This window comes from Hyla sarda, unplaced genomic scaffold (genome assembly GCF_029499605.1).
Source record: "Hyla sarda isolate aHylSar1 unplaced genomic scaffold, aHylSar1.hap1 scaffold_352, whole genome shotgun sequence".
Lineage (NCBI taxonomy): Eukaryota > Metazoa > Chordata > Amphibia > Anura > Hylidae > Hyla > Hyla sarda.
The window spans coordinates 55468-127556 of NW_026610284.1; the positions used below are offsets into that span (position 1 = coordinate 55468).

Here is a 72089-nt window from a genome sequence, read left to right on the forward strand (position 1 = left end):
CCCTCACGGAATGTAATGAGGGGTGCAGTGAGAATTTACACCCCACTGGTGTCTGACAGATCTTTGGAGCAGTGGGCTGCGCAAATTAAAAATTTTGTACAGCCCACTGTTCCAAAGATCTGACAGACACAAGTGGGGGGTAAATGCTCACTCTACCCCTTGTTATGTTCCTCAAGGGGTCTAGTTTCCAAAATGGTATGCCATGTGGGGGTTATTTTGCTGTCCTGGCACCATAGGGGCTTCCTAAATGCAACAAGCCCCCCGAGCAAAATTTGCTCTCAAAAAGCCAAATATGACTCCTTCTCTTCTGAGCATTGTAGTTCGCCCGTAGTGCGCTTCAGGTCAACTTATGGGGTACCTCCATACTCGGAAGAGATGGGGTTACAAATTTTGGGGGGTATTTTCTGCTATTAACCCTTGCAAAAATGTGAAATTTGGGGGGGAAACACACATTTCAGTGAAATTTTTTTTTTTTTTTTACGTATGCAAAAGTCGTGAAACCCCTGTGGGGTATTAAGGCTCACTTTATTCCTTGTTACGTTCCTCAAGGGGTCTAGTTTCCAAAATGGTATGCCATGTGGGGGATTTTTGCTGTTCTGGCACCATAGGGGCTTCCTAAATGCAACATGCCCCCGAGCAAAATTTGCTCTCAAAAAGCCAAATATGACTCCTTCTCTTCTGAGCATTGTAGTTCGCCCATAGTGCACTTCATGTCAACTTATGGGGTACCTCCATACTCAGAAGAGATGGGGTTACAAATTTTGGGGGCTATTTTCTGCTATTAACCCTTGCAAAAATGTGAAATTTGGGGGGAAGCACACATTTTATTGAAATTTAAAAAATTTTTTTTTACATATGCAAAAGTCGTGAAACACCTGTGGGGTATTAAGGCTCACTTTATTCCTTGTTACGTTCCTCAAGGGGTCTAGTTTCCAAAATGGTATGGCATGTGTTTTTTTTTCCTGTTCTGGCACCATAGGGGCTTCCTAAATGCAACATGCCCCCCAAAAACCATTTCAGAAAAACGTACGCTCCAAAATCCCCTTGTCGCTCCTTCCCTTCTGAGCCCTCTACTGTGCCCGCCGAACACTTTACATAGACATATGAGGTATGTGCTTACTCCAGAGAAATTGGGCTACAAATATAAGTATACATTTTCTCCTTTTACCCCTTGTAAAAATTCAAAAATTGGGTCTACAAGAACATGCGAGTGTAAAAAATGGAAATTGTGAATTTTCTCCTTCACTTTGCTGCTATTCCTGTGAAACACCTAAAGGGTTAAAATGCTGACTGAATGTCATTTTGAATATTTTGGGGGGTGCAGTTTTTATAATGGGGTCATTTGTGGGGTATTTCTAAGATGAAGACCCTTCAAATCCACTTCAAACCTGAACTGGTCCCTGAAAAATTGTGATTTTGGAAATTTTGTGAAAAATTGGAAAATTGCTGCTGAACTTTGAAGCCCTCTGATGTCTTCCAAAAGTAAAAACTCGTCAATTTTATGATGCAAATATAAAGTAGACATATTGTATATGTGAATAAAATAAAATAATATTTGGAATATCCATTTTCATTACAAGCAGAGAGCTTCAAAGTTAGAAAAATGCAAAATTTTCAAATTTTTCATCAAATTTTGGAATTTTTCACCAAGAAAGGATGCAAGTTACCACAAAATTTTACCACTAAGTTAAAGTAGAATATGTCACGAAAAAACAGTCTCGGAATCAGAATGATAACTAAAAGCATTCCAGAGTTATAAATGTTTAAAGTGACAGTGGTCAGATGTGCAAAAAATGGCCTGGTCCTAAGGTGTAAAATGGCTGGGTCCTTAAGGGGTTAATAACCACTCACAGACATTGTCCATGTATCATCCCATTACACACGTTCTCTCCATTAATAGTGACGTATAATATCATCTCACCCAGTCCCAATAATAACCACTCACAGACATTGTCCATGTATCATCCCGTTACACGTTCTCTCCATTCATAGTGACGTATAATAATATAATCTCACCCAGTCCCATTAATAACCACTCACAGACATTGTCCATGTATCATCCCGTTACACACGTTCTCTCCATTCATAGTGACGTATAATATCATCTCACCCAGTCCCAATAATAACCACTCACAGACATTGTCCATGTATCATCCCGTTACACGTTCTCTCCATTCATAGTGACGTATAATAATATAATCTCACCCAGTCCCAATAATAACCACTCACAGACATTGTCCATGTATCATCCCATTATACACGTTCTCTCCATTCATAGTGACGTATAATAATATAATCTCACCCAGTCCCATTAATAACCACTCACAGACATTGTCCATGTATCATCCCGTTACACACGTTCTCTCCATTCATAGTGACATATAATAATATCATCTCACCCAGTCCCAATAATAACCACTCACAGACATTGTCCATGTATCATCCCGTTACACACGTTCTCTCCATTCATAGTGACATATAATAATATCATCTCACCCAGTCCCAATAATAACCACTCACAGACATTGTCCATGTATCATCCCGTTACACACGTTCTCTCCATTCATAGTGACATATAATAATATCATCTCACCCAGTCCCAATAATAACCACTCACAGACATTGTCCATGTATCATCCCGTTACACACGTTCTCTCCATTCATAGTGACGTATAATAATATCATCTCACCCAGTCCCAATAATAACCACTCACAGACATTGTCCATGTATCATCCCGTTACACGTTCTCTCCATTCATAGTGATGTATAATAATATAATCTCACCCAGTCCCATTAATAACCACTCACAGACATTGTCCATGTATCATCCCGTTACACGTTCTCTCCATTCATAGTGACGTATAATAATATCATCTCACCCAGTCCCATTAATAACCACTCACAGACATTGTCCATGTATCATCCCGTTACACACGTTCTCTCCATTCATAGTGACATATAATAATATCATCTCACCCAGTCCCAATAATAACCACTCACAGACATTGTCCATGTATCATCCCGTTACACGTTCTCTCCATTCATAGTGACGTATAATAATATCATCTCACCCAGTCCCATTAATAACCACTCACAGACATTGTCCATGTATCATCCCGTTACACGTTCTCTCCATTCATAGTGACGTAGAATAATATCCTCTCACCCAGTCCCAATAATAACCACTCACAGACATTGTCCATGTATCATCCCGTTATACACATTCTCTCCATTCTTAGTGATGTATAATAATATCATCTCACCCAGTCCCAATAATAACCACTCACAGACATTGTCCATGTATCATCCCGTTACACGTTCTCTCCATTCATAGTGATGTATAATAATATCATCTCACCCAGTCCCAATAATAACCACTCACAGACATTGTCCATGTATCATCCCGTTACACACGTTCTCTCCATTCATAGTGATGTATAATAATATCATCTCACCCAGTCCCAATAATAACCACTCACAGACATTGTCCATGTATCATCCCGTTACACACGTTCTCTCCATTCATAGTGATGTATAATAATATCATCTCACCCAGTCCCATTAATAACCACTCACAGACATTGTCCATGTATCATCCCGTTACACACGTTCTCTCCATTCATAGTGACGTATAATAATATCATCTCACCCAGTCCCATTAATAACCACTCACAGACATTGTCCATGTATCATCCCGTTACACGTTCTCTCCATTCATAGTGACGTATAATATCATCTCACCCAGTCCCAATAATAACCACTCACAGACATTGTCCATGTATCATCCCGTTACACGTTCTCTCCATTCATAGTGACGTATAATAATATCATCTCACCCAGTCCCAATAATAACCACTCACAGACATTGTCCATGTATCATCCCGTTACACACGTTCTCTCCATTCATAGTGACGTATAATAATATCATCTCACCCAGTCCCATTAATAACCACTCACAGACATTGTCCATGTATCATCCCGTTACACATTCTCTCCATTCATAGTGACGTATAATAATATTATCTCACCCAGTCCCAATAATAACCACTCACAGACATTCTCCATGTATCATCCCGTTACACGTTCTCTCCATTCATAGTGACGTATAATAATATCATCTCACCCAGTCCCATTAATAACCACTCACAGACATTCTCCATGTATCATCCCGTTACACGTTCTCTCCATTCATAGTGACGTATAATATCATCTCACCCAGTCCCATTAATAACCACTCACAGACATTGTCCATGTATCATCCCATTACACACGTTCTCTCCATTCATAGTGACGTATAATAATATCATCTCACCCAGTCCCATTAATAACCACTCACAGACATTGTCCATGTATCATCCCGTTACACGTTCTCTCCATTCATAGTGACGTATATAATAATATCATCTCACCCAGTCCCATTAATAACCACTCACAGACATTGTCCATGTATCATCCCGTTACACGTTCTCTCCATTCATAGTGACGTATAATAATATCATCTCACCCAGTCCCAATAATAACCACTCACAGACATTGTCCATGTATCATCCCGTTACACGTTCTCTCCATTCATAGTGATGTATAATATCATCTCACCCAGTCCCATTAATAACCACTCACAGACATTGTCCATGTATCATCCCGTTACACGTTCTCTCCATTCATAGTGACGTATAATAATATCATCTCACCCAGTCCCATTAATAACCACTCACAGACATTGTCCATGTATCATCCCGTTACACGTTCTCTCCATTCATAGTGACGTATAATAATATAATCTCACCCAGTCCCAATAATAACCACTCACAGACATTGTCCATGTATCATCCCGTTACACGTTCTCTCCATTCATAGTGATGTATAATAATATCATCTCACCCAGTCCCAATAATAACCACTCACAGACATTGTCCATGTATCATCCCGTTACACACGTTCTCTCCATTCATAGTGACGTATAATATCCTCTCACCCAGTCCCAATAATAACCACTCACAGACATTGTCCATGTATCATCCCGTTACACACGTTCTCTCCATTCATAGTGAGTATAATAATATCTACTTCTGTCTCTTGTCTTCATTGTAGCAGGTTCCCCCACATAATGTTATGATACATTTAATAATGATGCTTCATGTCTCCTCAGTGTATATACCAGTATCGCTGTGTGGTAGGCTAAGGGGTGTGTATAATGTATACATGGGTGTTGTAACTGTAATAGAGTTTGTGACGCCAGGGTAGTGTTAACCTCCACACTCCAAGGATAAGCAGTTTCCTGGGCCAAGCTCTGGGGCAATAAAGACTAAAGATGCCGGGTTACAGAAACCACTTTTACTGCAGGCAGATGTTACAGTCCTTGCAATATAACAGCAAACTGTAGTAGGGCAATAACTGGGGAAAAGTTGCAGAGAGAGTCATTTTTGATCACTGGGCACTCTGGGACTTGTAGTCATAGTGCAACTGGTACGACTCAAATTGACTGGACTTTATAATGACTTTGGACACAACCAAAACAGACTTGGGGTACTTCTCAACGCACCCATGGAATAGCTTACTGCTAGGGGTGAACTTTGACTTATAGACTGAAGTGGCCAAGGAACTTCACTCTCACTATTCTTGACTAGCGCTACAGGGCCCTTTCAGCTTTCAGGCTCTTCTCCCCACAACTGGACGCTGTGATGCCTGCGATTTAGTTGGTCGACACTTAAATTCTCCTCAGACTCCTCTGACTTAAAGGGGTACTCCACTCCTTGACATCTTATCCCCTATCCAAAGGATAGGGGTTAATATGTCTGATCATGGGGGTCCCACTGTTGGGGACCCCTGCTATCTCCCTGCAGCAATCGGCGTTCGATTAGAGCGTCGGGTGCAGCATTGGAGGCTTGTGTCGTCATGGCCAAGCCCCTCAATGTGAGTCTATGGGAGGGGGCATGACGGCTGTGATGTCATCAACCTTCACCCCGCATCGCCAATAATCTGGCACGGAGCGAAGTTCACTCCTTGCACCAGATGTCTTGGGTGCCGCAGCCGAGATCACAGGGATAGGTTAAGGGTGGCGTGTATAATGTACTGATGGGTGTAGTGACTGTAATAGAGTTTGTGACGCCAAGGTAGTGTTAACCTCCACATTGCAAGGATAAGCAGTTTCCTGGGCCAAGCGCTGGGGCAATAGAAACCACAGGGTACGGAAACCACTTTTTACTGCAGGCAGATTTTACAGTCCTTGCAATATAACAGCAAACTGTAGTAGGGCAATAATCGGGATAAAGGAATCAGGGGCCCCAAGGCTTAGCTCCATAGACAAAGAATGGAGTGGAGGTGTGTGTGTGTAAGTCACCGCTCCGCTCAAAACCCTTCTGGAGGTCTCCGGGGATCCGATCAGATATGAGATTTGACACTTATCTCCTGATCTGTGGACAGGGAACAAGTTAATTAAACTCAGAATACCCTTTTAATGTTGCCTCATAGGAATTTTCCAGGGGCTTGGAGTATATAATTCGATGGGACGATACTGCAGACGCCAACATGGATTCGCCTTTTGAAAGACGTTCAGTCCAACCAGCAGCAACAAGGTGCCCAAAAAACTTTGCGGAAAAGCTGGGACGCCAGCGAGTCTGCAAAGATTGTCTCATTGTGTAGAGGAGAACCCAGAAATACGAAAGATGCTTTGCTGACCAAGGAGGTCATAGAGGAGGTGGCTGCTGGGTAGACCAAGGAGATCATAAAGGAGATGGCTGCTGGGTAGACCAAGGAGGCCATGGAGAAGGTGGCTGCTGGGTAGACCAAGGAGGCCATGGAGAAGGTGGCTGCTGGGTAGACCAAGGAGGCCATGGAGAAGGTGGCTGCTGGGTAGACCAAGGAGGTCATAAAGGAGATGGCTGCTGGGTAGACCAAGGAGGCCATGGAGGAGGTGGCTGCTGGGTAGACCAAGGAGGTCATAGAGGAGGTGGCTGCTGGGTAGACCAAGGAGGTCATAGAGGAGGTGGCTGCTGGGTAGACCAAGGAGGTCATAGAGGCAGTGGCTGCTGGGAAGACCAAGGAGGTCATAGAGGCAGTGGCTACTGGGTAGACCAAGGAGGTCATAGAGGCAGTGGCTGCTGGGTAGACCAAGGAGGTCATAGAGGAGGTGGCTGCTGGGAAGACCAAGGAGGTCCTGGAGGAGGTGGCTGCTGGGCAGACCAAGGAGGTCATAGAGGCAGTGGCTGCTGGGTAGACCAAGGAGGTCATAGAGGCAGTGGCTGCTGGGAAGACCAAGGAGGCCATGGAGGAGGTGGCTGCTGGGCAGACCAAGGAGGTCATAAAGGAGATGGCTGCTGGGCAGACCAAGGAGGTCATAGAGGAGGTGGCTGTTGGGAAGACCAGGGAGGTCCTGGAGGGGGTGGAAGGTTCCTTTCATGGTCCTCTATTTACTCATTTTTGGATCTGCATAATAAGTTTGGTCCCTAAAGGTGGTCGAAAGCTTTCTCTCCCATTTTCCCCATTCACACGAATGTTTGGCACATCTGATTCTTACAGGATGTGGAAATAATAGAGAAAATGTTTTCATGGGGCGTCCTCACATTTTCACGGTCCCTCTGGGTCCTCCAGCACTGGGGAAGAATCCAGAAATAAGAAGTAAAGTTCATGGAGACAAATCAGCTTCACTGATTTGGAATAAACAAGACTTCTCTTCCTTATATCCACAATACTTTCCCCCATGGATTCCTGTGACCTCAGGTAAATATCATTGGGGTGTTCAGAAGATCCAGCTTATTTCTACCCAAAAATAAACCTCTTGACTGTTTAATCGCATGAATGCAGCTTCTGCCCTGTGTGAATTATTTTATGTGGAGCAAGATTTGATTTCCTTGTAAAACATTTCCCAGATTTTGAACATGAATAAGGCTTCTCTCCTGTGTGAATTCTCTCATGTTTAAGAAGCAATGTTTTAGTTATAAAACATTTCCTAAAATCTGAACATGAATATGGCTTCTCTCCCGTGTGAATTCTCTCATGTCTAGCAAGATGTGCATGACATGTAAAACATTTCCCGCATTCTGAACATGAACATGGCCTCTCTCCTCTGTGAATTCTCTCATGTTCAAGAAAACATTTCCTACATTCTGAACATGAATACGGCTTCTCTCCTGTGTGAATTCTCTCCATGTCTATCAAGATGTGATTTACATTTACAACATTTCCCACATTCTGAAGATGAATATAGTTTCTCTCCTGTATGAATTATTTGATGGCTTACAAGATGTGATTTACAATTAAAACATTTCCCACATTCTGAACATGAATATGGCTTCTCTCCTGTGTGAATTCTCTCATGTTTAAGAAGATCTGATTTGACTATAAAACATTTCCCACTTTCTGAACATGAATACAGCTTCTCTCCTCTATGAATACTCTCATGTCTAGCAAGATGTGCATGACATGTAAAACATTTCCCACATTCTGAACATGAATATGGTTTCTCTCCATTGTGCATTCTCCAATGTGCGATAAGGCTTGTTTTAAATGTAAAACAATTCCCACATTCTGAACAAGAATACAGCTACTCTCCTGTGTGAATTCTCTAAGATTTCATTTATATGTATAGTATTTCCCACATTCATCACATTGAACCCCCCCCCCCCTTTTTTTCCCCCTGTCCTGTCCTTGTGATAACAATGTGTGGTTGGTCAGGAGAAGGTCCCTCATGATCAGGGGGATTATTATATGATGTCCTGTGAAGTCCTGGATGTACATGGAGGGTAGTGATGTTTTCTCCTGAGGTGTCCTCCATGATATCTTCATCCTCTATGTCATATTTAAGCGATAACATGAAATATTCCTCCACGTACTTCCTGCGAATTTCTGTGGGGATGAAAACTGATTTTTTTTTTTTTTTTTTTTTTTTTACTTATTTCTTAAAACACAAAAAAGAAACATTTATAACTTCCCTATTAGGCTGGAAACACACAGATGTCACGATGCCGGCTGGCAGGAGGTGGATCCTCTGTGCCAGAGAGGGATTGGCGTGGACCGTGCTAGAGGATCGGTTCTAAGTCACTACTGGTTTTCACCAGAGCCCGCCGCAAAGCGGGATGGTCTTGCTGCGGCGGTAGTGACCAGGTCGTATCCCCTAGCAACGGCTCAACCTCTCTGGCTGCTGAAGATAGGCGCGGTACAAGGGAGTAGACAGAAGCAAGGTCGGACGTAGCAGAAGGTCGGGGCAGGCAGCAAGGATCGTAGTCAGGGGCAACGGCAGGAGGTCTGGAACACAGGCTAGGAACACACAAGGAAACGCTTTCACTGGCACTAAGGCAACAAGATCCGGCGAGGGAGTGAAGGGGAAGTGAGGTGATATAGGGAAGTGCACAGGTGTAAACACTAATTGGAACCACTGCGCCAATCAGCGGCGCAGTGGCCCTTTAAATCGCAAAGACCCGGCGCGCGCGCGCCCTAGGGAGCGGGGCCGCGCGCGCCGGGACAGGACTGACGGAGAGCGAGTCAGGTACGGGAGCCGGGGTGCGCATCGCGAGCGGGCGCTACCCGCATCGCGAATCGCATCCCGGCCAGAGGCGGTATCGCAGCGCCCCGGGTCCGTGGAACCGACCGGAGCGCTGCAGTGAGAGGAGTGTAGCGAGCGCTCCGGGGAGGAGCGGGGACCCGGAGCGCTCGGCGTAACAGTACCCCCCCCCTTGGGTCTCCCCCTCTTCTTGGGGCCTGAGAACCTGAGGACCAGACTTTTGTCCAGGATATTGTCCTCAGGTTCCCAGGACCTCTCTTCTGGACCACAACCCTCCCAATCCACTAAAAAGAAGGTTTTCCCTCTGACCTTTTTAGATGCTAAAATTTCTTTAACGGAGAAGATGTCCGAGGAGCCGGAGACAGGAGTGGGGGGAACAGATTTGGGAGAGAAACGGTTAATGATAAGTGGTTTAAGAAGAGAAACATGAAAGGCATTAGGAATACGAAGAGAAGGAGGAAGAAGAAGTTTGTAAGAGACAGGATTAATCTGGCGCAAAACCTTAAAAGGACCAAGATAGCGTGGTCCCAACTTATAGCTAGGGACACGGAAGCGGACATATTTGGCGGAGAGCCATACCTTGTCTCCAGGGGAAAAAATGGGAGGAGCTCTTCTTTTCTTATCCGCGAATCTCTTCATGCGTGAAGAAGCCTGTAAGAGAGAATTTTGGGTCTCTCTCCATATGATGGAAAGATCACGAGAAATTTCATCCACAGCGGGCAGACCAGAGGGCAAGGGGGTAGGGAGGGGGGGAAGAGGGTGACGGCCGTACACCACGAAAAACGGGGATTTGGAGGAAGATTCAGAGATTCTGAAATTATACGAGAATTCGGCCCAAGGTAGAAGATCTGCCCAGTCATCCTGGCGGGAGGAAACAAAATGTCGTAAATAGTCACCCAAGATCTGGTTAATTCTTTCTACTTGTCCATTGGATTGAGGATGGTATGCAGAAGAAAAATTTAATTTAATCTTGAGTTGTTTACAGAGAGCCCTCCAGAATTTAGACACAAATTGGACGCCTCTATCCGAGACGATCTGCGTAGGCAACCCGTGAAGACGAAAAATGTGTACAAAAAATTGTTTAGCCAACTGAGGCGCTGAAGGAAGACCAGGAAGAGGGATGAAATGCGCCATTTTGGAGAATCGATCAACGACCACCCAAATAACAGTGTTGCCATGGGATGGGGGTAAGTCAGTAATAAAATCCATACCAATCAGAGACCAAGGTTGTTCGGGGACAGGCAGAGGAAGAAGAAAACCAGCGGGCTTCTGGCGAGGAGTCTTATCCCGGGCACAGATAGTGCAGGCTCGCACAAAGTCCACCACATCAGTCTCTAGAGTCGGCCACCAATAGAAGCGAGAGATGAGTTGCACAGATTTCTTGATGCCCGCATGACCTGCGAGATGGGAGGAGTGACCCCATTTGAGGATTCCGAGACGTTGGCGTGGAGAAACAAAGGTCTTTCCTGGAGGAGTTTGCCTGATGGAGGCTAGAGAAGTGGAAATCAGGCAGTCAGGAGGAATGATGTGTTGCGGAGAGAGTTCAATTTCAGAAGCATCCGAGGAACGAGAGAGAGCATCGGCCCTAATGTTCTTATCAGCAGGCCGAAAGTGAATTTCAAAATTAAATCGGGCAAAGAACAGAGACCACCTGGCCTGACGAGGATTCAGCCGTTGGGCAGACTGGAGGTAGGAGAGGTTCTTGTGATCGGTGTAAATAATAACTGGGAATCTTGATCCCTCCAGCAGATGTCTCCATTCCTCAAGTGCTAATTTAATGGCTAGAAGCTCTTGATCCCCGATGGAGTAGTTCCTCTCCGCCGGAGAGAAGGTCCTAGAAAAAAAACCACAAGTAACAGCATGCCCGGAAGAGTTTTTTTGTAGAAGGACAGCTCCAGCTCCCACTGAGGAGGCATCAACCTCCAATAGGAAGGGTTTAGATGGGTCAGGTCTGGAGAGCACGGGAGCCGAAGAGAAGGCAGACTTGAGTCGTTTAAAGGCGTCTTCCGCTTGAGGAGGCCAAGACTTGGGATCGGCATTTTTTTTGGTTAAAGCCACAATAGGAGCCACAATGGTAGAAAAATGTGGAATAAATTGCCTGTAATAATTGGCGAACCCCAAAAAACGTTGGATGGCACGGAGTCCGGAGGGGCGTGGCCAATCTAAGACGGCAGAAAGTTTATCTGGGTCCATTTGTAGTCCCTGGCCAGAGACCAAGTATCCTAGAAAAGGAAGAGATTGGCATTCAAACAGACATTTCTCAATTTTAGCATAGAGTTGATTGTCACGAAGTCTCTGAAGAACCATACGGACATGCTGGCGGTGTTCTTCTAGATTGGCCGAAAAAATTAGGATATCATCAAGATATACAACAACACAGGAGTATAACAGATCACGAAAAATTTCATTAACAAAGTCTTGGAAGACAGCAGGGGCGTTGCACAGGCCAAAGGGCATGACCAGATACTCAAAGTGTCCATCTCTGGTGTTAAATGCTGTTTTCCACTCATCCCCCTCTCTGATGCGGATGAGGTTATAGGCGCCTCTTAAGTCCAATTTAGTAAAGATGTGGGCACCTTGGAGGCGATCAAAGAGTTCAGAGATGAGGGGTAAGGGGTAGCGGTTCTTAACCGTGATTTTATTAAGTCCGCGGTAGTCAATGCAAGGACGTAGAGAGCCATCTTTTTTGGACACAAAGAAAAATCCGGCTCCGGCAGGAGAGGAGGATTTACGGATAAAGCCCTTTTTTAGATTCTCCTGGACGTATTCAGACATGGCAAGAGTCTCTGGGGCAGAGAGAGGATAAATTCTGCCCCGGGGTGGAGTAGTGCCCGGGAGGAGGTCGATAGGACAATCATAAGGCCTGTGAGGAGGTAGAGTCTCCGCTTGTTTTTTGCAGAAAACATCCGCGAAGTCCATATAGGCCTTAGGGAGACCGGTTACTGGAGGAAGCACAGAGTCACGGCAAGGGTTACTGGGAACCGGTTTTAGACAGTCCTTGGAACAAGAGGGCCCCCAACTCTTGATCTCCCCAGTGGACCAATCCAGGGTTGGGGAATGAAGTTGAAGCCAGGGAAGTCCAAGGAGAATTTCCGAGGAGCAATTGGGGAGGACCAAAAGTTCAATCCTCTCTTGATGAGATCCGATGCTCATTAGAAGGGGCTCCGTGCGGAAACGTATGGAACAGTCCAACCTTTCATTGTTTATACAATTGATGTAAAGGGGTCTGGTGAGACTGGTCACTGGGATGTTGAACCTGTTGACGAGAGAGGCCAAAATAAAGTTTCCTGCAGATCCAGAGTCCAATAAGGCCACAGAAGAGAAGGAGAAGGCAGAGGCAGACATCCGCACAGGCACAGTAAGACGTGGAGAAGCAGAGTAGACATCAAGGATTGTCTCACCTTTGTGCGGAGTCAGCGTACGTTTTTCCAGGCGGGGAGGGCGGATAGGACAATCCCTCAGGAAGTGTTCGGTACTAGCACAGTACAGGCAGAGGTTCTCCATGCGGCGTCGTGTCCTCTCTTGAGATGTCAGGCGAGACCGGTCGACCTGCATAGCCTCCACGGCGGGAGGCACAGGAACAGATTGCAGGGAACCAGAGGAGAGAGGAGCCGAGGAGAAGAAACGCCTCGTGCGAACAGAGTCCATATCTTGGCGGAGCTCCTGACGCCTTTCGGAAAAACGCATGTCAATGCGAGTGGCTAGGTGAATAAGTTCATGAAGATTAGCAGGCATTTCTCGTGCGGCCAGAACATCTTTAATGTTGCTGGATAGGCCTTTTTTAAAGGTCGCGCAGAGGGCCTCATTGTTCCAGGATAATTCAGAAGCAAGTGTACGGAATTGTACGGCATACTCGCCAACGGAAGAATTACCCTGGACCAGGTTCAACAGGGCAGTCTCAGCAGAAGAGGCTCGGGCAGGTTCCTCAAAGACACTTCGAATTTCCGAGAAGAAGGAGTGTACAGAGGCAGTGACGGGGTCATTGCGGTCCCAGAGCGGCGTGGCCCAAGCCAGGGCTTTTCCAGACAGCAGGCTGACTACGAAAGCCACCTTAGACCTTTCAGTGGGGAACTGGTCCGACATCATCTCCAAGTGTAATGAACATTGGGAAAGGAAGCCACGGCAAAACTTAGAGTCCCCATCAAATTTATCCGGCAAGGATAGTCGTAGTCCAGAAGCGGCCACTCGCTGCGGAGGAGGTACAGGAGCTGGCGGAGGAGATGATTGCTGGAGCTGTGGTAGTAACTGTTGTAGCATAACAGTCAGTTGAGACAGCTGTTGGCCTTGTTGCGCTATCTGTTGTGACTGCTGGGCGACCACCGTGGTGAGGTCAGCGACAACTGGCAGAGGAACTTCAGCGGGATCCATGGCCGGATCTACTGTCACGATGCCGGCTGGCAGGTAGTGGATCCTCTGTGCCAGAGAGGGATTGGCGTGGACCGTGCTAGAGGATCGGTTCTAAGTCACTACTGGTTTTCACCAGAGCCCGCCGCAAAGCGGGATGGTCTTGCTGCGGCGGTAGTGACCAGGTCGTATCCCCTAGCAACGGCTCAACCTCTCTGGCTGCTGAAGATAGGCGCGGTACAAGGGAGTAGACAGAAGCAAGGTCGGACGTAGCAGAAGGTCGGGGCAGGCAGCAAGGATCGTAGTCAGGGGCAACGGCAGGAGGTCTGGAACACAGGCTAGGAACACACAAGGAAACGCTTTCACTGGCACTAAGGCAACAAGATCCGGCGAGGGAGTGAAGGGGAAGTGAGGTGATATAGGGAAGTGCACAGGTGTAAACACTAATTGGAACCACTGCGCCAATCAGCGGCGCAGTGGCCCTTTAAATCGCAAAGACCCGGCGCGCGCGCGCCCTAGGGAGCGGGGCCGCGCGCGCCGGGACAGGACTGACGGAGAGCGAGTCAGGTACGGGAGCCGGGGTGCGCATCGCGAGCGGGCGCTACCCGCATCGCGAATCGCATCCCGGCCAGAGGCGGTATCGCAGCGCCCCGGGTCCGTGGAACCGACCGGAGCGCTGCAGTGAGAGGAGTGTAGCGAGCGCTCCGGGGAGGAGCGGGGACCCGGAGCGCTCGGCGTAACAACAGACAGTATTAATGCAGCTTTTGGAGCAGTTTAACATGGAGTATTTAGAGTCAATTCCAGAAGTGGATCCAGCAGGAAGAAGAAGTATAAGTCCTTCCTCTAGAATTCCCGATCTTCTTGAATCAATTTCTGGCTTTGGCTCCATACAATACTCTGCTGGCAGAGATAGGAGACATATTCTTAATGTTGTTAAGAAAGCAAAGCAGGAAGGGGAAGTGGATATTTTGGTCCATCTAGGATAGTGGTCTCAAACTGTGGCCCTCCAGCTGTTTCAAAATCTCAACTACCAGCAAACCCAGACAGCCATGCTGGGAGTTGAGGTTTTGCAACAGCTGGAGGGAAACAGTTTGAGACCACTGATCTAGAGACAAATGATCACACACTTGGTAATGATATATGGAAGGTTGCATCCACTGTTGCATTCTCTGCTGGTCTTCCTGTGCATAACCTTTAGAATGATATGCAGATGTGCTTTAGGGAATTCATCTTATGGCTCGGTGAATGGTGTCATAACTAAAGGTTTGGCTTTGTGTCTCATGATAGCTCTAGTTGGAATAGAAAAGAACTTACAAGAAAGATGGTTTGCATCTCTTCTTTAAGGGGACAAATGTCCTCAGTGAACAGTTCAAAGCATTTGCTAAGGAAGGGGGGGGGGGCAATAAAGTGATAATCCAGCAGTCCAATTGCCTCCCCCCAAACAAAAACAATGCCAGTACATGCAAGTGGCACATAGGTAATAAAAATATAAGTTCAGAGTCTTGTCTACTAATGCTCGCAGATTAGGGAATAAGATCAATCAACTTGGCTCAATAACGGCATCAGAGAATGTAGATTTAGTGGCTGTTACCAAGACATGATACAATGAGAGTATTGACTTGGATATATTAATAACAGGGTACTCTTTATATAGAAAAGACAGAGAAGGCAAGAAAAGGGGGGGGGGGTGGCCCTGTATGTGAAGGAGCATAAAATCTAACCTAATACAAGTTAGTGAGACCACCTTAGAGTCAATGTGGGATCTGGTGATCACCAGTCAGTGTGAGGTCTTGTGATCACGAGTCAGTGTGGTATCTAGTGATCACCAGTCAGTGTAAAGTCTTGTGATCACGAGTCAGTGTGGTATCTAGTGATCACCAATAAGTATGGGGTCAAGTGATCACCAGTCAGTGTGGGATCTAGAGATCACCAGTCACTGTGGGGTCTAGTGATCACCAGTCAGTGTGGGATCTAGAGATCACTAGTCAGTATGGGGTCGAGTGATCACCAGTCAGAGAGGGATCTAGTGATCACCAGTCAGTGTGGGGTCTAGTGATCACCAGTCAGTGTGGGATCTAGTGATTACCAGTCAGTGTGGGGTCTAGTGATCACCAGTCAGTGTGGGATCTAGTGATCTCCAGTCAGTGTGGTGTCTAGTGATCACCAGTCAGTGAGGGATCTTGTGATCACCAGTCAGTTTGGGGTCTAGTGATCACCAGTCATTGTGGGGTCTAGTGATCACCAGTCAGTGTGGGGTCCAGTGATCACCAGTCAGTGAGGGATCTTGTGATCACCAGTCTATGTGGGATCTAGTGATCACCAGTCAGTGAGGGATCTAGTGATCACCAGTCAGTGTGGGGTCCAGTGATCACCAGTTAGTGTGGTGTCTAGTGATCACCAGTCAGTGTGGGGTCTAGTGATCACCAGTCAGTGTGGTGTCTAGTGATCACCAGTTAGAGAGGGATCTAGTGATCACCAGTCAGAAAGGGATCTAGTGATCACCAGTCAGTGGGGGGTCTAGTGATCACAAGTCAGAGTGGGATCTAGTGATCACCAGTCAGTTTGGGGTCTAGTGATCACCAGTCAGTGTGGGATCTAGAGATCACTAGTCAGTATGGGGTCTAGTGACCACCAGTCTGTGTGGGATCTAGTGATCACCAGTCAGTGTGGTGTCTAGTGATCACCAGTCTGTGTAGGATCTAGTGATCTCCAGTCAGTGTGGTGTCTAGTGATCACCAGTCAGTGAAGGATCCTGTGATCACCAGTAAGTTTGGGGTCTAGTGATCACCAGTCAGTGTGGGGTCTAGTGATCACCAGTCAGTGTGGGGTCTAGTGATCACCAGTCAGTGTGGGGTCTAGTGATCACCAGTCAGTGTGGTATCTAGTGATCACCTGTCAGTGTGGGATCTAGAGATAACTAGTCAGTATGGGGTCTAGTGATCACCAGTCAGAGAGGGATCTAGTGATCACCAGTCAGTGTGGGGTCTAGTGACCACCAGTCAATGAGGGATCTAGTGATCACTAGTCAGTATGGGGTCTAGGGATCACCAGTCAGTGGGGGATCTAGTGATCACCAGTCAGTGTGGTGTCTAGTGATCACCAGTCAGTGTGGTGTCTAGTGATCACCAGTTAGAGAGGGATCTAGTGATCACCAGTCAGAAAGGGATCTAGTGATCACCAGTCAGCGGGGGGTCTAGTGATCACAAGTCAGTGTGGGGTCTAGTGATCACCAGTCAGTGGGGGGTCTAGTGATCACAAGTCAGAGTGGGATCTAGTGATCACCAGTCAGTGTGGGGTCTAGTGATCACCAGTCAGTGTGGGATCTAGAGATCACTAGTCAGTATGGGGTCTAGTGACCACCAGTCTGTGTGGGATCTAGTGATCACCAGTCAGTGTGGTGTCTAGTGATCACCAGTCTGTGTAGGATCTAGTGATCTCCAGTCAGTGTGGTGTCTAGTGATCACCAGTCAGTGAGGGATCTTGTGATCACCAGTAAGTTTGGGGTCTAGTGATCACCAGTCAGTGTGGGGTCTAGTGATCACCAGTCAGTGTGGGGTCTAGTGATCACCAGTCAGTGTGGGGTCTAGTGATCACCAGTCAGTGTGGTATCTAGTGATCACCTGTCAGTGTGGGATCTAGAGATAACTAGTCAGTATGGGGTCTAGTGATCACCAGTCAGAGAGGGATCTAGTGATCACCAGTCAGTGTGGGGTCTAGTGACCACCAGTCAATGAGGGATCTAGTGATCACTAGTCAGTATGGGGTCTAGGGATCACCAGTCAGTGGGGGATCTAATGATCACCAGTCAGTGTGGTGTCTAGTGATCACCAGTCAGTGTGGTGTCTAGTGATCACCAGTTAGAGAGGGATCTAGTGATCACCAGTCAGAAAGGGATCTAGTGATCACCAGTCAGCGGGGGGTCTAGTGATCACAAGTCAGAGTGGGATCTAGTGATCACCAGTCAGTGTGGGGTCTAGTGATCACCAGTGTGGGATCTAGAGATCACTAGTCAGTATGGGGTCTAGTGACCACCAGTCTGTGTGGGATCTAGTGATCACCAGTCAGTGTGGTGTCTAGTGATCACCAGTCTGTGTAGGATCTAGTGATCTCCAGTCAGTGTGGTGTCTAGTGATCACCAGTCAGTGAGGGATCTTGTGATCACCAGTCAGTTTGGGGTCTAGTGATCACCAGTCAGTGTGGGGTCTAGTGATCACCAGTCAGTGTGGGGTCTAGTGATCACCAGTCAGTGTGGGGTCTAGTGATCACCAGTCTGTGTGGTATCTAGTGATCACCTGTCAGTGTGGAATCTAGAGATAACTAGTCAGTATGGGGTCTAGTGATCACCAGTCAGAGAGGGATCTAGTGATCACCAGTCAGTGTGGGGTCTAGTGACCACCAGTCAGTGAGGGATCTAGTGATCACTAGTCAGTATGGGGTCTAGGGATCACCAGTCAGAGAGTGATCTAGTGATCACCAGTCAGTGTGGGGTCTAGTGACCACCAGTCAGTGGGGGATCTAGTGATCACCAGTCAGTGTGGTGTCTAGTGATCACCAGTTTGTGTGGGATCTAGTGATCACCAGTCAGTTTGGGGTCTAGTGATCACCAGTCAGTGAGGGATCTTGTGATCACCAGTCTATGTGGGATCTAGTGATCACCAGTCAGTGTGGGATCTAGTGATCACCAGTCAGTGTGGGGTCTAGTGATCACCAGTCAGTGTGGTGTCTAGTGATCACCAGTCAGTGTGGTGTCTAGTGATCACCAGTCAGTGTGGGGTCTAGTGATCACCAGTCAGAGAGGGATCTAGTGATCACCAGTTAGCGGGGGGGGGTCTAGTGAATACCAGTCAGTGTGGGATCTAGTGATCACCAGTCAGTGTGGGGTCTAGTGATCACCAATCAGTGTGGGATCTAGAGATCACTAGTCAGTATGGGGTCTAGTGATCACCAGTCCGAGAGGGATCTAGTGATCACCAGTCAGTGTGGGTTCTAGTGATCACCAGTCAGTGTGGGATCTAGAGATCACTAGTCAGTATGGGGTCTAGTGATCACCAGTCAGAGAGGGATCTAGTGATCACCAGAGAGGGATCTAGTGAACACCAGTCTGTGTGGGATCTAGTGATCACCAGTCAGTGTGGGGTCCAGTGATCACCAGTCAGTGTGGGGTCTAGTGACCACCAGTCTGTGTGGGATCTAGTGATCACCAGTCAGTGTGGGGTCTAGTGACCACCAGTCAGTGAGGGATCTTGTGATCACCAGTAAGTGTGGGGTCTAGTGATCACCAGTCAGTGTGGGATCTAGTGATCTCCAGTCAGTGTGGTATCTAGTGATCACCAGTAAGTGTGGGGTCTAGTGATCACCAGTCAGTGTGGGGTCTAGTGATCACCAGTCAGTGTGGGGTCTAGTGATCACCAGTCAGTGTGGGGTCTAGTGATCACCAGTCAGTGTGGGGTGTAGTGATCACCAGTCAGTGTGGGATCTAGTGATCACCAGTCAGTGTGGGGTCTAGTGATCACCAGTCAGTGTGGGATCTAGTGATCACCAGTCAGTGTGGGGTCTAGTGATCACCAGTCAGTGTGGGGTCTAGTGATCACCAGTCAGTGTGGGGTCTAGTGATCACCAGTAAGTGTGGGGTCTAGTGATCACCAGTCAGTTGTCGTATAATTTATACGTGATGAAGATAAAGTAATAAACGTTATCTCTCAAAAATAAAAATATGAGGACCGCGGATAAAAAAAATTATAGACTAGTGAGATCCTCAGAGGCCGACACAATAAATACTTCTATTATTCCTTTAGATTTGGTAGTTAGGAATATCGTTACACAAAGAAGACATCAACAATCACATTTGTAAAAATAGATTTATAATTTATGAATTACAATATAGAAATATCAAATACGATGGAATATGCAGATTAATCTGATGTCATTATACCATATTAAGTCATAGTAATACCTAACGTTTGCCCACTAGATGGCAGTGCACTGCCGTAGCTCACAATGGTATTTAAAATTGACCACAAGATGGCAGCATAGATATGAATGGTATATAGCATATACTCAGATGGTATACATAAGAAATGTTTCATTAATGGATGAAGAAGCAATTGCTAAACTGAAACCGGTCCCTCGATATTTTAGGACAGTACATGATTATCAGTGGGAACAATTAACCTTTAGAGGGATTGACCGGAGGAGACAGAATGAAGGCACTCGGACAAAAGGAATGGGAGTGGATTCATGTTTTAGAAACCCCGTCACCATGGGGTCTTAATGAAATTCCAGTTTTTCCTGTTTTTATAGAGTTCTTTATTGGGAGATTTCATCACCTTCAAATGTTTTTATTTGTTTTAGCATTTATTTTGTATAACAGGGTGGGTGGGTATATGTTGGGTCTGTGTAGTGATGATGTATATATATATTTGTGAACATTATTTACTGATTGTTATATTTATGTTCCAGAGTTTTATCCGATTGTTGGAATTAATGACATGTATAGAAACAGATCTCTAAGTTCATGGGAGGCGTACAGCTGGACACTATTATATATATATATATATATATATATATATATATATATATTACTATCTTTTAACATGTCATTATTTTCTTCATATTTTTTTATATTCTATATTTATTTTCATTTATTTTTTTATTCGTTTATAATTATCATGTTTTTGCACAATAAATTTGTATTTATACTTTCAGCACATTATTATAGTATTATGCACTTTTTACTATATACAATATTATGAATTTGAGCAATTTTTATTCATTATTTATTTAATCTTTATTCATTTTTCACTATATACATTATCATGAATTTGAGTATTTTTATTTATTTATTCACCTATAATTATTTATTGGTGTTCATAATATTTGTATTATTATATATTTATATTTTTCACATATTTATTTATTGCTCATGTCCTATTCACTTTATCACTATCACATTTTTCTCACATACTATTCACACGTTATACAATTTACCATCATTTTTATTCCCATTCATGTAGATAACCATTCACTGAATACAGGTTAATGTTCTGCTTAATATTCACACGGTCACTATTCACATAGATGGGTGTTCTACTTCACATTCATTTGTCTTTTGCACTTTTTCTATATATTTTTTGCCATTTTGCCCATTTCTTAGTTTGATAGATGTTGGTGTCACCTAGTAGTCATATCACTATAGCCTCATACACTTTCCTATCAGATATGTAGAGAGATTCCTGTGTGTTCTATAGCAGACAGGACAAGTCATCGCAGTTCTCTTATGGCTGATTAAAGACAAAAAAAAGGTTTTGTTATATTCTTAGATTATTTCTTTCTTTCTGTTGCTGCAGATTAGTGTCTGTGGATCCCCGGCCTGTGGCCCTGTGGGAGCAGAGGGAATTTCTCATAGACTCTGATGTTAATGCTCTGGAGTCTATGAGATAAACAATATGATTATTGCTTCTCATAGTTCTTTATGGGGTAAAAACAATATAAAAATTCTAATCACCCCCCTTACCCCAAAATTAAAATAACTAAATAAAATAAAAATCTATAATCAATAACATGAGCATCACCGCATGTGAAAACACTGAAGACTTCTGTGTCCATCCCGACCCCACAATGGCTTAGTCCATCTTATAACCTCCCCCCACTGCAATAGAGATTGTAAAAACACAGTAACAACAAAAACTATGCTAAAGCGAGATACAAGAACACACATTGTATATACAACTTTAGTCTAACTATATATAACTATATATAAAAATAAGATACATATAATATCACTGTATAAAATAAGCATATATTACTGTATATACAAGCAATACAATCTGTATTTATATATAAAGATATAGGTTGTAATACTAAGTGTACAGTCCATGTAGTTTGTGGGGCCGAGGTGTCAAAACCGGCTCCAGTGTCGTTAATTAAATGAAGTTTGGTAGGTAATGTATTGTATTGTTATGTAAATTGTCTGATGCCAATGCTATGGAATGTACCTACCCCCACAATGACTTACTGTATCTATAAACCTCCCCCCACTGCAATGAAGATTGTAAAAACACAGAAGCTACAAACACTAAATGAAGATACAATAACACATATTCTATATACAACTTTAGTCTAAGTTCTAAAACACAAACTAATAACAAATACTTGTACTTACATTTTGGATGCAGACGCCATGATTGTTCCTTGAATTGAATTTCATAAAAATTTCACTTTTGGAACCAAAACAATAAAATGTGTAGAAGTAGAAGCCAAAAGACAAATGGAAAGAATATCAAAAATCTAAATCCTCAAATGAAGTAATTCTCCAAAAAGAAAAGAGCAACATATGTATGAAAAAAGCCCAAAATGGTTTATAGATGAGATGGGATAAGAGAGTAGAGCGTCAGAGACTGTCACACAGCAGTCACTAAACTGACCTCAGAACTGACCTTTATACAGAAAGATACCAACCCCCAATGTATATATATATTAACTTCCCCCAATGTATATATATATATATATATATATATCCATATACAGAGAGAGTGAGAGATAGAGAGCACTTTGCCATATCTACAAGCATGGAACATTCCGGGGTATATTCATATATATTCATAGATATCGTTGTCAATCTCTGGTACCTAAAACTAAGAAGCATATAATAATAGTGTAGAAAATAAGAAGCATTTATTATTCCTTTATATACAAGCAATGCAGTCTGTATTTATATAGAAAGATATAGGTTGTAATACTATGTGGACATTTCATGGAGTTTGTATCTTTGGCATCAGACAATTTCCATAACAATAGATACATTTGCTGCCAAACTTAATGTAATTAGTGACACTGGAGCCGGTTCTGACACCTCGGCCCCACAAACTCCATGGAATATGCGCGCACCTTCACACGCCTCATTGTTCCTATTGGACGAGGTTCCGGAGCTTTCTGTATAAAGGTCAGTTCTGAGGTCAGTTTAGCGACTGCTGTGTGACATTCACTGAAGATCTACTCTCTTATCCCATCTCATCTCCAGGGTTTTATTCCTACAGGATCTCGCAGGATTTCCTCCATTTTCTCCCTCTATTTCTTTTCTGTATACTCTTCATACTGTCTCATTTATTTGCTGTTAACCCAATAACTTTTATTAAAGCTGCGTTCATTTTCTACTTTATATTTTACAGTATATCTGACATTATAAGATCACATTTCAAGATGGAATCCAACGTGTAAGTATTTTTATAATGTATTATTATTTCATCTTAAATGCTTATGTCACAATGTCTATTTTTCCCAATAATGTACATTTTATTAATAATAATAATAATAATAATATATATGTATTGAACAGGCAGAACAGAACCCCAATGACCTGCCCCATCTGCTTCAAGATAGACAACATCTTGGGGACCCATCTCCGTAGAAAGTGCCTGAAGCATGGCAGCGATGATGACATCAAAGAAACCCTGGCGGAGGCCAAAAGAAACTTGTCCAATATCGCATCAAAGGGACTTGCTATAAATTACAAGGAGGTTGCTGCACTGTTGTGTAACGGAAAATGCATCCGCAACGTGATTGGATTCCTGAAGAACCGCGGCTTTTTTATTTATAACAGTCCTGCTGTGCAAAGGTTTGTATTATTGTATCATCTATTATGAGAATATGATGGATTTTTATTTGTTTTCATTTGGTTTCTATAAAGTATTAATTTTGATTTTCCACTTGAAAATAGCCAACGTGAAAGTCACGAAGATAAGGAAGTTATGATCCGACAGAAAGATATCGATTGTGTGAGGAAAGAAATTGGGACCCAGACAGAACCAGAGATGGCGGCTTGTCAGCCTAAGAGGTAATGGATATGTGTCTCTCAGAATATATATATAATGCAAAATGCTAAATCATCCGATGGGGCAGAATCTTGTAATAACTTTATTATTGGACTAATATTATTTTCTACAAAATTCTGTTATTCCAATAAAAACGGTAGAAAGGTATAAAGATGATTTAGCATTTTGCATCACTGGACTAATACGGCTTCTCCTAACTAATATATATATATATATATAAAATGTTTCTATTAATGTGATATTAAACTCTATCTCATTGTCTTATAGTTCTGAAGACCCTGAACCACAACCAATACCGGCCATGATCAATGACTTGGACACAAAAGAAGAGAGAGAACGACAAGAGCGAAACCAAGGAGAGGAAGAAGAGCAAAAAGAAGAAGAAAATGGCGCAACAGCGACAGTCTCAGAGAAGTAAGTGTTAAAAACATGAATAAATATTATTAACTTCAAACATTGTTCACACAAACGTCACTTTCTTATATTCTGCATTTATCATATTTTCATTACCTTCTTTCCACAGAGATAAATGTTCGGCAGAGGATATGCGGAAACCAAGTGAACTGGAATCCATCCTTCGTATTGCAGAACCCGCTTTCAAATCTGCTTTATATAAGGCAGAAAATGAGGATGAACTGAGTGAGAATGAAAACGTAACTATTGTGAATTATCTGGAGTGTCTGGTGGTTTTGAGGAAGCTGCAGCGACCTGGAGTGGTGCAGAATCTGACAGTAAGTGGCCTTATTCTCTATATTGCGGCCTTTCTATGGAATATATAGGTTTATCTTTGCTCTTCAATCTCACTCTTTGTTTATTTGGTAGGTAGATGAATGGGAAAGAAGAATTCCTCATCGTGGAACTCATGTAGTCATACCGGTGCAGGAACATAAAATGGCGGCCAATCCATTAGCTGTGCTAGTATTGACTGTAGAAGAGGAAACGGTAAATATCCTATAATATACAATCTGAGCTCTATCTGCCTTTCAATGTATCTTTATTTCATCTGTTATATCTGTTATTAATCTAACGTATTGGAATTTTCTTTCTTTTTAGTGGTTTGATATCTATATTAACAGGGTCAGACCGACATTTCTACAGGGGAAGAATGAAATACAGAACTTTTTTATCTCCTCTTCTGGTGAAAAGATTCACAATGTATCACAAGATATCGCAAGATTTCATTACAAGTAAGTTTATATATATATATTAGCGCTGATCGATTTCTGTTCTACCGGCTGAACATCTACAAACTGAATATTATGTTAATGTTTCTTTCTGTGTTTTAGAGATTTGGATTGAAATCAGTGACCAGTGAAATGGTCAGAAGGAATGCCGAAACCTTTGTGTTCTCAAAATGCAAAGATATCAACGAGAGGAATATATTTATAAAATATCTGTCACAATCTAATCACACGGCTGAACGTGTCTATCGGGAGAAGATTATGGACGACACGGTGAAAGCATCAGAGACGCCGATGCTACACGAGAGCAAAGATAATCCAACCACCTCCAAGTAAGTAGATGAACAGTAATATCTTTATATTATTTCACCTTTACAAAACTTATATTTGTCTATTTTTTATTATTAAAATGTTTAATTATTATTAATATTTATTATTATTAAATTATTATTATTAAATTATTATTTATTATTATTAAATTATTACTTTTATTATTATTTAATTATTATTTATTATTATTTAATCATTATTTATTATTATTATTATTTCATTATTATTATATATTATTTCATTATTATTATTTATTATTATTTCATTATTATTGTTATTTAATTATTATTTATTATTATTATTTCATTATTATTATTTATTATTATTTTTTAATCATTATTATTTATTATTATTATTTCAGAACTGAAGCAGTGGAAAAACCTACAACCTCTCCTGTTATAAGATCAAAAAAGGACGAGTTTGAAAAATTCATAGAAAAGTATCCGGTCAATGTGGAGACGGACCCTCCCCCTCATAAAATATGCCTTGCGGAGTCTGCGGTCCATGGGCAACATTTATATGACAGGTGGAGGAAATTGCAGAACAGGATGCGAGTGCAGTATATAATCGGTAAGATTAACATAACCCTAATAGAACAGTTTACCTCAGGAGGCGGCCATAGCAGGAACAGGTGATAGTCTCCTTCACTTCAAAGCATTAAAGGGGTAGTCCGCCCCTAGACATCTTATCCCCTATCTGTGCGTAATGATATAGGGATCGGAGTGTCAGGACATCATGGCTCCACCCCCTTGTGACGTCACGGTCCACCTCCTCAATACAAGTCTATGGGAGGGAGCGTGGCGACCGCCACGCCCCCTCCCATAGACTTGTATTGAGGGGTCAGGCCGTGACGTCATGATGCTCCGGTCCCTGTATTGCCCTTCATTACGCACAGAGCGAGTTCGGGACCCCCGCGATCAGACATCTTATCCCCTTTAATCCATTCTTTGATTTCTTCCTGACAGGATTGCTTCAGAATGATCGGCCAAGTGAAGATCGGGTGAGGAAATGCATTGGACTGCAGCTATGGGAGAACAACTTACCAAGGGTCAGAGACATTTTACAGCAATGGAAGAAAAAGTGATTTCACTGGAAACAGCGACATTTGTGTTTTTATTTGATGTTGTTCGGCGCGATGGGGTTTGCGGAATAAATATAATGTTATTATTTTTTGGGACTGTGATAATGGGGTTTGTTTAATAAATGCATTTTCATTATTTGTTTGGTGTCTTGGATAATGAGGTTTGATCAATAAATATATTTTTCTTTTTTATTGAACACTTTGTGTCTGGAAGTTTATTAGGGAACATTTAGGGTAATGGGTTTTGGTTAGGGTTCAGTGTAAATAGACCTCGTACAACAAAAATGTGTTCCAAGACTTTGACACTTTACTTCCAATTTTTCTTCATACAAAGATATTTTTTCTCATACAGGAATAGTGGACTCAAACACAATGCAAAATCACCCGGTGCATACTCACCGATACACGGTCACAGCATTACAACAGACCTCTTCAGCTCCAGCCGGAGCTCCATGTAGACATGTCCATTAGTGCTGTGGACCTTGCTTTCTTCTGAACCGGCGTAAGAGGCTCACCAGCCGGTGAGCTTGATAGGCAACATATCAGGATCACTCCCTTTCTCAAGCCTGACGTGAATAACCCACCACCACAATATATAGACCTCAGTCTCGCGAGAATTCATGTCTAAAAATTAAAACCATTATAAAATAAATATAGTGGTAGATAGTAAATCCATAAAAATCATACATCGGAACAGTATTTACAGAAATCCTTTAAATTTACAATATTCATTGATACCATTCGGGGTCATAGCATTTAATTTGGTAATACAAAATACCTCCCTTTTCAATAACCTATTCTTTACTTCTATTTTTCGAGTTCCATTTATTTCTTCTAATACCATCCACTTTAGATCACAAACTTGGTGCTGGTTCTGTACAAAATGCCTGGCAACACTCGTTTCCCAATATTTAGAATTTTCTTTTTCTTCTTTTTCTTGTGTACTCTTTTTTGCCACGTTCCTAATTGGACTTTTATGCTCATTAATACGGACTTTATTATTTATATATATATCCTACCACAAGGGCATTCGATAAGATATATAACTTGTTTGGTGTCACAAGTAAATCCTCCATGTATGGGAATTTTTGTACCCTTCATCCGATGAGTTACTGTGTCACCTTTTATAATCCCACTACAATTTTGACATGAACCATTTTTCTTAGCTTTCAAAAACATTTTTTTTGATACACGCTTCTTCTTTATGTCCGATCTTACCAACATGTCACCTATCGATTTACCTCTTCTGTAAACAAACTTAGGTTTCTCCTTAAATAACATACTGTATTTAGGATCTGCTTTAAGCATCCCCCAATACTTAGAGATGACTTTTTTTAACCATCTTTGAATATCCGTCAAAAACAGAAAAAAATACATCATCATTTTTCTTCCTTTTTTATTATTGTCTTTTCTCACTCTCAGTTCTTCTCTTGGTATCTCACTTACTACCTTCCATCCTTCTTCATCTGATGTTTTATTATACCCTCTTTGTGTGAATTTATTAACCAACTTCTTTTTATTCTTTTAAAATTCCTCTTGGGTTCTGCAAATTCTCTTCGCTCTTACCCTCTGGCCTTTAGGTACGCCCTTAAACACTTGTGGTGCATGCCCACTATTTCTATGGAGCAGGTTGTTACGATCGGTTTCCTTAGAAAACAAAGAAGTCTCAATGTTATCATCATTTTTTATAACCCGTACATCCAGATAGTGTATTTCCTGCATGCTACTCTCACATGTAAACTCGATCAGTCGATGACAGTTATTAAGATATCAGACATATTCCTCCAATTCGGGACGAGTGCCAGACCACAACATAAACACATCGTCCACGAATCGGAGCCAAACTTTTTTTTTTTTTATAAATTTTTTTTAAATTTTAATTTTGCACAGTACAAGGTACATAACAAGTACTTAAGACATAGATAATAAAGAAAAGTAAGAAAAAAAGAGAGGAGAAAGGAGCCAAACTTTAACATGTTTACTTAGTGGACTTGCTGGAACGTGATAGCTTTCAAACTTCTACATAAAGATATTTGCTACACTGGGGGCCACAGGAGACCCCATCGAAGTTCCTTGTTGCTGCATAAAGAACTCTTCTCCAAAACGAAAATCATTTTTATTTAACACCAGTTCAAGCAAGTCCATAAGAAAACAAATTTTCCTATTATCCAGATCACTATCTTTCATCAATTCCTCCTTAATAGCCTGCATTCCTTCCTCTGTTGGTATATTTGTGTACAGGCTTTTTATATCTATAGTACAAAGCCACATATCTTTAGTTTCCTTACATTCCCGTATCCTATCCAAAAAATCATTGGTGTCTCTCAGACAATTTGATAATTTCTTTACAATTTTTTGTAGATGGCTGTCCACGTAAACAGCCAGTGGATAAAGGACTGAGTCGACCCCCGACACGATCGGTCGTCCCGGGGGCTGACTCAAGTCCTTATGTATTTTCGGCAGCAAATACAGTACGGGCACTCTAGGAGCATTATTAGTAAGGGCTTCTTTTACATCTTTATTTATGATACCATTCAAAAATGCATCATCCAGAATGATACTGTGGTGTCCCGGTACCGTATTTCATACGCTACCTTGTGGTGAGGTCCCCAAAGTCAGAGTCCCTAGGAACAGTGGGGTCCTCTACCTTAGCTAGCCCCTCGCCACTCCTTAGTTAGTTAATATGTATGTAAATAAACATGTAAATATGGCTATTAAAGATTCTTACCTTGTTTGCGTCGCAGGACCTGCGGGTCATGTGACCGGGTTGCAGAACTCTATAGTTTGCTGAAGGACCTTTGGTGGTTCTCATGTCACGTGTTCACCCACAATGCAATGTAACGGTGAGTGACAGCTGATTGGACCAATCCAAAACGGCTTAGCCCCTGCCCATATAAGGGAGCTGCAGCCATTGATGCTCTCTTGTTCCTGCGCTGCCAAGCAAGCAGCATCATTGCTCTTGGGTTGCTGACTCTGGACAAGGTAGGACCTCCGCAGCTTACAAGACAAATTACTAGGCCTAAGCCTTGCGGCCTAAGCCTACGCTAGAGACGGATAGTTCATACCTCAGCAAGATCTCCGGACCTAATCAAACCCCTCAATCCGGCGGATCTATGCAAATACAAACCTTTAAAGCTAAAGAGAACTTTCCGGTCCTAAGCATCTGTCAGTCACTGCTGTGCTGTTTCAATAGACTCTGTTATCTGGACTGTTACCGTTATTGCAAATACAGAAAATCTTCAGTAAAGATTTCTCAAGTTTTAAGTTCAGCACTGCTGTGGACAATCTATTTGTTTCACACTCACCTATCGCTCTTGGGAAGGGTGGCGATAGGCCCAGCATCACTACAGAGTTTTAACCCTCACCCTGGCGTCACGAGTGACAAGGGTTAACAGTTTCCACACAGTTCCTCACCACAAAGCCAACCTCTTTTTTTATTTGAGCTGTGGGGTCAGTTTTCAATCTATGATACCCCTCTTCATCACATAACTGACGGTGGGCTTCTGATAAATAAAGTTCCTTATTCTGCACTATAATCCCATCACCTCTATCAGCTTTCTTTACTATGATCCTATCATCTTCCTGCAAACCTTTTACTGCCTCTCTTTCCTTTTTACTCAAATTTGATAATTTTCATTATCCCAATCTTTACTAACTTCATCAACAACCACCTGCTGAAAACCTTCTAATAACACATCATTACATCTTGGATCAAAATTACTATGTTTCCTCAATTTATCAGGTATTTCTCCTTCTGTGCATTTAACACCACGATTAATATCGAAAAAATGCATTTTCAATCTTATCGCTCTACAAAATTTGTAAAAGTCCACCATCAATTCAAAACTGGATGTATTAGCTGTAGGTACAAAACCTAAACCCCAGTTCAACACTTTCTTCTGTGTATCAGTTAACTCAACATCAGATATGTTAATTACCGTATTTTTCGCCATAGAAGACGCACTTTTTCTTCCCCAAAACTGGGGGGGGGGGGGGGGGAAAGTTGGTGCGTCTTATATGGCGAATACACACCTATCGGGTCGGTCCCTGCGGCCATCAACGGCCGGGACTCGCAGCTAATACAGGACATCACCTATCGCGGTGATGCCCTGTATTAACCATTCAGACGTGGCGATCAAAGCTGACCGCCGCGTCTGAAGCGAAAGTGACACTAACCCGGCTGTTCGGGACCACCGCGGTGAAATTGTGGCATCCCGAACAGCTTACAGGACACCGGGAGGGACCTTACCTGCCTCCTCGGTGTCTGCTCCGTGCCGGGATCCCCTGCATGGCCGGCGCTCTCCTTTATCGTCATCACATCGTCGTGCACGCCGTCCCGTCATCCAATAGGAGCGGCGTGCGTAGCGACGTGAATACGGCGACGTGATGACGGCGATGGAGAGCGAGGATCCCGGGGAAGAAGACGTCCGGAGCGACGGGGAACACCCCGGGGATGCGGCGACAGTGATGGAGCGACATCCAGGGCAGCGGTGACGAGTGGTGACGGGTCCGGAGCGGCGGGGACAGGTGAGTATTACCTCCTATCCAGTGGTCTTCAACCTGCGGACCTCCAGATGTTGCAAAACTACAACTCCCAGCATGCCCGGACAGCCGTTGGCTGTCCGGGCATGCTGGGAGTTGTAGTTTTGCAACATCTGGAGGTCCACAGGTTGAAGATCACTGTTGGGTTCAGAATCTTTTTTTTCTAGATTTTGCACCTTTAAAATTGGGTGCGTCTGATATGCCGGTGCGTCCTATAGGGCGAAAAATCCGGTAGTAGCTCACCCCCTTCGTTGATCTGTGTCTGTTTTGAGTCCGAGTGTTCAAACCTTCCGTTTCTTTCTCCAAGTTTTATTTTTCCTTTCTTTTGGGATTTTGGACGTACCCCTAAAAATTCATGCATATTCCGGTTGCTATTAGAGCTTTCACCCCTTTCACTATCAGTTGAAGCCCCTTCAAACGTATCAAAATCTTGCACCTTTCCCTTCTGCACCCTCCTTGTGCGTCTTTTCTCATCCGCCCATATGTATACACGATCTAGTGCATAGTCTTTGGTGTCCCGTTCAAACTTAGATAATTTGATTTGCAATATGGTAGATCTTAAAGGGGTACTCCGGTGAAAACCTTTTTTCTTTTAAATCAACTGGTGGCAGAAAGTTAAACATATTTGTAAATTACTTCTATTAAAAAATCTTAATCCTTCCAGTACTTATTAGCTGCTGAATGTTACAGAGGAAATTTCTTTCTTTTTGGAACACTGATGACATCACGAGCACAGTGCTCTCTGCTGACATCTCGGTCCATTATAGCAACCATGCAGAGCAAATGAATGCTAAGGGCAGCATGGTGGCTCAGTGGTTAGCACTGCTGCCTTGCAGTGCTGGGGACTTGGGTTCAAATCCCACTAAGGACAACAATAAATAAAGCGTTATTATTATTATAATAACGTCAGCAGAGAGAATTGTGCTCGTGATGTCATAAGAGAGCATTCCAAGAAGAAAAGAATTTCCTCTGTAGTATTCAGCAGCTAATAAGTACAGGAAGGATTAAGATTTTTGAATAGAAGTAATTTACAAATATGTTTAACTTTCTGCCACCAGTTGATTTAAAAGAAAAAAAGTTTTCACCGGAGAACCCCTTTAATCTGTCCCCGTTACCTTGTCATTCTATATGGACTTTTTCCACCTCCTCCGGTTTTTCCTGTTTTGCAAAATCTTCCTCCAGTGTTTCTGGATATCTTTAAAGGAGTACTCCGGCGCGCACTTTTCTCATTTTATCCCGTCCAGGCTGCAAAATAAAAGAAAACGCACTTTCTCTTACCTGCCAACGAGCCCCCGGAGCTCCGGTACACTCCGGTACAGGTGTTCGGTCCCCGGGCTGTATTCTTCTTACTTCCTGTTAGCCCGGCACGTCACATGGAGCTTCAGCCTATCACCGGCCGAGGCGGGACATCACTGCGGCCAGTGATAGGCTGAAGCTCCGTGTGACGTCCCGGGCTAACAGGAAATAAGAAGAATACAGCCCGGGGACCGAACACCTGTACCGGAGTGTACCGGAGCTCCGGGGGCTCGTTGGCAGGTAAGAGAAAGTTTGTTTTCTTTTATTTTGCAGCCCGGACGGGATAAAATGAGAAAAGTGCCCGCCGGAGTACTCCTTTAATAGATGTTTGTAAATGTTGCACAGTTAAATACATCAAATCCAACGAGCGCCTGTTGTATAAAGCCAACCATTTTTGCTGGTATACTGTATCATCTGGTAACAGAACCGGGAGGACTGGACTCCTCAACCCCCTTGGAATTCTTTACCCCGTTAAGGTAGATGCAAGTCATTTCAAACTTGTTTCTTTTTTCATCAAATAATTAAGTTTTTTTTGCATAATTAATTTCCACATCACTGGAAACATTCTGCAAATTTAAGCCTGCTGCTTCAGCAGCTAATAAGATACTGTTCCGATCACCGTCAGAGAAAGCAAAGGTATCAGCAGTTTTGTCTGTGCTTTTTGCTGTACAGTGACCCCCCGACCTACGATGGCCCCGACATACGATAATTTCAACATGCGATGGCCTCTCAGAGGCAGCATCAACATACGATGCTTTTGTATGTCGGGGCCATCGCATAAACGGCTTTCCGGCAGCGCAGACTGCTTCAGCTGCCCCGGATAGCAGTTTACGGTGCCCCATGTGGTCCACTGACGATCACTTACCTGTCCTCGGGGCTCTGGCGCGTCCTCTTCGGGATCCCCTGCATCGTCGGCGCTCTCCATCGTCATCATCATGTCGCTGCGCACGCCGCCCCGTCATCCAATAAGAGCGGCGTGCGTAGCGACGTGATGGCGATGATGGAGAGCGCGGATGCCGGGGAAGCAGAGGCCTTGCCAGAGCGTCGGGGACACCACGGGGACGCGGCGAAGATATTTTTCTCATACAGGAATAGTGAACTCGAACACAATGCAAAATCACCCGGTGCATACTTGCCGATACACGGTCACAGCATTACAACAGACCTCTTCAGCTCCAGCCGGAGCTCCATATAGACATGTCCATTAGTGCTGTGGACCTTGCTTTCTTCTGAACCAGAGTAAGAGGCTCACCAGCCGGTGAGCTTGATAGGCGACATATCAGGATCACTCCCTTTCTCAAGCCTGACGTGAATGACCCCCCCCCCCACCACAATATATAGACCTCAGTCTTGCGCATTAACGAGCATAAAAGTCCAATTAGGAACATGGCAAAAAAAGAGTACACAAGAAAATGAATATTGGGAAACGAGTGTTGCCAGGCATTTTGTACAGAACCAGCACCAACTTTGTGATCTAAAGTGGATGGTGCAAGGACAAAGAACAGACATGACAGAGGTATTGCCAAGTCCGTACCCTCTCACCCCCCCCCCCCCACAATAATTAACACAGACACAGAATGGAATGAATGGGCCACAGCAGCCGTTTTATTATAACAAACACATAACATTAATATATTCTTAAATAACATTAAATAATACAATCAACTCCCAAGGTGGTCCTCGAAGCCCAAAATTCCACATGGCGGTTCCCCTTTTTACTTAGATCCCACACGGGCTCCTTTTATTTTGCCTCTAGCCGATCCCCACTGGCTCAGAGACAGGACACTCCCCCGCGGGGACCCACCCCCAGAGGCCTAAGCCTCCCATTACTGACTTCCTCCACTGGAACCGCCATCCACCCAGATCAAACCTCCACAAAGGAGTCCAGAACCAATTCGGTTCCCTCCCTTTTAGGTTTTCCCACACCTTTTTCCTCACCAACTTCGAGGACCCCCCTGCCACAATGAAAATTCCTGACACCTTAGGAATTTTCATCCCTCCTCACCTTCATAGCCACCTCAATCCCCTCCTGCAACGCCAAACACCACACATCGATACCAACTGCATTTAGATGAACGCCATCCTTCCGCCAAAAAGCCTCGTCACCATCCTCCATCACCAGCCTCGTCACCATCTCACAGCCACCGACCCGTTACGAGCCACAAATTTTCCCAACGCCCGATTCACCTTTATCCTGGCTTTTTTAATCCGCTCAACCGACCGGGCTAAGTCCCACTTTTTTTCGGGGAACAATATCAGACCAAACTACCACCATGTTCGGAAACATGGCCCACACCCGTAGAATGTCAAATTTGACATCCCGAATCAATTCCCTGAATGGACGAGCTCCCAAATCATTGCCCTCTACGTGTAAGACTAATATATCCGGCGCCCTATAAAGTTATACAAACTTGGTAAACTCCGGCACTACCCTGCTCCACACCTCTCTGACCCAACCACCTTATCACCGCCACCTCCCTAGAAAAACCCAGTTGCCTACCATTCGAGCGAACGGAAGCCCGCACTGCCCCCCAATGCACATAAGAATGGCCCAGTATCCAGACTAAGCAGGGACGATCTGAAAAATAAAGAAAGAAAAAAACACATGACAGATTAAAAAACAAACACCCCCCTACCCAAGTACATCCTCAATCCAACCTAATATATGACCTAAAACGAACCAAATCCCACCGCCCAATATGGCGAATTAAATCATCCCCCAAACCCCAACGAGCCGCCTCCGTAGCTGCACCAATCCTAAAAGAATGCCCACTAAAACACTCACTATCCACACCCCCCCCCGCCACTAAACATCTCCTAAACACCGCCACAAATTGAAATCTGGACATAAAGGACCCATCCAAATGCCTCAGCAACGGGCCGTTCCATGGCACATATCGTACCATGTAACAACAAAGACAGCAAACTGGGCACACCGCACTCCCCGGCACCTCAAACAAAACCACACGCCTCCCTCTCCCAAACTGATCCGTCTTTGAGCTCCGCAAGCAAAACTCAACTCTATCAGAATACAGCTGAACGTCGTCATCCAACAACCCCCCCCGCCCTGCGCATCGAAGGACTAAGCAATTCCCCCAAATGTAAGGCCCCAAAAAAGGCTAAAGAAAAGGCTAAAAAGCAGCACCTCCCCCTCCGAGGAACATACGCCACCCAACTGAGAACTCAACAAATGCAACGTGGCAAAAGATACTGGCCTACGCCTATCATGCGACCTCCAACCTTTCCTGTATGGCCCGTAAAACTAAAAAGGACTTCGTAACATCAACTAATCCCCTAAGCTTACACCCGAAAGCAATACCAGCCACCAACCTATTAACCTTAGGCACCGACCATCCCTCCTCCCTGCAATGTCCCAATAATAACAACAGTTTAACATCTACCCCAACTTCACCCCAATCCCCATCAACCCCATTCATCAACAAACGCTGCCACAAATCCCACTGCTGCCACGCGGCCGAATAAGAAGCCCACGTGGTACTTGACAAGGACGCCACAATCAACAAGTTCGCCGCCGAAACGGCAGGACCCACAACTCCTCTGGGCATGGAACTCCCACCGCCTCCGCCTGAGGCACCAGCGACCGGAACAGTGACCACTGCGAATGAGAGAGGGCATCAGCAATCTCATTCTTCACCCCTGGAACATGCACAGCAACCACCCACACATTCAAAGACAAACACACCAACACCAAATGCTGCAACAACCGTACCACAGGAGGCGAAGACGCAGACAAATTTTGAATTGCCAGTACCACACCCATATTATCACAGTGAAAATGATTTTTTTTTTATCCCTGAACCTGTCCCCCCAGGCGGACAAAGCCACCACAATTGGAAACAATTCAAGAAGCACCAGATTTCCTAGCACCCCTTCAACACCGCATAACTCCGCCCATGGCTCAGCACACCAGCTCCCCTGACAATAAGCCCCAAAACCAACCCCACCTGCCGCATCGGTATATAACTCAAAATCTACCGCGTCCACCACTGCGCCCATGACAACCGCTCGACCATTATAATTCTGCAAAAAAGAAGCCCAAACCTCCAAGTCATCACGCAACTCCGCAGACAACCGAATAAAATGGTGAGGCAAAGCCACCCCTGCCGTAGCCTGGGCCAACATTCTGCAGAAAATACGCCCCATCGGCATGATCCTGCAGGCAAAATTCAGTTTTCCCAAAAGAGACTGTAACTCACGCAGCCGAATCTTTTTTCGGCAACGTGCCGCGTCCACCGCATCGCGCAGCCCTAACAATTTAGCCCTTGGCAAACGGCATTCAAAAATTAATGTTTCAATTTCAATTCCCAAAAAGCTAAGGACCTCACAAGGGCCCTCCGTCTTATTCCTAGCCAAGGGCACACCAAAACGCTGCGCCACAGATTTCATCGTGTGTAACAACAGGGAACACACATTAGAACCCGGTGGGCCAATACACAAAAAATCGTCCAAGTAATGTATAAAAGACTGACACCCAGACAAATCTCGCACAACCCACTCCAAAAAAGTACTAAAACGTTCAAAATAAAAACAAGAAATGGAACATCCCATGGGTAAACAACGATCCACAAAATAACCTCCATCCCAAAAACACCCCAGTAAGCGAAAAGCTGCTTCAACATCCGTTTTTGCTAAGAGTGCCCCACGCCGTACAGCTGCAACCACCCCAAAGCCGCATCAAACAAAGTATAACTAACAGAACACAACTACGGATCAATACCATCATTAACAGACGCGCCCCTGGGGAAGGACAGGTGATGAATCAACCTGAACTTAAATGGCTTCTTCTTAGGAACCACCCCCAATAGCGACACCCGCAAATGATCCATGGTAGAGACACTAAAAGGCCCATACATCCGTCCAAGCCCCACCTCATTACTCAACTTGTCCCTCACAACCTCATGATGACCCAGCTCACAGCGCAAATTTTTAACAACCGACCCCCCCCCCCGTCCCGTCCCGGAACAAACGGAATACGGAGACCTGAAGAAAAACCTTCCTCCAACAATTGCGCCGCCGCCCTATCAGGATACCTATCTAGGAACAGCCGCATCTCTTCCACCAGTACTGGCTACACCCCGTTTTCCAAAACTATTCCCACTTCCCGTCTGACGCCCCTTAAAACAACGGGACACTCCATGTGAACCCCCGCAACCGAAGCATTCATGCTTAAACTTACACTTTGAAACAAATTTGCACACCCCGTCATTAAAGAGGAAGCAAATTCCCTTCTGCATGGCCGCCGAGCGCCCAGCTGACCCTGAGCCCCCGACTCCCCCAAGAAAGGGCTGTCTGCTCGGACCCGCCCGCACCGGAGCCATCACCCTCAACCACAAACTAATATCCTTATTATCCCACCCAATGTGCGGGCGCACCGCCTTTCGCTGCCTGAACTGCTCATCATAGCGAAGCCAAGCCTGACCACCATAAACACGATAAGCCTCCCCAATCGCATCCATATAACAAAATAAGGCCGAACAGTTCTCCGGGGCCTTTTCCCCAATGACACTGGCTAAAATTGCAAACGCTTGCAACCAATTAGGAAAAGTCCGAGGAATCAGGCGATACCGCCTTTTTTCCTCCTTTTCCGACTTCTCCTCGATTCTTTTCCCATCCAAATTTAATTTTTCCAATGGCAAAAAGGAAAAAATTTCAACATACTCCCCCTTCCATATCTGCTCTTTGACATCCTGTTTTAAATGCACTCCTAACGGCCCCTCAAAACAGACATACACCTCCCCTTTTGCCACATCAGCCAATCTAGTCACTACCCGTCCCCACTACCGTTCCAGAGTTTGCACCGACACCCCCAATGCTTGCGAGCCCCCCACCACAGACCCACACCCAGGCAATCCCCCCAAACTGGTACCCCCAGCCCCAGGAACAGAGCCACCCCCCCAAGCCATTACCGGCGAACTATCAACCACTGATGCACTAAACTGGCGTACTACTAACCCCTGGCGCACCAGCAACCACCGGTGCACCACTGGCCACCAGCACACTATTAACCCCAGATGAACAATTAACCCCCGCACTACCGGAACCCTCCCCCACAACTGATCCCAACCCTTCAATCAAGCCCCGCAAACCCACTAAAAATTGAGCCATACCTCTAACCTCAGTCCCCTCCCCAGCCCCCCACCGGGCAATACATTAGAAAAAAGCAAAGGTGTCTCATCTGGCTGCCTGGGCGCTGTGATCCCAGCAGCCGACACTCCGGATCCCTGACAAACCTCCTCTCTGCGCCGGTCATCTCTGTGGTGGGCTGATGGGTCCCATCCCTCAAGCCGGCCGTCACTGAGGCCCGCAGCAGCGAGGAACGGGACTTCTGGAACTAGGGAAGGACCTCCGCTCCGCACCTCCAGCCTCCAGTCTGTAGCCTGCAACACTTCCGGTCGCTCTCTACCGACGTCACTCCCACTTCCGGCGCACCATGACGGCACCGCTGACGTCATCCGAAGATCCCAGGCCAGCCGAGAGCCGCCCGCTCACATCCGTCTACTCACCAGGGCCAGCCGACCACTGCCCGCTCCCACTGCGCTGCCGAACACCATCCAAGGAACACTCCAAAGGGCCAGCCGACCTCCGCCCGCTCCTCTCACGATGCGATACCCTCCGCAGCTCCTCACGCCGGGCATCGTCTCGCGACCCGTGACCTACCGTCCCAGGACCGGATCCTCTCACAGACAATGCTGGCAGGGGAGGCGAATACTCCCCCCGATGTAGGCCACACCTGGCAACGGGATTCCTCCCAGGCCTGGACTTATGGGAGGCAGCTGACCTCACCGCAGCAGCACCTGGAGGGTCCCTGGAGGCGCTCCGTACACGGCGCCTGGCCCGGGGGGTCTCCTCAGGACTTAGGCGCGCGGGAGCTCTTCTCCTCCCCGACCGGCGAACAGCGGGGGCCACCGTAGCTGTAGCCGCCCCCGACCCCCCTGCTTCAGAGCCCGCAAGCAGACCCCGAAGCTGGTCCTGAAGCCATCCCGGTCCTCTAGCCTCTGCCTCCCTCCTCAACTGGACCATCAGAACTTCGACAGACTCCATGCGAACACAGGTAAGCTCCTGAGGTAAGTTGTGTGTGGAAAGGGTAATAAGCTTTCTGCTTCTGTCCCTCAGTCACACTGAATATTCCCACCCCCTACTTCTTCTATATATCCCCTTACCCCCCCCCCCTTTCCCCCTAGATCTTACCCCTTTCCCCACCAATCACCTCTCAGCCCCCCATCCCCTACTCCTCCCCCTGTCCCTTCCTTGACTCCTATTTTACCCCATGTATCCTTTTCCCTCCACTTAACCCCTTAACTCCTTGGCAAACCCTTTCATGATGGCCTCCCCCTATCTGCGCCCACGTCCGGCCTAACTAGACAAATGAATAACAAAATAAATGTACCTTCCCCTCTGTTATCCATGCTCCCTACTAGGCCTGCTGACTCTTCTGGCCGGGTCTCAGATCATTGCGGAGAGAGACGCAGCTCGCTCTGGGCAGTATAGTTGCCGAGGCAACCAAACAACAGCCAGCGAGTTCCGTGCACGAGTGCCGTTCATCAGGAAGGGGCTTGTACACAGAACTCGCTGGGTGTTGTACAGGGTGAGCTGCGTCTCTCCACAGAAAACAGGCTGGTGACAAACATGGGGGTATGTCTAATTCGATCTCGTGAAGGGCAGGGACACCCCCGGAAACAGTATGGGCCCCTACCCTATAGGTCTATCGTCCCCCCACGAATAATACCTCAACCCCAGGACAATATATTACTACCGCAGTGACTACATAATACCATCACACTGTTAAGAAATAAAAATCACTATACACAGACCCTTATTATCAATAACACTGCTACACGAGCGATAAATAAGTGCGCCAAACCAGGACCACAAACATTCTCTCACATTGGGACTAGATAATATCACCATACTGATACCGAATAAGAACCGCTATACACAGACCAATAGCACCACTATACAAGAGATAAATAATGCCGCCACAACATGACTGCTAACATTACACTATACAGTGAGGGGATAATATCACCATACTGATACTGTATAAAAACCACTGTACACAGACTAATATCCCCCCATACAGTGACCATATGTTGCAGTGTTTCGCCAAATTTTTCACGACTGTACCACCAAAGGGTGAAAGTATGTCCCGTGTACCCCTCGAGCAGAACCCGTGGACAAAATAAGTCATAAAAGTACTTACTTTCATAATGGCGTGTACTTACCTTTGTAATGTGGCACTAATGCGATGCTCAATCCCCTTGTGCCATAATTCCCCCACCCCCCCATTAATCCCCTTGTGCCATTATTACCCCAGGTTGGGAACCCCTGATAAAGTGGTGACCCCGACTGTACACAGACCAATATCCCTCCATATAGTGGTGACCCCGACTGTACACAGACTAATATCCCTCCATATAGTGGGGACCCCAACTGTGTACAAACTAATATCCCTTCATATAGTGGTGACCCCGACTGTACACAGACCAATATCCCTCCATATAGTGGGGACCCCGACTATTCGCCTACTGTAGCCTAATATCCTCTCATACAATGCGCATATAGTGGTGACAATTACATTTTATTAAATTTGTTGCATCCTTTAATGTCCATGTGTCACAATCTACCCCAGCTAGAAACTGATTAAGATTGTCTGGTGAAACCCCTTCCCCTTTCCTCTAAGACCCTCCGACTTTTAATGTCCCCTCAGCTGCTCAAAAAATTGTTAAGGTTGCAAATTTCCACCTAAAGGGGTAGTCCACTAGCCAGTGTGGGACTAAATGTTCCGAATGCTGTTTTCGCACTGCAGGGGTCTGCCACGCCCTCCTCATGATGTCAGACCATGCCCCCTCAATGCAAGTCTATGTAATGGGGCGTGACGGCTGATAGACTTGCATTGGGGGGGGCGTGGCCGACCCCCGCAGAGCGCACACAGTGCTTGGAACTAAATGTTCCGAACGCAGGCCAGTGGAGTACCCCTTTAAGACAAGCCTTGGGCAGATATGGATGACTTTCCTATGCCATTCTATTGTCCCCTGAGTAATAGTGGAATAAAACACATTAACATACGGTAAAATATATATATATGTTTATTCTAAATATCTCAACATATTAAATGTTGTGAGGTCAGAGCATGATGATGTCTTCTCTGCGGGGAGGCTTGAAGGGGCTGTATCAGATGTGGTATCTTCTACACCGAAGTCTCCTCATTGTATAAGTCTTTCGGAGTCTCAGATGTTATAGATGTTATTGGGGAACTGCAAAGAAACCAAAGAAATTCATTAATAAATATTTAGACTTTGAGCAATTGTAGAAGAGAAGAGATGATTCTGTAAAGTTCTTACCTCTAGTGAGTCCCCAATAGATGGTGTTGATGTTGTTGATGTTATTGATGTTAATAGATGTTATTGATGTTATTGATGTTATTGGTTATGGTCTTCTCCTATCTCCTCCTATCGCCTCCTCTCTCCTCCTATCTCCTCCACTTCCATAACCAGTTGGGGCAGCTGACGTCCTCCATGATGCAGGACCCGTCCGGGTCGTAGGAGAACCGCCTCCTCTTCGGCTCCACATCATACATGTCGACGTCATCTGGGTATTGTCTCCCATCAGTCTCCATGTCCTCCGGTGCAGATGGTATAGCCGGGTAAGATGTAGGAGCCGCAGCCGGCTTTGATGGAATAGCTGGCTGAGATGTTGGAGCCACCGGTGCCGGCTGTGATGGTAAAGCCGGCGCCATTCTTCCTCCCATAGTCGGGATGCTTGGAGTCACCTGACTGTACTTTCGCTTTTTCCCAATCGGCAGAACCATAGTGATAAACACTCCCAAAGCCCAAGCCAGCAAAGACTGACACTGTCTGCAGGGCCGCAGCCCTTTCTATAGGCCCCAACAGGTTCTATGACATCACATGTGTGACATCACCAGCAGTGGCCGAGCCACACACAGATAAGGAGATCATCAGTAACCTGCATTTCCTCTGGGCTTAGATACATCAGGACATTATAGAATGTTTTTTTTTTTTTTTTTTGTTTTTTTAACCTTAACCTGTTAAGGATGAAGGGTGTACAGGTACGCGATTGTGTCCTGGTATTAAAGTGGTTTTCCAACTAATGGAATAAAAAAATAAATAAAAACCCCTCAGATGATTGTAGGACATTAACCTTGTATCTATTATTCTACTGTGACCTTTTTATCTCCTGTTCGTGGCTCTGATCCCCCTTTCTGCCCTCTTACTTGTTCCCTTCCCCGCACACTGTCTTTAACCCCTTAAGGACTCAGGGTTTTTCCGTTTTTGCACTTTCGTTTTTTCCTCCTTACCTTTTAAAAATCATAACCCTTTCAATTTTCCACCTAAAAATCCATATTATGGCTTATTTTTTGCGTCGCCAATTCTACTTTGCAGTGACATTAGTCATTTTACCCAAAAATGCACGGCGAAACGGAAAAAAAAATCATTGTGCGACAAAATCGAAAAAAAAACGCCATTTTGTAACTTTTGGGGGCTTTCGTTTCTACGCAGTGCATATTTCGGTAAAAATTACACCTTATCATTATTCTGTAGGTCCATACGGTTAAAATGATACCCTACTTATATAGGTTTGATTTTGTCGCACTTCTGGAAAAAATCATAACTACATGCAGGAAAATTTATACGTTTAAAAATGTCATCTTCTGACCCCTATAACTTTTTTATTTTTCCACGTATGGGGTGGTATGAGGACTCATTTTTTGCGCCGTGATCTGAAGTTTTTATCGGTATGATTTTTGTTTTGATCGGACTTTTTGATCACTTTTTATTCATTTTTTAATGATATAAAAAGTGACCAAAATACGCTTTTTTGGACTTTGGAATTTTTTTGCGCGTACGCCATTGACCGTACGGCTTAATTAATGATATATTTTTATAGTTTGGACATTTACGCACGCGGCGATACCACATATGTTTATTTTTTATTTTTTTTACACTGTTTTATTTTTTTTATGGGAAAAGGGGGGTGATTCAAACTTTTATTAGGGAAGGGGTTAAATGACCTTTATTAACACTTTTTTTTTACATTTTTTTTGCAGTGTTATAGGTCCCATAGGGACCTATAACACTGCACACACTGATCTCTAATGCTGATCACTGGCGTGCATTAACACGCCTGTGATCAGCATTATCGGCGCTTGACTGCTCCTGCCTGGATCTCAGGCACGGAGCAGTCATTCGTCGATCGGACACCGGGGAGGCAGGTAAGGGCCCTCCCGGTGTCCGATCAGCTGTTCGGGACGCCGCGATTTCACCGCGGCGGTCCCGAACAGCCCGACTGAGCAGCCGGGTCACTTTCACTTTCACTTTAGAAGCGGCGGTCAGCTTTGACCGCCGCTTCTAAAGGGTTAATACCGCACATCGCCGCGATCGGCGATGTGTGGTATTAGCCGCGGGTCCCGGCCGTTGATTAGCGCCGGGACCGACGCGATATGATGCGGGATCGCGGCGCGATCCCGCTTCATATCGCGGGAGCCGGCGCAGGACGTAAATATACGTCCTGCGTCGTTAAGGGGTTAAACTACAGGTCCCAGCATCCTTTGCTGCCGCTCTCTGCTCACTTCCTCCTAACTGCCATTTTCTGCCCCAGTCACCTGACCAGCCCCAACGCTCGTTACTAGGCAACCATTGCCATCCACTTTCACCTGCTGTACGGCCCGTTCCTTTCACATTACTAATAACAAATGGGGGAGATTTATCCAAACCTCTGTGGAGGAAGAGTTGCTGAGTTGCCCATAGCAACCAATCAGATCGCTTCTTTCATTTTATAAAAGGCCTCTGAAAACTGAAGGAAGCGATCTGATTGGTTGCTATGAGCAACTCAGTAACTCTTCCTCTAGACAGGATATGATAAATCTCCCCCCATTGTGCCTTTATATTCGCCCATAAACTATAGAATATAAATATATAATAGAGAGAGAGAGAAATAGAAATGCTATACTAAATAGCAGTGATTCACAAAATGGGCTCTGCTATGTATTGGGGGCACTGTGTGGCACCGCTATGTATTGGGGCACTGTGTGGCACTGCTATGTATTGGGGCACTGTGTGACACTGCTATGTATTGGGGCACTGTGTGGCTCTGCTATGTATTGGGGGCACTGTGGGGCACTGCTATGTATTGGGGGCACTGTGTGGCACTGCTATGTATTGGGGCATTGTGTGGCACTGCTATGTATTGGGGCACTGTGTGGCACTGCTATGTATTGGGGCATTGTGTGGCACTGCTATGTATTGGGGCATTGTGTGGCACTGCTATGTATTGGGGCACTGTGTGGCACTGCTATGTATTGGGGGCACTGTGTGGCACTGCTATGTATTGGGAGCACTGTGTGGCACTGCTATGTATTGGGTGCACTGTGTGGCTCTGCTATGTATTGGGGGCACTGTGTGGCTCTGCTATGTATTGTGGGCACTGTGTGGCACTGCTATGTATTGGGGGCACTGTGTGGCACTTCTGTGTATTGGGGGCACTGTGTGGCACTGCTATGTATTGGGGGCACTGTGTGGCACCGCTATGTATTGGGGGCACTGTGTGGCACTGCTATGTATTGGGGGCACTGTGTGGCACTGCTATGTATTGGGGCACTGTGTGGCTCTGCTATGTATTGGGGGCACTGTGTGGCACTGCTATGTATTGGGGGCACTGTGTGGCTCTGCTATGTATTGGGAGCACTGTGTGGCACTGCTATGTATTGGGGCACTGTGTGGCTCTGCTATGTATTGGGGGCACTGTGTGGTTCTGCTATGTATTGGGAGCACTGTGTGGCACTGCTATGTATTGGGGGCACTGTGTGGCACTGCTATGTATTGGGGGCACTGTGTGGCACTGCTATGTATTGGGTGCACTGTGTGGCTCTGCAATGTATTGGGTGCACTGTGTGGCACTACTATGTATTGGGGGTACTGTGTGGCACTGCTATGTATTGGGGCACTGTGTGGCACTGCTATGTATTGGGGGCACTGTGTGGCAGGGCTATGTATTGGGGGCACTGTGTGGCACTGCTATGTATTGGGGGTACTGTGTGGCACTGCTATCTATTGGGGGCACTGTGTGGCACTGCTGTGTATTGGAGGCACTGCTATGTATTGGGGGTACTGTGTGGCACTGCTATGTATTGGGGACACTGTGTGGCACTGCTATGTATTGGGGCACTGTGTGGCACTGCTACGTATTGAAGCACTGTGTGGCACTGCTATGTATTGGGGGCACTCTGTGGCACTGCTATATATTGGGGGCACTGTGTGGCATTGCTATGTATTGGGGACACTGTGTGGCACTGCTATGTATTGGGGGCACTGTGTGGCACTGGTATGTATTGTGGCACTGTGTGGCACTGCTATGTATTGGGGGCACTCTGTGGCACTGCTATATATTGGGGGCACTGTGTGGCATTGCTATGTATTGGGGCACTGTGTGGCTCTGCTATGTATTGGGAGCACTGTGTGGCACTGCTATTTATTGGAGCATTGTGTGGCACTGCTATGTATTGGGGGCACTGTGTGGCACTGCTATGTATTGGGGCACTGTGTGGCACTGCTATGTATTGGGGCACTGTGTCGCACTGCTATGTATTGAGGGTACTGTGTGGCTCTGCTATGTATTGGGAGCACTGTGTGGCTCTGCTATGTATTGGGTGCACTGTGTGGCACTGCTATGTATTGGGGGCGCTGTGTGGCATTGCTATGTATTGGGGCACTGTGTGGCTCTGCTATGTATTGGGAGCACTGTGTGGCACTGCTATTTATTGGAGCATTGTGTGGCACTGCTATGTATTGGGGGCACTGTGTGGCACTGCTATGTATTGGGGCACTGTGTGGCACTGCTATGTATTGGGGCACTGTGTGGCACTGCTATGTATTGAGGGTACTGTGTGTCTCTGCTATGTATTGGGAGCACTGTGTGGCTCTGCTATGTATTGGGTGCACTGTGTGGCACTGCTATGTATTGGGGGCGCTGTGTGGCACTGCTATGTATTGGGGCACTGTGTGGCACTGCTATGTATTGAGGGTACTGTGTGGCACTACTATGTATTGGGGGCACTGTGTGGCTCTGCTATGTATTGAGGGTACTGTGTGGCACTGCTATGTATTGGGAGCACTGTGTGGCTCTGCTTTGTATTGAGGGCACTGTGTGGCTCTGCTATGTATTGGGGCACTGTGTGGCACTGCTATGTATTGAGGGCACTGTGTGGCACTGCTATGTATTGGGGCACTGTGTGGCTCTGCTATGTATTGGGGCACTGTGTGGCACTGCTATATATTGAGGGTACTGTGTGGCACTGCTCTGTATTGGGGGCACTGTGTGGCACTGCTATGTATTGGGGGCACTGTGCGGCACAACTATGTATTGGGGGCACTGTGTGGCACTGCTATGTATTGGGGCACTGTGTGGCACTGCTATGTATTGGGAGCACTGTGTGGCACTGCTATGTATTGGGAGCACTGTGTGGCTCTGCTATGTATTGGGGCACTGTGTGGCTCTGCTATGTATTGGGGGCACTGTGTGGCACTGCTGTGTATTGAGGGCACTGTGTGACACTGCTATGTATTGGGGGCACTGTGTGGCACAACTATGTATTGGGGCACTGCTATATATTGGGTGCACTGTGTGGCACTGCTATGTATTGGGGGCACTGTGTGACACTGCTGTGTATTGGGGCACTGTGTGACACTGCTGTGTATTGGGGCACTGTGTGGCACTGCTATGGTTACATACTTACATAGTTAGTACGGTCGAAAAAAGACATATGTCGCGATATTGGGGAAGGGATTTTATATTTATTCATAAGCATTAATGTTATTTTGTTCCAGGAATGTATCTAATCCTGTTTTAAAGCTGTTAATTGTTCCTGCTGTGACCAGTTCCTGAGGTAGACCATTCCATAAATTCACAGTCCTCACGGTAAAGAAGGCGTGCCGCCCCTTTGGACTAAACCTTTTCTTCTCCAGTCGGAGGGAGTGCCCCCTCGTCCTTTGGGGGGGTTTAACCTGGAACAGTTTTTCTCCATATTTTTTGTATGGGCCATTAATATACTTATATACGTTTATCATATCCCCCCTTATACGTCTCTTCTCAAGACTAAACAATTGTAACTCCTTTAATCGCTCCTCATAGCTAAGATGTTCCAGGCCCCATATTAGTTTAGTCGCGCGTCTCTGCACCCTTTCCAGCTCCGCAGTGTCCCTTTTATGGACAGGTGCCCAAAACTGAACAGCATATTCCAGGTGAGGCCGTACCAATGCTTTATAAAGGGGGAGTATTATACACTATAGACTGTACCAATGCTTTATAAAGGGGGAGTATTATACACTATAGACTGTACCAATGCTTTATAAAGGGGGAGTATTATACACTATAGACTGTACCAATGCTTTATAAAGGGGGAGTATTATACACTATAGACTGTACCAATGCTTTATAAAGGGGGGGTATTATACACTATAGACTGTACCAATGCTTTATAAAGGGGGAGTATTATACACTATAGACTGTACCAATGCTTTATAAAGGGGGAGTATTATACACTATAGACTGTACCAATGCTTTATAAAGGGGGAGTATTATACACTATAGACTGTACCAATGCTTTATAAAGGGGGAGTATTATACACTATAGACTGTACCAATGCTTTATAAAGGGGGAGTATTATACACTATAGACTGTACCAATGCTTTATAAAGGGGGAGTATTATACACTATAGACTGTACCAATGCTTTATAAAGGGGGAGTATTATACACTATAGACTGTACCAATGCTTTATAAAGGGGGAGTATTATACACTATAGACTGTACCAATGCTTTATAAAGGGGGAGTATTATACACTATAGACTGTACCAATGCTTTATAAAGGGGGAGTATTATGTCCCTGTCCCTTGAGTCCAGGCCTCTTTTGATACATGACAATATCCTGCCGGCCTTGGAAGCAGCAGCCTGACATTGTGCTATTCTGTAGTCTGTGATCTACAAGTCCCCCAGATCCTTCTCTACCAGTGACTCTGACAGTTTAATCCCCCTAAGACATACGATGCTGCAGGTTATTAGTATACACAACAAACCCCTCTATATACACAGCCCCCCCTCTATATACACAGCCCCCCCTCTATATACACAGCCCCCCTCTATATACACAGCCCCCCTCTATATACACAGCCCCCCTCTATATACACAGCCCCCCCTCTATATACATAGCCCCCCTCTATATACACAGCCCCCCTCTATATACACAGCCCCCCCTCTATATACACAGCCCCCCCTCTATATACACAGCCCCCCTCTATATACACAGCCCCCTCTATATACACAGCCCCCCTCTATATACACAGCCCCCCTCTATATACACAGCCCCCCTAAGACATACGACGCTGCAGGTTATTAGTATACACAGCCCCCCTCTATATACACAGCCCCCCTCTATACACAGCCCCCCTCTATATACACAGCCCCCCCCCTCTATATACACAGCCCCCCCTCTATATACACAGCCCCCCCCTCTATATACACAGCCCCCCTCTATATACACAGCCCCCCTCTATATACACAGCCCTCCCTCTATATACACAGCCCCCCTCTATATACACAGCCCCCTCTTTATATACACAGCCCCCCCTCTATATCCACAGCCCCCCCCACTATATACACAGCCCCCCCTCTATATACACAGCCCCCCCCTCTATATACACAGCCCCCCCTCTATATACACAGCCCCCCTCTATATACACAGCCCTCCCTCTATATACACAGCCCCCCTCTATATACACAGCCCCCCCTCTATATACACAGCCCCCCCTCTATATACACAGCCCCCCTCTATATACACAGCCCCCCCTATATACACAGCCCCCCTCTATATACACAGCCCCCCTCTATATACACAGCCCCCCTATATATACACAGCCCCCCCTCTATATACATAGCCCCCCTCTATATACACAGCCCCCCTCTATATACACAGCCCCCCCTCTATATACACAGCCCCCCCTCTATATACACAGCCCCCCTCTATATACACAGCCCCCTCTATATACACAGCCCCCCTCTATATACACAGCCCCCCTCTATATACACAGCCCCCCTAAGACATACGACGCTGCAGGTTATTAGTATACACAGCCCCCCTCTATATACACAGCCCCCCTCTATATACACAGCCCCCCTCTATATACACAGCCCCCCCCCTCTATATACACAGCCCCCCCCTCTATATACACAGCCCCCCCCCTCTATATACACAGCCCCCCTCTATATACACAGCCCCCCTCTATATACACAGCCCTCCCTCTATATACACAGCCCCCCTCTATATACACAGCCCCCTCTTTATATACACAGCCCCCCCTCTATATCCACAGCCCCCCCCACTATATACACAGCCCCCCCCTCTATATACACAGCCCCCCCCTCTATATACACAGCCCCCCCCTCTATATACACAGCCCCCCTCTATATACACAGCCCTCCCTCTATATACACAGCCCCCCTCTATATACACAGCCCTCTCTTTATATACACACCCCCCCCTCTATATACACAGCCCCCCCTCTATATACACAGCCCCCCTCTATATACACAGCCCCCCTCTATATACACAGCCCCCCCTATATACACAGCCCCCCTCTATATACACAGCCCCCCTCTATATACACAGCCCCCCCTCTATATACACAGCCCCCCCTCTATATACAGAGCTGTTATTACCATCCTCTATATCATTGATAAATAAATTAAACAACAGCGGGCCCAGTACAGAACCTTGGGGTCACCACTAATAACCGGGGACCAATCAGAGTACGAATCATTGACCCCCACTCTCTGGGTACGATCCATGATCAGTGTTCAATCCAGTTACAAACTAAAGTTTCCAAACCCAAAGACCTTAACTTACCTGTCAGACGTCTGTGAGGGACAGTATCAAATGCTTTAGGGAAATCCAGAAACACTATATACACAGCCATTCCTCTATATACAGAGCCCCCCTCTATATACACAGCCCCCCTCTATATACACAGCCCCCCTCTATATACACAGCTCCCCTCTATATACACAGCCCCCCTCTATATACACAGCCATTCCTCTATATACAGAGCCCCCCCCCCCTCTATATACACATCCTCTATATACACAGCCCCCTCTATATACACAGCCATTCCTCTATATACACAGCCCCCTCTATATACACAGCCCCCCCTCTATATACACAGCCATTCCTCTATATACAGAGCCCCCCTCTATATATATACAGCCCCCCCTCTATATACACAGCACACCTCTATATCCACAGCCATTCCTCTATATACACAGCCCCCCTCTATATCCACAGCCATTCCTCTATATACAGAGCCCCCCTCTATATATATACAGCCCCCCCTCTATATACACAGCCCCCCTCTATATATATACAGCCCCCCCTCTATATACACAGCCCCCTCTATATACACAGCACACCTCTATATCCACAGCCATTCCTCTATATACAGAGCCCCCCCCTCTATATACACAGCCCCCCTCTATATACACAGCCATTCCTCTATATACAGAGCCCCCCCTCTATATCCACAGCCATTCCTCTGTATACAGAGCCCCCTCTATATACACAGCCATTCCTCTATATACACAGCCCCCTCTATATACACAGCCCACCTCTATATACACAGCCCCCTCTCTATATACACAGCCCCCTCTCTATATACACAGCCCCCCTCTATATCCACAGCCATTCCTCTGTATACAGAGCCCCCTCTATATACACAGCCATTCCTCTATATACACAGCCCCCTCTATATACACAGCCCACCTCTATATACACAGCCCCCTCTATATACACAGCCCCCCTCTATATACACAGCCCTCCTCTATATACAGAGCCCCCCTCTATGTACACAGCCCCCCTCTATGTACACAGCCCCCCTCTATGTACACAGCCCCCTCTATATACACAGCCCCCCTCTATATACAAAGCCCTCCTCTATATACACAGCCCCCCTCTATATACAGAGCCCCCGTCTATATACACAGCCCCCCTCTATATACACAGCCCCCCTCTATATACACAGCCCCCCTCTATATACACAGCCCCCCTCTATATATACACAGCCCCCCTCTATATACACAGCCCCCCTCTATATATACAGCCATTCCTCTATATACAGAGCCCCCCCCTCTATATCCACAGCCATTCCTCTGTATACAGAGCCCCCTCTATATACACAGCCATTCCTCTATATACACAGCCCCCTCTATATACACAGCCCACCTCTATATACACAGCCCCCTCTATATACACAGCCCCCCTCTATATACACAGCCCTCCTCTATATACAGAGCCCCCCTCTATATACACAGCCCCCCTCTATGTACACAGCCCCCCTCTATGTACACAGCCCCCTCTATATACACAGCCCCCCTCTATATACAAAGCCCTCCTCTATATACACAGCCCCCCTCTATATACAGAACCCCCGTCTATATACACAGCCCCCCTCTATATACACAGCCCCCCTCTATATACACAGCCCCCCTCTATATATACACAGCCCCCCTCTATATACACAGCCCCCCTCTATATACAGAGCCCCCGTCTATATACACAGCCATTCCTCAAGATCAAGGCTTCTACTCACCTCTTCATAAAAGCAAACTTACCGGTCTATAGTTTCCTGGGAAAGACCTAGAGCCCTTTTTGAAGATTGGTACCACATTCGCTTTGTGCCAGTCCCTTGGCACAATACCAGACACCAGAGAATCTCTAAATATCATGAACAGGGGTACAGATATTACTGAACTTACCTCTCTAAGAACTCTTGGGTGTAGTCCATCCGGCCCTGGAGATTTGCTTACATTTATATCACTTAACTTACCTTGTACCATCTCTACATTAAGCCAGTTCAGTACATTACATTATGTGTTACCAGCACTGACCTGTACATGATGTGTTACCAGCACTGACCTGTACACGATGTGTTACCAGCACTGACCTGTACATGATGTGTTACCAGCACTGACTGTACATGATGTGTTACCAGCACTGACCTGTACATGATGTGTTACCAGCACTGACCTGTACATGATGTGTTACCAGCACTGACCTGTACATGATGTGTTACCAGCACTGACCTGTACATGATGTGTTACCAGCACTGACCTGTACATGATGTGTTACCAGCACTGACCTGTACATGATGTGTTACCAGCACTGACCTGTACATGATGTGTTGCCAGCACTGACCTGTACATGATGTGTTACCAGCAGTGACCTGTACATGATGTGTTACCAGCACTGACCTGTACATGATGTGTTACCAGCACTGACCTGTACATGATGTGTTGCCAGCACTGACCTGTACATGATGTGTTACCAGCACTGACCTGTACATGATGTGTTACCAGCACTGACCTGTACATGATGTGTTACCAGCACTGACCTGTACATGATGTGTTACCAGCACTGACCTGTCCAATGTCAGCTCCTTCTTCCATAGTATATACAGAACTAAAGAACCCATTCAGTAGCTCCACCTTCTCTTGATCGCCCGTGACAACCTCCCCATTACCATTATTAAGGGGTCCTACATGCTCTGTCCTTGTTTTTTTTGCATTTATATATCTAAAAAAATGCTCTTGGTCAAACTATTATGCTCTCAAGATAGAGACTGCCTTTTGAAATTGTCAAGAGAAAAGGGAGCAATCCCAGTTGGCAACTCCAGGGTGTTCATGTACCCGGACTTTTCAAGAGATACCCAGCGCAGAAGAATGGCCTTTAATTCTGTTAAAAAGAGACTCCATGCGGCCGGCATTAAATTCTCTCTTTTGTTCCCCGCCAGACTGAGGATTACATTTGAGGAAAGGGTGTATTTCTTCACTAGAGACGATGAGACCAGTAAATGGCTGGAGGAGAGGGGATTGTAGGAGTGGTAGGGGAAGCAGAAATTATGTAGAAGGTGGTGGAGGGGGGGTCCGGAGGGAGAGGGTATAGTGCAGTTTAGAGATTCGTGGGTATCACGAGTCAACAGAGGGGGGGGGGGGTTAGGGGGAGGATGGGAGGTTGGGGGGAGTGTTGGGGAAGAGGGTTGGGGAGGGTTGGGGCACTACCAGCTAGGATGCACCCCATAGCGAGAAGTGGAGCCTGTCGGTTCCGGAAAAAAGAACAGAAAAATGTTTATGTCCACCAATAACAGTAATAAAATATTAATATGGAATGTGAGAGGGTTAAAAAACAGGAGTAAACGGGTAGCAATATTCTATAGAATAAACAAGCACCTCCCAGCAATTGTATGTCTCCTAGAGACCCACCTGACTAGGGATTCGATGAATATCCTAAGTAAGGGCTGGATAAAGGAAGCTTTCCATTCTACTTTTTCAGAATACTCCTCAGGGGTCTCAGTCTTAATTCATAAGGCTGTAAACATGCAAGTGTTAAACTCTCGACCATAGAGGTAGATTTGTATTTATCTATGTTAAATGGGAGGGTAGGTTTTCTATTTTAGCATTTACATACATCCCCCCTCCCTTTTCAACAGAAGTATTTCAAGTCTTAATGGATTTTCAAATGGATAAAGAGTTTACTGACCTTTGGGTAATGGGGGATATGAATGGCATTATGAATAAGGATCTTGACTGGCAGGGTAGAAATTTGGGAAATAATAATACCCTTCTTTATAGCTGGTGTCAGGAGGTGGGATGGGAGGATGCCTGGCGAAAGTTATACCCGTACAGGAAGAAATTCTCCTGTTATAATGCCACTCACAAAACAGCCTCCAGAATCGATCACGTCCTTGTTAATAATGCAGGTCTAATTTTTACTCACAAAATAGTGTATGAGCCGGGGTGTGTGTCAGATCACACAATGTTAGTCTGTTATATTAAAAAGGAGAGGAAGTCACAAGAAGCCTCTAGGAGTATGTATATAAATCCCCATTGGTTAAAAATTGAGGATGTAACAAAGGGGGTAAGCTCCGAAATTAGAGAATTTTGGGAAATAAACAAAAGCACAGCTGATACTCTGATAGTATGGGATACACTAAAAGCTTTCTTGAGGGGGCTTCTCATTAGGAATATTGCCAGGTTTAAAAGGAAATGTAAGGAGAAGGAAAACGCGATACTGGGGAAAATAGTGGCAGCCGAAAGCATATATGGCATTAATCCTAACTCGGAGAACTGGGATCATCTTAAAAAGCTGCAAGACCTGTACAGTAAAATTGCCCTAGAGAAGGCTCAACATGCTATTTTTTTCAGGAAACAGAGACAATATGTTGGAACAGGTAAACCAAACAAAACACTTATGGGAATTATTAATCAGAAAGGGAAAAAAAATAAAGAGGGTAGGGAATGTACTAAACAGGAGGAAATAACAAGTGTGGCAACCCAATTTTACCAGGATTTATGCTCGAGGGAAAGCTTTGTGTCAGATGATGAAATTTAAATTTTTTTGAAGAAAATAGGGCTCCCTAGTATCAGCGAGGAAGAAAAGGTGAAAATGGGGGAAGAGATTAGTATAGGAGAAATGGAATCTGCCCTAAAGTCCTTTGTACATAACTCCGCACCGGGCTCGGATGGTCTGGTCTTTGAAGTTTATAAATGTTTCGGGGGGGGGGGGGGGGGTGCTACTGCCATACCTTTTAGAGGTTTATAATGAATCCTTGAGTAGGGGGGAGTTATCCCCAACTATGGCTGAAGCCATCATTGTACTGATTCCTAAGAAAGGTAGGGAAAGTGGCGTAATGGATGATTTTAGGCCAATTTCACTTCTAAACACAGACCAGAAAATATTAGCTCAAATTTGGGCCAGGCGCTTGCAACGAGTGATGGATAAGCTAATAGGGAAGGAACAGAAAGGATTTATGCAGGGAAGAAATATCTGTAATAATATAAGAGTTTTTCTTGATATGCAGGCAAGGGGTGAGGGGGGCTCCCACTCCATCCTGTCTCTTGACGCTCAAAAAGCGTTTGACAGGGTGGAGTGGGGCTTCCTCTTTAAAATAATAGAACATATGAATCTTGGAGAAGGCTTCTTACAGGGGCTTAGGGCCCTATATAGATCCCCCAAAGCCAAAGTTAATATTAATAATATTATTTCCAGGGAGGTAGTGACGCTGTAGAGAGGAACTAGGCAGGGATGCCCCCTATCACCGCTCCTCTTCTCCCTCTTCATTGAACCACTCGCGCAGTTGATTAGATCTTCCAGCTTGTTTGATGGGTTTGGTGTCGAGGGAGAGGAGGAGAAAATACTACTTTATGCAGACGATGTTGTATTGTTTGTCACAGATCTTTAAAAAAAAAACCTATAAATACGCCACTACAGCGTATAGGGTAAACCCACCAAAAATAAAAGATGTATATAATAAAATGAATAATATATATTAATCTGATAAATCAATAGCCATCAAGTTTAATAAATATGATTTTATTTTACAAAAAATACATATGTCATACACAAGCAAAAAAGATTGGTAATAATATATAGCTATATGACATACATAAAAATAGTAATCACTACTATTTTTATGTATACTATTTTTATGTATGTTATATAGCTATATATTATTACCAATCTTTTTTGCTTGTGTATGACATATGTATTTTTTGTAAAATAAAATCATATTTATTAAACTTGATGGCTATTGATTTATCAGATTAATATATATTATTCATTTTATTATATACATCTTTTATTTTTGGTGGGTTTACCCTATACGCTGTAGTGGCGTATTTATAGGTTTTTTAGTGGTTGTTTTGGGTTTTCCCCAATTTTATTTAGACCACAGTATATAGGACTTTTTTTAGGTTGTTGTCACAGATCCAGGAAGAAAGCTTGTTAGCATTATTGATTTGATAAAGGATTTTGGTAAATATTCTGGCTTTCAGATAAACTGGAATAAATCAGGATTATTAATGTTGTCAGGTGATAGCCAGGGCTGCCAGAGAGTGATACATGTTTTGCAGGAAAACGAGGCCCTGGAATACCTAGGAATTAAGATTTCGAGAAATATAGAAGAGTTTGCCCAGTTGAATATTACCCCATTGAGACAGAAAGTAAGAAACAAAATTCAAATATGGAAAAAGTTGCGTATGAATATGGCTGAAAGAATTACTCTGATGAAGACGATTATTTTCACTATGGTTTTGCATGTGATTAGAGCAGCACCGGTTTGGTTGGGGGAACACCATTTTAAGTGAGATTAATGATTTTTTATGGGATGGGAAACAAACACAGATGAAACCCACATTTCTGAGTCCTCCTTTGAGTAGTGGTGGTTTGGGTATACCAAATATGCAACTGTATTATATAGCGGCACACATTGAATATATGATAAAGGAAGATGATGTTTTAAAAGTTTTTTTTTCTAAATTAGGTATTAGGGGGGATAGCACTTTGGAATTAATTGAAGGGGGAAGATGTATGCACAGGGGAAAAATCCCCACATGTTTAATAAAGTATGGAGATTCACGAGACGTTTATTAGGGATTAAGGGTAGTATGCACTACACACTAATGTGGGGGAATGGAAATTTTCCAGAAATTATGAAACTAAAGGAATATGTTAACTGGGAAAGAAATGGGGTTATTAGAGTTAAAGATTTTGTGATAGAAAGCACGCTAAAAGAGTGGAAAACATTCAATAGGGAATTTAGTATTAGTCAGAGCGAATACTTTTCATACTTACAAATCAAAAGCGCTTTTGAGAAGGAGAAGAACAACCCTAGATGGGCAATAAATAGACATGAGTTAATTGACTATATGTTTGGGCTTCGGTCCTCCTCGACAAAGGTATTAGGTAACTTATATAAGGGCCTAGTTAGATTTTCCGTTGAAAAATTTCCTCCAAAGAGTAGGGATAAATGGAAGCAAGTAGTAGGTCAGATCGATGGGGAAGAATGGAGGGAAGTGTTTATAAATATTTCCCAATCATCTCTCAACATGAACCATAAAACCTCTATGATAAAGCTGATACATAGGATCCCATATACGCCGGGGTTCTTGTATAAGATAGGAAAAAGACTTGACTCTAAATGCCTGAAATGTAATATGGAAGGTGCGGATTTGTCACATATGGTGTGGAGCTGCCCAAAACTGCTTTCCTTTTGGACAGGGGTATACAATATGGTAGAAACGAAATTGGGTACTAAGATAAGCTTTGATATTAAAACGGCCATTCTAGGGATAGGACTTAGGATGCAGTGCAAGAACAGTGTTCTGATAAAGGCTTTCGGATTAGCTAGAATAATTATTCTTAGGAGATGGTTTGCTCCCCAGGGCCCATGTTGGGTCGAGTGGCAGAGGGAAGTCCAACAAATGAGAAGATTTGAAGCTATTTACTATCAGGGAAAAAAGATAGGTCAAAAAGTTGAAAACGAGTGGAAGAAATGGGATGAGGCATCCTAGCTGGTAGTGGGTGGGGGGATAGGGTTGTGGGTGGGATTATTTAAAAAAAAAAAAAAATATATATATATCTAAAAAAAATATTTAGGATTAGTTTTGCTTTCTTTGGCCACCTGTCTCTCATTTAGAATTTTTGCTGTTTTTATTACATTTTTACAGATTTTATTAAGCTCCTTGTACTGTTTAAATGTTATCGCTGACCCATCAGATTAGTATTTTTTGAAGGCTATTTTTTTGTTGTTTATTGCTCTTTTAACATCATTTGTCAGCCATGTAGGATTTAGTTTTAATGGTTTATATTTGTTCCCCTTTGGTATATATTTAGCTGTATAGTTATTTAGAGTTGATTTAAAGATGTCCCATTTACCTTCTGTATCAGTATTTGAGAACCCCTCCCCCCAGTCTATGTCCTGTAGTGCAGCCCTCAGCCCAGGGAAATTTGCCTTTTTAAAGTTATATGTTTTTGCCTTCCCCGCATGTCTTTGTTTTCTACATTTTAAGTGAAAAGTAACTATATTGTGGTCGCTATTCCCAAGGTTTTCCCGCACAGTTACATTACCAACCAGCTCTGCGTTGTTGGAAATGATCAGATCCCACAAGGCATCACTTCTTGTTGGGTCCTCCACAAACTGGCCCATAAAATTATCCTGCAATAAATTTAGAAATTGTCGCCCCTTTGTAGTTTTAGCCAACCCCCGACCCCAATCTATATCTGGATAGTTAAAATCTCCCATTATTACCACTGTACCTGCCCGGGCGGCCTCTCTATTTGTTTATACAGCCGACCTTCTATCTCTTCAGTGATATTAGGGGGTCTGTAGATTACACCAAATATTATTTTTTCAGTATTTCCCTCCTCTTGTAATTCTACCCACAGTGATTCCACCTCCTCAGAATCATCACACACTATGGCATCGTTCACACTGACTTTCATACCACTTCTTACATACAGACAGACTCCACCACCTTTTCTGTTCATTCTATCCTTGCGAAACAATGTAAACCCCTGCAGATTGACAGCCCAGTCATGCGAGGAGTCCAGCCATGTCTCAGTGACCCCAACTATATCACCAGCCAAGTCTCAGTGACCCCAACTATATCACCAGCCATGTCTCAGTGACCCCAACTATATCACCAGCCATGTCTCAGTGACCCCAATTATATCACCAGCCATGTCTCAGTGACCCCAACTATATCACCAGCCATGTCTCAGTGACCCCAACTATATCACCAGCCATGTCTGTGACCCCAACTATATCACCAGCCATGTCTCAGTGACCCCAACTATATCACCAGCCATGTCTCAGTGACCCCAACTATATCACCAGCCATGTCTCAGTGACCCCAACTATATCACCAGCCATGTCTCAGTGACCCCAACTATATCACCAGCCATGTCTCAGTGACCCCAACTATATCACCAGCCATGTCTCAGTGACCCCAACTATATCACCAGCCATGTCCCAGTGACCCCAACTATATCACCAGCCATGTCTCAGTGACCCCAACTATATCACCAGCCATGTCTCAGTGACCCCAACTATATCACCAGCCATGTCTCAGTGACCCCAACTATATCACCAGCCATGTCTCAGTGACCCCAACTATATCACCAGCCATGTCTCAGTGACCCCAACTATATCACCAGCCATGTCTCAGTGACCCCAACTATATCACCAGCCATGTCTCAGTGACCCCAACTATATCAATATGTTCCTCCAGTATCAAGGCCTCAAGCTCCCCCATTTTATTTGCTAGGCTTCTGGCATTTGTGAACATACACTTTACATTTCCATCCTTTATGTTATTGGGGTTAATGGGATTCAAGGGTGTAAGTTTTATTTTCCTATGAAGCCTATCCCTATTAACTATTCTAACCCCTCCCTCCGCTCCACCCCCAGGTATATTAATAATTCCCACCTCTCTATCTACACTATCTTCCCCCTCTTTGCTGTAGGTTCCCTCCCCCCCAGTCCCTAGTTTAAACACTCCTCCACCCTTCTAGCCATCTTCTCCCCAAGCACCGCGCCCCCTCCCCATTGAGGTGCAGCCCGTCCTTACGGTAGAGTCGGTAACCGACAGCGAAGTCGGCCCAGTTCTCCATGAGCCCGAACCCCTCCTTTCTACACCAGCTTCTGAGCCACTTGTTTACCTCCCTGATCTCCCGCTGCCTCTCTGGTGCGGCTCGTGGTACAGGGAATATTTCAGAAAATACTACCTTGGAGGTCCTTGCCTTAAGCTTGCGGCCTAAGTCCCTGAAATCATTTTTAAGGACACTCCACCTACCTCTTACTTTGTCATTGGTGCCAATATGTACCATGACTGCTGGGTCCTCTCCAGCCCCACCCAGCAACCTGTCAACCCGATCCGCAATGTGCCGAACTCGTGCGCCAGGCAGACAACACACTGTTCGGCGATCCCGGTCTTTGTGACAGATCGCCCTGTCTGTCCCCCTAATAATTGAGTCCCCCACTACTAGTACCTGTCTGGCCTGCCCTGTACTCCTCCCTCCCTCCTTACTGGAGGAGACACCCCCCTGGCGGTCAGAGGTAGTATCCTGCTGCAGTTCTGCTAGCTCTGTAATGGCATCCCCCTCATCTGCCAAGCGGGCAAACTTTTTGGGGTGTGCCAGTTCAGGACTAGCCTCCCTGACACTTTTACCCCTACCCCTCTTCCTAACTGTAACCCAGCTAACTGCCTGACTGTCCTGCAACTCCGTACCACTGTCATCCCCCACCTCTACTCCCGAGAGTGCCTGCTCAGTGAGCAGGAGACTCCTCTCCATGTTGTTAATGCTTCTCATTGTTGCCAGTCGCCCCTCTAGATGCAGGATCTGGGCTTCCAAACGGACAACTAGCACACATCTCGCACAACAATATGCACGTCACACTGTTGTTCAAGGATTGCATACATTGTGCAGGATGTATATTGGACTGCACTTTCCAACATGTATTGGGGCACTGTGTGGCACTGCTATGTATTGGGGGCACTGCTGTGTATTGGGGCACTGTGTGGCACTGCTATGTATTGGGGCACTTTGTGGCTCTGCTATATATTGGGGGCACTGCTATGTATTGGGGCACTGTGTGGCACTGCTATGTATTGGGGGCACTGCTATGTATTGGGGCATTGTGTGGCACTGCAATGTATTGGGGCACTGTGTGGCACGGCTATGTATTGGGGCACTGTGTGGCTCTGCTATGTATTGGGGTATTGGGGCACTGTGTGGCACTGCTATGTATTGGGGCACTGTGCGACACTGCTATGTATGGGGGGCACTGTGTGGCACTGCTGTGTATTGGGGCACTGTGTGGCACTGCTGTGTATTGGGGGCACTGTGTGGCACTGCTGTGTATTGGGGCACTGTGTGGCACTGCTATGTATTGGGGCACTGTGTGGCACTGCTATGTATTGGGGCACTGTGTGGCACTGCTATGTATTGGGGAACTTTGTGGCTCTGCTATATATTGGGGGCACTGCTATGTATTGGGGGCACTGTGTGGCACTGCTATGTATTGGGGTCACTGTGTGGCACGGCTATGTATTGGGGCACTGTGTGGCACGGCTATGTATTGGGGCACTGTGTGGCACTACTATGTATTGGGGTATTGGGGCACTGTGTGGCACTGCTATGTATTGGGGTATTGGGGCACTGTGTGGCACTGCTATGTATTGGGGCACTGTGTGGCACTGCTATGTATTGGGGCACTGTGTGGCGCTGTGTATTGGGGCACTGTGTGTCACTGCTGTGTATTGGGGCACTGTGTGTCACTGCTATGTATTGGGGCACTGTGTGGCTCTGCTATATATTGGGGGCACTGCTATAATAGCAGTACCACAGAGTCTGCCCATTACATATTAGTGCAAGACAAATGAAAAACAAAATGAATGTACCTTCCCCGCTGTTATCCATGCTCCCTACTAGGCCTGCTGACTCTTCTGATCAGGCCTGAGATTGTTGCGGAGAAAGGCGTAGCTCGCTCTGGGCAGTATAGTTGCCTAGGCAACCAAACAACGACCAGCGTGTTCCGTGCACGAGTGCCGTTCGTCAGGAAGGGGCTTGTACACAGAACTCGCTGGGTGTTGTACAGGGTGAGCAGCATCTCTCCACACAAAACAGGCTGGTGACAAACATGGAGGTATGTTAAATTCGATCTCGTGAAGGGCAGGGACACCCTCGGAAAGAGTATGGGCCCCTACCCTATAGGTCTATAGTCATATACATGAGACCTTATTGGATTGGTCCCCCCCCCCCCCCCCACGAATAATAATACCTCAACACCAGGACAATGCAGTGCATAGTGAAAGTATTCGGCCCCCATGATTTGTTTCGACCTTTTGTCACATTTCAGGCTTCAAACATAAAGATCCAAAACTGTATTTTTTTGTGAAGAATCAACAACAGGTGGGACACAATCATGAAGTGGAACGAAATGTATTGGATATTTCAAACTTTGTTAACAAATAAAAAACTGAAGAATTGGGTGTGCAAAATTATTCAGCCCCTTTACTTTCAGTGCGTGCAGCAAACTCTCTCCAGAAGTTCAGTGAAGATCTCTGAATGATCCAATGTTGACCTAAATGACTAATGATGGTAAATAGAATCCACCTGTGTGTAATCAGGTCTCCGTATAAATGCACCTGCACTGTGATAGTCTCAGAGGTCCGTTTAAAGCACAGAGAGCATCATGAAGAACAAGGAACACACCAGGCAGAAACGAGATACTGTTGTGGAGAAGTTTAAAGCCGGATTTGGTTACAAAAAGATTTCCCAAGCTTTCAACATCCCAAGGAGCACTGTGCAAGTGATAATATTGAAATGGGAGGAGTATCAGACCACTGCAAATCTACGAAGACCTGGCCGTCCCTCTAAACTTTCAGCTCATACAAGGAGAAGACTGATCAGAGATGCAGCCAAGAGGCCCATGATCCCTCTGGATGAACTGCAGAGATCTACAGCTGAGGTGGGAGACTCTGTCCATAGGACAACAATCAGTCGTATTCTGCACAAATCTGGCCTTTATGGAAGAGTGGCAAGAAGAAAGCCATTTCTTAAAGATATCCATAAAAAGTGTTGTTTATAGTTTGCCACAAGCCACCTGGGAGACACCAAACATGTGGAAGAAGGGGCTCTGGTCAGATGAAACCAAAAGCCAACAATGCAAAATGTTATGTTTGACATAAAAGCAACACAGCTCATCACCCTGAACACACCATCCCCACTGTCACACATGGCGGTGGCAGCATCATGGTTTGGGCTTTTCTTCAGCAGGGACAGGGAAGATGGTTAGAATTGATGGGAAGATGGATGGAGCCAAATACAGGACCATTCTGGAAGAAAACCTGATGGAGTCTGCAAAAGACCTGAGACTGGGACAGAGATTTGTCTTCCAACAAGACAATGATCCAAAGCATAAAGCTAGGATACAAAGAGAGAAAATGGTGCGCACCTCGTGCAGGTAAACCAGGTATAAGAGATGAGCGAACTTTTCAAAAATTCGATTCGGCCGATTTGCCGAATTTTCCCGAAAAGTTTGTTTAGATCCGAATTTATTCGCGGCGAATCGATGTTAAAAAAGGCTTTTTCTAGCCTACATACAGCCCCTTTAGGGGTATAGAACACTTTGCTGTGTCCTAAAACGCATATGGAGTGTGCTGGGGTAGTGAAATAATACTGTTATTCAGAATAGCATGCAAATTACCGGCATCGCTCTTAGAATCACTGCCGCACAGCAGCACAATGACAGAGCCTGGTGGTGGCATCAGTGTCAGGAGACCATATAGTGACTGAAGGACATAGCGTGGACATGCTGGCAGCAAGAGGAGACCATTTAGTGGCTGAATGGCACAGCGTGGAGTTGGCTGATGCACTAGTACACTACACACCAGGGGTTCACAATCCCCCCCAAAAAAACAACACAATATATGACATTTTTGACAAAGATTTCTCATTGGTAGCATCCGCTATCCAAAAATTTGAGATTTCCAGAACCAGGCCCCACCCCTGCGGCATCAGTAACCCATATATTGCCTGCATGACACAGCCTGGAGTTGGCTGATGCAAGAGTACACACCAGGGCTTCACAATCCCCCCCAAAAAAACAACACAATATATGACATTTTTGTCAAAGATTTCTCATTGGTAGCACCCGCTATCCAAAAATTTGAAATTTCCAGACCCAGGCCCCACCTCTGCGGCATCAGGAACCCATATATTGCCTGAAGGACACAGCCTGGAGTTGGCTGATGCACCAGTACACACCCGGGCTTCACAATCCCCTCCAAAAAACAACAACATTTTAGAAATTTTTTAAAGAAATACCTTTGTGTAAGAACAAGCGCATATCCAACAGTTCACAAGACTCTATAATGCAGGACGGTGGACCACCCAAAGACATTCTTCTCAAAAATAATAAACCACACAATGTCTGAATTTTTTTTTACAAAAACTAATTCAATATGTGTGTAAGCGCATCTGTCTCCAAAAGATCAGATCACCAAAGGACTTTTTTCGCCCAAAATGATGAAGCAGAGTTAATCCCTGTCCGTATTTTTTTTTTATTTTCATTAAAAAATCACACGCAACAAGCGTTCCGTTGTTTAACGATTAGCATTCTGGAAAATTCAATTTTATTACTGATAAAATTATCAGTAAATTAAAAAAACAAAACACTACCCAAGAGTGTTTAATTACCCCATACATTGCACCAGGAGCCATCAGGAGTAGGCCTCAGCACTACCCAAGAGTGTTTAATTACCCCATACATTACACCAGGAGCAGTCAGGAGTAGGCCTCAGCAGTACCCAAGAGGCTTTAATAACCCCCTACCTTTGCACGATCAATTGCGAGATGGAGCAATACCAGGTGTGTTATGCCCTCTGATTTCCGGGGCCGCAGGCGCGCTCCACTGAACGGATTAGCGTGTCTCTATCTTTCATCGACCGGTGCTGGTAACCCGCTAACTCCCGGAAAGGTAAGCTGCTGCGAAGCAGGTGGTCTCCCCCGGGCACGTTTGGCTCCAGAATTTCCACTACTGCCACCACGCTGACTGCCAACCGTGCTACCGCCTTGCTGACTCAAGGGCAACCTGCAACTCTCTTCTCCCGATGATTAACCCCCTTCTCCTGAGATCGAGCAATAACAGGTGTGTTATGCCCTCAGATGTCCGGGGCCGCAGGCGCGCTCCACTGAACGGAATAGGGTGTGTCCATCTTTTTTTGTAGCACACGCAATCCAAAAATTTTAAATTCCCAGACCCAGGCCCCACCTCTGCGGCATCAATAACCCATTTATTGCCTGAAGGAAAAAGCCTGGAGTTGGCTGATGCACCAGTACACACAGGGCTTCACAATCCGCCCCAAAATCAACAAAATTGTATACATTTTTTTTTTTTTAATTTACAACTTTGTGTAAGCACAAGTGCATATCCAACATTTCAGAAGACTCTATAAGGCAGGACGGTGGACCACCCAAAGACTTTCTTCTCAAAAATAATGAACCACACAATTGTTGAATTTAAAAAAAAGAAAATTAAATTCCTAGACCCAGGCCTCACCTCAGCTGCATCAGTAACCCATAGATTGCCTAAAAGACACAGCCTGGAGTTGGCTAATGCACGAGTACACACCCAGGCTTCACAATCCACCCCAAAAAAACACAATTTTTTTTTAAATTGTCTGACAAAATACCTTTTTGTTAAAACAAGCGCATATACAGCAGTTCAGAAGACTCAAAAGACATTGGACCACCCAAAGGACCACCCAAAGACATTCTTCTATAATATAATAAACCACACAATATGTTAAATTTTTTTAAATAATTGAAATTCCAAGACCAAGGCCCCACCTCTGCTGCATCAGTAACCCATATAGGCCTCAGCAGTACCCAAGTAGGCCTCAGCAGTACCCAAGAGGCTTTAATAACCCCTTACCTTGCCCGATAAATTGAGAGATCAAGCAATAACAGGTGTGTTATGGCCTCAGATGTCCTGGGCCGCACTAGCGCTCCACTGAACAGATTAGCATCTCTCTATCTTTCAAGGACAGGTGCGTGTTGCACGCTGAAACCAGTTCGTGATAGGGATCTGTGATTGCAATTATTTAATCTTAAAACGAGGAATTACCAGTAAGTGAGGGTCATAAGCTGGTGTTTATTAAGTCCCTGCCCTTTGTACACACCGCCCGTCGCTATAAGCGATTTGGATTAGTTAGTGAGTTGGTTAGTGAGGTCCTCGGATCGGCCCAGGCGGGGTAGGAGAAGGCCCTGGCAGAGCGCCGAGAATTTAACGATCATTGTTGAAATTTGCATTCAGCATGTATTTAGCTACTGCTAAACATCCAAAAATTTAAGGCCCAAGGCCAGAGGCACCAGGGAGGCAAGTAGTTCCTGAAAGACACAGAATGAGTCTGGAGCATGCATTTGCAGTACCCAAGAGGTTTTCATAACCCCTTACATTTAAAGATCAATGTTGAAATTTGCATTAAGCATGTATTTAGCTACTGCTAAACTTCAAAAAATTATAGGCCCAAGGCCTGAGGCACCAAGGAGGCAAGTAGTTTGTGAAAGACACAGAATGAGTCTGGAGCAGTCATTCGCTGTACCCAAGAGGGTTTCATAACCCCTTACATTTAAAGATCAATGTTGACATTTGCATTAAGCATGTATTTAGCTACTGCTAAACTTCAAAAAATTATAGTCCCAAGGCCAGAAGCTTCAGTTTTCCCCATGTTAGGAGCATAGTTGCCCCCCAGATTAGGCAGCATAGATGTCCCCCAGATTAGGACCATAGTTGTCCCCCAAATTAGGCAGCATAGATGTTACCCAGATTAGGCAGCATAGATGTCCCCCAGAGTAGGCAGTATAGATGTCCCCCAGATTAGGAGCATACTTGTCCCCCAGATTAGGTAGCATAGATGTCACCCAGATTAGGAGCATAGTTGTCCCCCAGAGGAGGCAGCATAGATGTCACCCAGATAAGGCAGCATAGATTTCCCCCAGATTAGGAGCATACTTGTCCCCCAGATTAGGCAGCATAGATGTCCCCCAGATTAGGCAGCATAGTTGTCCCCCAATCAGCGCGGGCCGATCAGAGCCAATCAAAGGGCCGTATGTGTCAAGCGGGCCGTACAATCCCCAGGTCTGCCCCAGAGGGTTTCATAATTAACCACAATAGAGAAAATTTTGTAGGAGCATGGTCAATCTACTAGGACCCATCTGTCATTGGTGGTTGGAAATCCTGGCTGATCCATCCCTGATTCATCTTGATAAACATCAGTCTCTTCACATTTTTAGTGGACAGACGAGTTCACCTTGGGGTGACTATGGCCCCGGCCACACTAAATGCCCGCTCTGATGGCACACTACTGGCCAGGCAGGACAGCTTTTCCAGGGCAAACTCCGCTAGTTGCGGCCATAAATCGAGTTTGGCTGCCCAGAAGTCCAGCGGATCTTCAACGGTTGTTGGCAGGGTCATGTCGAGGTAAGCCATCACCTGCTGGTTCAGGTGTCCACCTGCTGCTGATGAGTAGCTTCACTATGCGGCTGAAGGAAGCTACTCATCAGCGACTGTAGACTCAGGCTGCTGCTGATTGAGCTGGTACTGCTCCTGCCACCCCTCCCCTCCACAGCAGCTGTGGCAGTGGAAGGTGAGTGCAGGGGGCCCCCCGAGTCAGACCTGCGAGTGGATGGACCATGTGGCCGATAGGCATCGGCCAACCGACTATGTAGAAGCTCCCTGAAGTAGGTCAGTTTGTTCTCCCTCTCAGTGGGTGTAAAAAAGGCCCTCATTCTGGGCCGGTAGCGAGTGTCTAATAAGGTGGAGATCCAGAAGTCATCGTGCTGACGAATTTTGACAATTCGGGGGTCACCACGCAAGCAACTCAGCATGCATCGTGCCATTTGTGACAGTGACTCACTGGGACTACCTGCCTCCATCTCCACTGCATACTGCCATGGTGTGTCTGGGTCCTCTGTCTCGCCTCCCTCGTAATAACCCTCCAGCTCCTCTGGCTGCTCCTGCTCCTCCTCTCCTGTCCAATGACCAGAAACACCGACCATCTCATCCACCGTAAACTGTGCTCCGCTCTGCCCCTCATCCTCCTCCTCCAGTTCATCCCCCACAGGACTCATGTAGCCTTCTGATGTAGGCGCAACATCTCCATTGCCGTGACCAGCCATGTTTTCCATCATTTTTTGGAGTAAATGTAGGAGTGGAATTACGTCGTTCATGGCATAATTCGAGCGACTAACAAAAAATGGGGCTTCCTCAAAGGGCCTCAGCAAACGGCAGGTGTCACGTATGAGCTGCCATTCATTCACATTGAAGTTACACAGGGGAGTACTCCTATCTGCTTGTATCATCAAAAAATCTGTGATGGCTTTTCTTTGTTCGTATAGTCTGTCCAACATATGGAGGGTGGAATTCCAACGTGTGGCAACGTCACAAATGAGACTATGTTGTGGGATACCGTTCTGACGCTGCAGCTCAAGGAAGGTGTGCTTGGTGGTGTACGAGTGGCTGAAGTGCATGCACAGTTTCCTTGCCATTGTCAGGACGTATTGCAAATGGGGTGAAGACTTGATGAACTTCTTGACAACCAGATTGAACACGTGTGCCATGCAGGGCGAATGGTTCACACTTCCTTGTCGCAGCGCGGCCACAATGTTCTTCCCATTGTCGGTCACCATGGTTCCCATTTCCAGATTTCGTGGTGTAAGCCATTCTCGGATTTGTTCCCTAATGAACTTCAGCAGTTCCTCCCCTGTGTGACTCCGTTCGCCAAGGCAAACCATGTGAAGGACGGCTTGACACCGCTGTGCCCTCCACACGTGGTACGATGAAGGGCCACCGAGATTTGGATGTGCAGTGGAGGCCAAGGACACAGGGGAGGAGGAGGAGGAGAAGGCGCACACTGTAAAAGGACCAACTGCCTGGGAGCGAGAGCGTGGAGGAGGAAGCGGTGTGACCTGTCCAAGTTGCTGCTGTGGCTGTGCAGGAACAACATTTACCCAGTGGGCTGTAAAAGACATGTATTGTACCTGCCAGTAGTTACAGCTCCACACGTCGGCGCTGCCGTGCACTTTTGAACACACCGACAGGCTCAAGGACTGGCTCACCTTTTTTTGTACAAACTTATGCAGGGCTGGTACTGCCTTCTTCGCAAAGATATGACGGCTTGGGACTCTCCACCTCGGCTCGGCACAAGCCATCAATTCCCTGAAAGCTGCAGAGTCCACCAGTTGGAAAGGGAGGGACTGCAACACCAGCAACTTGGACAGGAGCACATTCAACTTCTGCGCCGTTGGATGAGTGGGCGCATACTGTTGTCTCTTGGACATGGCTTTGCCAATTGATTGTTGGCGGAATGGCTGACTACGAGCGGAGGAAGCAGGAGCGACAGAAGGATGGTTTGACACAATGCTCCCTTCGGCTGAGGTGGTGGAGCCTTGGCTGGATGACGGAGGGAGCGAATGGCCACGCTTCACTTTCTGCCCACAAATTTTGCATGTGACTATGCTAAGGTCCTCCGAATTCTTTATGAAGATCAACCACACCGCAGAGTAGCTGATTTTCCCACCCGTAGTTCGCACTATTTCACTGCTATTGGCGCTGTCTCCAGGAACCCCTGTTCCACTACCTCCCTGAATGGTAGCTTGCCGCGAAGCAGGTGGTCTCCCCCTGGCACGTTTGGCTCCTGAATTTCCACTACTGCCACCACCATGCTGATTGCCAACTGTGCTACCCGCCTTGCTGCCTCATAGACAAAGAGCAAATCTCTTCTCCTGATGATGATGATGAAGCCCCGGCTTCTGCACCCGGCTCCCAATTGCGATCGGCTTCATCATCATCAAAAGATGTGTGCACGTCACTGATGTCCTCCTCGTGTTCCACAACAGTGTATGCTTCAGGACCCTGAACAATTGAAACACCGCCTCCCACATCACTTCTCCGCATCACTACTTGGCCGCCTTGCGGAGCAAGGGACACATGTCTCCTCACATTCTTGGCTGCCCATTAGCTGCTGACTGTCCTCTATTACATCGTCCTCGCTAAATAGTGGAGCTGAACCCAAAGCATGAGATACTTCTTTGGGAGAGGGAACAGCATAGGACAAAGGCAATGGGATTACGGGGACTGCTCCCGGGCCATGCCAACTGAGGGTTGTGTCTGAGGAACCCACCGACTCTTGACTGGGGTTGTCAGATGTCGCTTGTGATGATGGGGATGAGTGTGCAAACCAATTGACGAGGAGAGATGGGTCGACGACATGACCGCTGGGTGTTAACGGAAACTCCGGCCTATTGCTGCGACTCCTTCTGCCACTCGCCCCAAGTCTGCTGCCAACTCTGCCTGACGTATGTAGGCCTCTGCCACTTCTCTGTGCATGTCCTGGCACTTCCCTGCCTGACATACTTAGTGTGTTTATGAGGGTATAGAACAGCAGCAGGCGATTACTTACAGCTGTCCTTTCAAAGTATATAGGCCCTAGACAGAATAACAGTTACTAAATAGTACACTCCTTTCTTGTATGTATGCCTTTTGCAATGATGAGCGCACTGTTAAGCGTATTTATACGCAGAAAAAAACTCTTTTTTTGTTGTATACACCAGCCGGTGTATACTAATGTGTGGAATAGCACTGAATTTAGCACCGAGACAGAAATACAGGTACTAAATAGTACACTACTTGGTTGTATGTAGGCCCTTTGCAATGATGAGCGCACTGTTAAGCGTATTTGTACGCAGGAAAAACCTTTTTTTTTCTTTAATACACCGGCAGGTGTATAACATGTGGTATAATACTTAATTTAGCACAGAGACAGAAAAAAAGGGGGTATATGGTTCACTATTTGCTTGAATTTAGGCCCTTTGCAATGATAAGGCCACTGAAAAAGCGTATTTTTACGCAGGAAAACCTTTTTTTTCTTTAATACACCGGCAGGTATATAACGTGTGGTATAAAACAGAAATACAGGTACTAAATAGTACGCTATTTGCTTGTATGTAAGCCCTTTGCAATGATGAGCGCACTGTTAAGCGTATTTGTACTCAGGAAAAAAAAAATTCTTTAATACACCGGCAGGTATATAACGTGTGGTATAACACTGAATTTAGTACAGAGACAGAGTAACAGGTGAAAAATAAAAAGGCACTAAAGTCCACACTAATATGACTTATTTCTAAACAGCAGCAGGACCCAACAGTGCAGCACCACCAAATAAAATCCAGGTATTACACCCTAAATTGCACTCTGTCACACAATTCTGAGCAGCAGAAGATTTGTGGAGAAAAATAAACTCAATTGGGCTGAAAAATGAGGAGATAAGATGGTGGATAAAGTTGAGGCAGCTTGGAGATGTGTATGAGGCAGCTGACAGCTATCTGCCCCTCTCTGCTGCAATGCTCAATAACGTGAATAGGAGGTTTAGCAATCAATGATCCTTCTCAGAGTAACAGCACAGCACTCTGCACTCCTGCCTTTCCCTAATGCTGATGTGACTAGCAGTTGCAGTGTAACGCTGTGGTATGAGCTATTCACACACACACAGTCCCGTCCTCTCCATCTGACTGCATAGATGAAATGAAGAGAGGCAAGATGGCCGCCGATTATATAGGGGCTGTGACATCACAGGGGTCAGTGAACACTGATAGGCTGCATCTCACATGTGATTCAGGGTCAGCCCGCCTACCTTCATTCCCGCCTCTGTTTCCCGCCCTCCCATAATCCCCTGCCCCATGTACTCCCATGTGGATCCACCATCTTAGCTCTACAATAGCCTGGAACGCTGTAAAATAGAGTTTAATGAAGCGTTTCGTGCGATAGAATCGCGGTGATATTCGTATTTGTTGCGAATCAAATTTTTCATGAAATTCGTAACAAATTCGGGTTCATCAAGTTCGATTCACTCATCTCTACCAGGTATGATCGTAAATAAAATAGATAGATGGGCCAGCAGGATGGTCCCTTACCTTGGGGTGCTATGCTCAGAGCATAACACCTACAGTAGCTTTGGGATTTGGTCGCAGCATCCAGGTTCCTCTGGACTCTGAGTGGCGGAGTCCAGTGCATCAATAGAAGAGTAGAGCGGATAATCCGATCACGGAAAAATTGGAACATCTGAAGGAGCGCAGACCTCTAACGGCTGAGTTAAAGTTATTTATTATAAGATGCAACGCAACATAAAAACAGTGTTTCCAGCCCGTACCGGGCTCTTCTTCAGGCTGTAATAATAAAAAAGAGTATGACACGTATACATTTATAACAGACTTTTGATTCACTTCCGGGTTCGGTATCGGAAGCGCCGAACCGGAACCATAACGTTCAATACAAAAATAAAACTAGATAAATATTAGTAAAATAGAATAAAATTGGGGAGGAGATAATCCCTAGACATATGGCTATGATCGGTATTATATGTATGGGTGAAAAGATCAAAAATTACCGGTGTGGTTATAAAGGGCCGGTGGCGCAGGCGCAGTGCTGCTAGTTTTTTGAACGGCTGGAGGTCAGATGTAGGGAATTGTAGTTAGCGCAAGCGCAGTGGTGTGAAAGAAGATGC

The 72089-nt window shown here is 45.4% G+C and overlaps 1 protein-coding gene across 1 annotated transcript; it reads left to right on the plus strand.

The window, feature by feature from the left end:
• Nucleotides 1–23386: 23386 nt before the first annotated feature.
• LOC130331568 (uncharacterized) lies at nt 23387–26364 on the plus strand. The gene is made up of 9 exons (XM_056553698.1): nt 23387–23457; nt 23560–23676; nt 23942–24088; nt 24198–24405; nt 24497–24616; nt 24728–24861; nt 24963–25187; nt 25547–25755; nt 26151–26364. Exons 2-9 carry the CDS (start codon nt 23591–23593, stop codon nt 26267–26269), a joined length of 1248 nt encoding a protein of 415 aa, XP_056409673.1. The 5' UTR covers nt 23387–23457; nt 23560–23590; the 3' UTR covers nt 26270–26364.
• Nucleotides 26365–72089: the final 45725 nt, after the last annotated feature.

Bases quoted from the DNA above. Each gene is read 5' to 3' on its own strand.
- LOC130331568 (XM_056553698.1), top strand. From the start codon at position 23,591: ATGATCCGACAGAAAGATATCGATTGTGTGAGGAAAGAAATTGGGACC. The intron at 23,677-23,941 runs GTAATGGATATG...ATTGTCTTATAG, and splicing joins GCGGCTTGTCAGCCTAAGAG to TTCTGAAGACCCTGAACCAC. The intron at 24,406-24,496 runs GTAAGTGGCCTT...TTTATTTGGTAG, and splicing joins GAGTGGTGCAGAATCTGACA to GTAGATGAATGGGAAAGAAG.